This window comes from Maylandia zebra, linkage group LG10 (assembly GCF_041146795.1).
Source record: "Maylandia zebra isolate NMK-2024a linkage group LG10, Mzebra_GT3a, whole genome shotgun sequence".
Classification (NCBI taxonomy): Eukaryota; Metazoa; Chordata; class Actinopteri; order Cichliformes; family Cichlidae; genus Maylandia; species Maylandia zebra.
The window spans coordinates 13,145,263-13,217,351 of NC_135176.1; the positions used below are offsets into that span (position 1 = coordinate 13,145,263).

Consider the following 72,089-nt stretch of genomic DNA (forward strand, 5'->3'; position numbering starts at 1 on the left):
TTAAAAATGCATGTTCTGTCCTACAAAAGCATCCCAAAACTTTAAAAGCTAGTTAGAGAACCCCGCCCCCCAAACTTCTACATTTGGAGGTGTAGTTTTGGGTCCTGTTGCTTTAACCGGCTGTTGGGAACAGTTTTTTTCTTTTCCTTTTCTCCTTTTCCCCTTTGTACAATCCTCTATGAAAATGCGCATCTGTTCTCTGGCCACACACGCAGACTGAAAAGTGAAGCTTGAGTTACTCTGCTTTAATCCACAGTTTCGATAATAGTCTGTTTGAAATCCCTTTTTTCCCCTCTTTAAAAAAAAGTTCTACCCCTTTTTTTTTTATCTTATCTTTTTTTTTCCCCTCAAAGAGGCACTCTTTTCCAAGTGTCCTATAAATACAGTTGTTAAGGTCACAGATTTGGAAATAACCCCTGTGAAGTTCAATGCCGGGCTCCTCCACTGTTTGCAGTGTGTTTTTGAAGTGGCAGGGTGGGCTGGCAGTTACAGATTGTCCCACTGTCACAGGGTCACAGGTTTGATCCCTCTTATAGCCCGTGTGGCCATGTTGAGCCCACCTCCTTCAGAGACGTTGCCCCTGCCTCACCCCTTTGTTCAGACTGTTGTATGAGACAGAAAATGGGTCCGTTACGATTCACAATCGCAAAGCTGAAAACAGCCTTGCAGTTCACGAGGTTTACAATACAGAAAGCGAACATGGTTACAAAACACACACGACACAAAGTGGTATACAACTTTTTTCTTAATTTATAAATTAATTTAAATAAATCCTGGTCAGGTACTGAGTCGTTGTTCCAACTCTGCAGATCCAGAACGTGACTGAAGGAAGGTAAATGTCATCACATGCTGACCTCTAGTGGATGATGTGTGGATCTCTTATAAACAGCAAAGAAACCAAAAAAACCCTCCAAAAAGCCACACCTCAGTTACAACTGTGTAGAGCTTTTTCATTCATGGGTTTTCAAATTCATCTTCTAGTGTAAGTGCCGAGAGTTTAATCGGTTTTTGAAAAATAGCCTCTATTGAGTCATAGTTTAGAGAGGACCTCTAATAAATTCTCTACACAGTAAAACCATTTCCTAGCCTATTACATTTACTACAGAAATACGTCTGTGAATGATATTCTGTATACTTCTGAAATCTGGGTGAAGCGCACCCAGACTTTAATAAAGCATGCGTTTCAAATTTAGACCACTATAAATGTGTATTATGCATTAGAATAGTGGAGGAAGTACAAATGGCACACACAGTTATCACTTACATGTAAAATACATGTGCTTACATAAGATTTACATAATCAGAGTTGGCACTTAATGCAGAAATGTGTTATTAAACTGTGACAAAATTATTTTATTAGCACCAATTTTTTTTTTTTAGCCTTCTAGTTGAGCCCTTGTAAAAAAATTTTTAGGTTTATACCATCACTAATGGAATTGTGTTTTATTCATTTATTTAAAGACAATCCTTACCTTTGAGGAGCTGGAGACCTCGATGTGTCTTTTAAATGTTTAAACATGTAGCATGTTTTATTGTAACACAAAAGAGTAATTTGGAAATTAAAAGCTGTCAAATTGTGGATTAAGAGTTATGTTTTTCCCTACAGTGGAGCAGAAGTTAACAGAATTAAAAACTGTATGGTAAAGAAATGCCACTTAGTTTTAATACAATTTTCAATTCTCAATTAAAAAGACCCCATTGTTATGTAAAATAGGGTCTGTTTAGTTTAAGTGATTTGTGTGACACTTAGTCTATTTATGGGCTTAATGTATACTGTGAAACAAGTAATCTGAACAAAGGTAATAACAAATTAACGATTAATATCTATATTAATGTCAAGGATGCAAATTTGATTGCTATACAAATTGTTATAATTAGCAACACATGTTGACTTTATAAAACCTGGGGCCTTAAATGTACCACTTGCCAGTAAAAGACTGTAAAAGAATATTTGATGTGAGGAATCGTACTTATGTACATTATTCTCAACCATGTGTTTTGACTGATTCAGTGTGTGAAAAGAATCCAGACACTTCACCTCTGAAAAGTGTTAATGTTGAAACTTTAATTAAAAAATTATATTTAAAAAAAAAACAGTACAAAAGTCAGATTTGTAAAAATTTTTGGAATAAATTTCTTTTAAAAAAAACATTTTGGCACTTGGGTGACCACAGATTTACTTTCAACTGTACCCTACAAGTCCTACCAGTCGAAAATCCATCCAACACTGATCACACTTCACTTGACAAAGCTACCTACCTCCTAATTCAGAACAAGCTAACAGCTCAGTCATTAGAGTAAAAATGGGACAGCAACCTCCAACGTCTATTTGCAGCAAACTACTAAAGAGAGATAACATAATCTTACTGGATATGATAAATCCGGTTATTGTAATACTCAGCACACTGCTTGTATTGTCAGTGAAATATGGTGATAACATAATGTCTGGTGATCCTCACCTGTAGTGAATATCTGTAGACAGTATATATGTTAAGCATAAAAAGCAGCAGCAACTCAGTACCATCTGATATATAACTGGCTAATGCTTATTGATGCGTTGTATTCATGGCCCATGAATCATGGGGAGTCTAAAAAACAAGAAGTTTATGCAGAGGCACTGAAGGTACCGTGGAAGCCATAAGCCATGTTAATAGGCACATAGGCTCTTCCTAGCTCTTCAAAAGTCTTGGCATCCAAAATCAGGAGGAAGGTCCCTTTATCCTGGAGAGAAACGATTGATGGCGTTAACACACACACAAAACAAATCACACTTCTCTACACACCACCACATAGTGAAAGACTTCACTTAGGTTCAGTACACCAGGTGGAGGTATGCTTGAGAGGTGTGCATGTCTTTAGAATAGCAGCTTTGCTTAAATTCAAGGACCAGAACGCATTGTGTGTACAAAAGAATAATAAAAGGGTCCTCATCCAGTGTTTCAGGGGTAATTAAAACTGATTAGGATTTTAAAATAAACAGACGGGCAAATGAACAATTGACATTTGCTATAGGGGAGATGGACACAATAGCATAATGCTCAGTTTTGATTCAGGCTGCCCAATGTGCTGTCAGCAAGACGGACACTGGGATGTAGTAGAACACCATTTTTGGGAAAGAAAAAAAAATCTTACGTTACTCAGAAAATCTTTTACTGGCACCATTAATGTAGCCAGCAAGTGCACTTTCTGCCATTAATCTTGAAGGCTTTAGAAAGTTCTGTTTTTAAATTCCAAAAATTCACTCGCGTAAATTCAGCAATGAATATTTATGACTCTGCTCGTCACCCACATGAATATTTATGATAGATCGTGTCCAGCTGATTAAAGAATTTGAAGCGGAAAGGAATCAAGCTTAGGCGGACTTGCAGACATGCTGGTACCTCAAATTCAGGAAACCATAAACCTCTGATAACGTCATGAGACACAACAAGGTTCAGCACATTAGGTAGATGTATTTGCTACGTCTGTGCAGCCGAGACTCTTACCTGTGACGGGGTGAGAACCACCGAGAGGATGACACCATCATCTTCCTCCACAGCATCAGGTGACGGCACAAACACAGGCTCTGAGGGGTAGAAACCCTTCTGGTACCAGACCTGTGGATGATCATTTTCACAAGTGTCAGTGTTTTTTCAATTTAACTCCACATTTTAAAGTTGCTCTTGTTCGCCATCTTAATTTTGCTTCTTCAACTACTGGCTCAGTTCCAGTCTGGCGCGCGCACGCACACACACACACACACACACACACACACACACACACACACACACACACACACACACACACACACACACACACACACACACACACACACACACACACACACACACACACACACACACACACACACACGAATGCTCCCAGAGCAGCAAATTGCTCACACTGATAATCACAGTTGCTATGGAAGCAGTCAGGATGTAGTTAATTTTTCCCAATGTTACTTCTACATTTTTGGCCAAGTTACGTTTAACAAGAGTAATGGTTTAATATTTCACGTGTAGTTCATCTGAGGCATCGTTTTGCCTAGTTTTAAATATTTTTTACTAAGTAACAATACATAAAACTTTAACTCTGAAAGATCATGAGCTTTTACTGTGACAGCCCAGATGTAGTTGAATGTATAGACAACTGTCTGCAGCAGTGTAGGAAGACAGTTGATATTAACCAGAAAGAAGCTGCAATAAACCATCCATCCATCCATTCGCTTCCGCTTATCCTTTTCAGGGTCGCGGGGGGCGCTGGAGCCTATCCCAGCTGTCATAGGGCGAGAGGCAGGGTACACCCTGGACAGGTCGCCAGTCTGTCGCAGGGCTAACACTAAACTAAGGGCTAGCAATAAACCAATATACCATTTAAATTATGTTAACTAATAATTTACACAGTATAACAGCAGTGAATGTGATCAAATTCACTAACGCTCTCTCATCGTCTCTCATGTTTAAATGAGGTGGAGCCCTTTGCACAGTATCATACACACCTTGAATGTCTTGTCCTTCAGGTCCATCTTGAGCAGAGAGTCTCCCACCAGATGTCTGAAGCCACAGCCGTAGAAATAACGGTACGGATGTGTGTTACATCTGGCGTAGTTGATCTGCGGGAACTCCAGGCCACCGTACTCATGGAGGTCTTCTCCGTGGAGATCCTCGTGCTGGCAGAACACCTATTGAAAAAGAGGATGAACTACCACCTAAGGTCAGTCGAGCGTGCGAGCTCTGTGACCATGAGCTTCACCTTTAACTGGACTCATGTTTCTGCAACCTAGTTATGTGAACTCTGATTGCCATACATTTGTTCTAACATACTAGAAATTATGTAAACTTCCATACACACAGGTCAAAAACTACACAAACTGCAAAAATGATAAAAATCACTACAGAAACATCTCTTAAGATAACAGAATAGATTTTGTGCTGATGTTACCCATCAGTCTAAATATCCCAAATTCACTAATCAGTAGTTTTACAAATGTAGCGGTTACTTTTAAGCAGGCTTTTCTAATTTTATGAAAAGCCTTTTTTATGCGTTTCAACCCCCTCCCAAAAACCTAGTACTCATTTTGTTAACTTAATTTTCTGCATCTGTTCATACCGTAGTGTGGCGTTAACATTTCTACTCAAGGGAACGCTTTACTTCTGCCACTTAGATTAATTTCAAAATAAGAAGCTTAATATTTTCACTGCCTGCTTGTTGACTTGTACAACACTGTATGAGTTGTCAAGACAACTCATTTCTGGTTACTGCCTCCAGCATGTGTGCTACAGGTGAACTGTAAATGAAGGCATGAGCAAGAAGTCAACTCACCTTGTCGTCACCGATTTTGACACACGATGCATTGCTGCAGGGTCGAGTGTTCAGGTTCTGGTCTTTTGGGGTTTCATTGGTCACATGCAGTGGCAGAACAAAACGCCGAGGGAAAACCCTGCACAAGGTGTTGTACACCTGAGAGGAACAATATTTGCACATTTTAGATATTTGGTTAATTCAAATCTGAACAGACTGAAATCCATAAAGCTAACACTGAATAGCTTTCTCACTAAATTATTTAGTAAATTAGCAAAGCCAATATTGTCTTCCCCGGTTATAAATATTTATTATGCCAAAACTTAAGTACAGTGAAAAAAATAAAATAAAATCTGTTTTTCTTGCTACATTTATTTTGTAACAATGTGTTCATGCAATTATACTGACCTCATCCAGCGCGTCTCCTGATTTACGCAAGTTCTGGATGAGGTAGTTGTTGATGGCTTGGCCGTCGTCGGAGCAACACATATCGAGCATCAAGAATCCATCCTCCTCAAAGGCGTTGATTTGATGGAAGGTGGAGAAGGCTTTGGTGTGGTACTTCACTGAGCTGACCTGCGGTACAGCGTATACAGTTACAGAATTTCTGTCAAGTACTTCATTTCGCTGTAAACTACAAGGACACTCTCCTTTAAGGACAGTACTCCTCAACATCACCATCACTTATTCAGAAGACAAATTATGTTAAAAACTTTAAAATAAAATCAACATGGAGTAATAAAAGCTTAATATGTACACACAACATGCTTATTACATCTGTTACATTGCATTCTGAATCACCTAGTTTTCTCTGTGTAGCCCTTTAAATGGGGCCACTCTAGGGAGTTTTCCTACTGCAATGTCATTGCAAATTTGTGGCGCTAAGCAGAGATGAACATTTTCAGCCTAGGTGGCCCCCTAATGGCCTGGAGTGGAATTCAACCAATGTTTCAAATCCACACCCAATTTAAACGGATTCTGTCTTTGCCTCTTTTTATATTTACATTACATGCAGGCTTGCTAGTTCTTGCATAATCAATCAACAGGAACATCAGTTGTTATTGTATATAAATATAATATTGAAGTGCAGTTAAAAAAATATATTAACAGTCGCATCCAGTGGCGGTCCTAGCCTGTTTGGTGCCCTGGGCGAACACTCCCTCTGTAACATAAGGTATTGTTTTAGTCTGTTACTGTTCCTACTTTTACCATTTCTTCTTGGAGCAACTGTAACGGGGATTAGGGATTAATAAATGGCCTGTATTTGTATAGCGCTTTACTAGTCCCTAAGGACCCCAAAGCGCTTTACACATTCAGGCATCAACCCATTCATGCACTGGTGATGGCAAGCTACATTGTAGCCACAGCTGCCCTGGGGCGCACTGACAGAGGCCCACCTACTGGTGGTGGTCTGACCACCACCAGTAGACAACAGGTGAAGTGTCTTGCCCAAGGACACAACGACCAAGACTGTCCAAGCCGGGGCTCGAACCAGCAACCGATTACAAGGCGAACTCCAAACTCTTGAGCCACGATCACCCACATAATAAAGTATTCTGATTCTGATTGTTTCAGGATGACCTGCCATTATCCAATGACACATCTGCTTACCTGTATCTTTTGCTCGTTTCTCCTCCTCTTCTTTTCTCTTTTTTCTAAACTGAGGACCTGATGGCTTTGAACTTTTCTTTTCCATCTTCCAGTGGTTTTAATTTTGCACTCCAGTATGAACACCTATCCCTCAACCCAAGGATCACCACAACATGATCTAACACACCTACACCTTAGTTCACAGATTCACTTTGTCTAGGGTGCATTTCTGAGATTTCTGAGACAACCCAGGATTCAAATCAAGAATACATAATGGACTTGGATTTACAACATTATGAATGAAATGTGCTCTATTTGGCCCCCCTCCCCTTTCAATGGGTTGTGTGTGAGACTTTAAATCATCAAACTGTAAATTTTAAATTGTTATTGATCCCTTTATCCCTGGTCCTAAAGGGTATGTTTATTTTCTTACTCTTCTTATATATATTGTTTGTTTACTTGCACTGCTGTAACTGGAGCCTCGTCGTCTCGTCTCTGGACTGTATGCGGAGATGACAATAAAGTTTACTTTGACTTCAGCAGCGAGCAGGCGCACCGAGGGCTCTCGCCTCACTTTTCGTGTATAGAATTTCAAAAAAACATCGGTGCAAATTATAAGTCTGTATCATAATGTCTGGTGTTTTCGTCTTTGTTGGTTTGTTTTTATTTTGTTTTATTTTGCGAGTTGGTTATTAGATGCTGCTCCAGCCGGTCAGAGAATCCCCCGCCGCCCCGCCCTCTCCTCCCTGCGCCGCAAGCAGCAGGTGCACCTCGCAAACGGAGGGCGCCCTTACTCCCAGCAAATGGGCGATAGAAAACCGATCGGTGCCTATGCCATTCCCAATATGCGCTTGCTGACGTCGGGGCAGCATGAGTACGAGCATTTTCTTTTTTCTTTTTTTTTGCCGATGCCCGTGATGCCGCCCCCCACCATGATGCCGCCCCGGGCAACCGCCCGTGTCGCCTGTATCTAAAACCGCTACTGATCGCATCTCACCTCGCCTGTGTGCTTGTTCACGAGGTGGAAGACTGTCTCCTGTTTGGGATCCCAGTAGATTCCATCACTCAGAGCCTTCCCTCTTAATTTACATGTGACTATCTTCAGCAGGTCCATCTTGACTGGCTGCTCGATGAACACCACGTAGTTCTCAGACATGGCTGGAAGCAGGAAGAAAAAGATTACCAAGCTTTGCAGATGAGGGTAGCAAATGGAAAAAAAAAACAAGCATAATGAGTGGTACCCTGGTGTGCTGCCTTACCAAAGCTGTGGTAGTAGGAGGGATGGGACTTGTTTGCAGGCACAATAGAACAGAGGATTTTGGCTCCTTGCAGAGTGTCTTCGCTTTCCGTCTTCTCAGGAGGTACTCTGATGATATTGTAGAGGACTCCTGGAAGGAGAAGTGTTTTACAAAAAATTGTTCCATCCATTTTCCATCCATCCTCTTCAGCTTATCTAATTCAGAGTTGCTGAGGAAGGGGGAGCTGGAGCCTATCCCAACTGTCATGTGTGAGAGGCAGGGTACGCCCTGTACCGTTTGCCAGTCTGTTGCAAGGATAACAGAGACAGACAACTAGTGATGTCTATGGCCAATTTAGAATCAACCTAATTAACCCAACCCAGTTAATCTAATGTGCATGTCTGTGGACTCTGGGAGGAAGCTGGAATGCCTGGAGAGGCAGAGATGACGCACTTTCCACAGAAAGTGGATTTGAATCCAGACACTTGCTGTGATTTGACACTGCTAACTGCTGCACCTCCTTTCTTCCAACAAAGTACAGTTCATTTCTTTTTTTCTAAATCAAGATAAAAAATAAAAATAAAAAAATAAATTTTAAAAAGCCATGTAACTGTGCAGACTTTAGTGTGGATACTTGACTCAAGGAACAAACCTCTTCTTCCATAGGAGTTGCCCATGTTGTAGGTGGTACCATCTGGATCATAGTGGGGGTGAGCAGTGGCTCCATTTACTGCAATGAACTTACTCCAGTCCACCTGCAAAACAACAGAATGATAAGGATGTATACTATGTTTATACCAGACTACACAATGACAAAGAAATGCGTTTACTGCACATAACAAATGACATTACCTTCTCTAAAGTTTCTAGGGTCTCTGGGTTCACTCTGTGCATGAAGTTTGTCTCTGTGCTGACATAGTAGTCCCCTTTGTATTTCACAAAGCTCACACTTGCATTGTCTGTGGGTTCTGTAGCAAAGACAAATAAAGGATGGCATGTTTTTTTAGGACTGAAAGCTTTTCTCCTTTTAAAGAAATTGGTCTGCTATACGATTTACAGTTTGTAGTTATACTGGAGGGTCCAGTGGGAATGTAAAACATTTTATGCTCCCCCTGGTTCCCCACTGTAAACTTGGGTATATACAGAACACTTAAGAAGCTCCATCCCAGGAGGATTTAGCAAAGCAAAGTTATAAACTTGATTTTATCTCTAGCTGTCGTGGCTCTTCTGCTTTTTTAAATTAACTGCAGCAGAAAACCTGCTTTTTGATCCATTATGCACATATACTTGATCCCACTGTCTTATTTACTCACCAAACTTCTCAAAGCGAGAAAGGAATCGCTGGAAGAAGTTTTTACAGGGGTCGGGCATGGCAAGCGTGCCAAACTCAGACATTATGATCCGGTCCCGCTCGCTGTTCTTTTTGAAGGTATCGCTCTGCAGGAACCGACTCATGTACGTCACCTCACCTCTCTCAATCTTGAACTGGTGCAGCATGGCCATCCCATCAAACCAATGGTTGTAGCTGTCATGAAACACAGATGTTAAGGCTCGACTCCATTGTTATAGAAATGTTCATTTTGTGCTTTGCAGCAGGTCTTTATAACTCACTGTGTTTCTCCAAACTCAAACTTCCCAGGGCCATTGCGGAGGAGTTTGCCATTGATCCAGGAGGGAATGGTTCCCTCTAATTTGGTAGCTACTGGCTCAGGGGTCTCTTCAACAGAGCGGACCAGGGCAGCAATTGTCTCCAGCCCCTTCAGTACCTTGCCATTGTGGGGATTTTTTGCCTGATCTGAACCCAAATGAAAGAATGGACAGAAATTACCTTTCTTTAGTGCAACTTTTGCTTTACACTTCTTACAGTTGGACAATATTTCCCTTTTACTTAGTAACTGCTGTAAACAACATTTCTGGCAACCCAAGTATAAACTTTACTTTACTGGCAGTTCTGCATGCAGCTCAATAAATTAAGAAAAAATAAGGAATGAAAACAAGCACTCAGGGTCAGTGCCGCATTAGAGCTCTTTAGTTGCCCAAGCTTTGCTTCTGAGCAGAGTTTAAACACATTTGGCTTGGTAAGTTTTACGTAACACTGTTTGTCCTTCTGTCAGCATCTCGGGGATATAAAAAAATAAAAATAAAATAAACGACTCCCCAACTTTCACCTTGATTAAGAAACATTTAAAACCTGCCATTACTTTTTCAAGTGTGCATTTACTTGTCTTTAAAAGGTCGTTCATTTAAGTGTCACAGCTACTAAAACATAAAATATAAAGTCTAAAATAACAGTGACATTGAAATCTGCTGTTCTAGTTTAGGGTGGTCCTTTGTTTCAGAAAAGCTACAATAAACAGCTCAGTGCCCTGCTGAGATCTTTAGGGAGAACCCCGTTTAACCACCGCTTCAGATCCTCAGTGAAAAAGTCACCAACTGCTTCTCTGACTCCAGTGTTAAAGACGCATGACTTAAATTATTCACAACAGTCAGCTGTACTGTTACCATCCACCCCTGCCACTACTGACAGGGAAGGGCTTCATTTTTACAAAAGCAAAAGCACATGATTGTTTAAACAACAGTATATTCTGGAGATCCACTCAGAGAAATTACAATGTACAAAAGTTTCATTTCTGGAGTTTGAGACAATGACAAACATGTCGCTTTAAGCTTGTTTATCCAAATACACCCAGTGCTGTACTACTGGGTGACAAATTAAAGAAAAACCTTGAATAAATCGGTGTTGAAACGATTAGTTTGATGTGGAGGGAAATTTTCTGCTATAAGTTATGGCTAATTATATTTGGCCTACAGCAGACGGGCTGTTACAAAATCCCCATAAACGTGGCGGTTGTGCTGTAAACAGCTAAGCAGCAGATATCCAAGTCTCCGATTACAGCCTCAGTTCTACTCTGTTTTCTGGTAGTGCAATGCCTGCCGAGTTTTTCATATCCACCGGCCTGTGAAATTAAATCCACACATGCCAACGTGAGGCTGAAAGAACACTCTGTACTGATATTACTCTACATACAGTCACAACCGCCCATCACCGCGCTCAACAGTCCAGCTGATTTATAGAGATGCAAATATGATAAATGCGATTTCATCAAGTGCGCTTCAAATGCTCGTGGCTTGTAAAACGTGCAGCTTCCTGTAAGTTATGAAACCAGCAGCGCATCGTTCTGTGCAATCTGAACTGTATTACTGTACAGTATTCACAACAAGGAGGAAGCTTACCTGCACGCTCGAGCTTCACAGATGACATGACAGCTGGTGGATGCAGTTCCTGATTTCTATATCCGTGTCCTGCTAGACCACAGAAACCCACTAGTGTGCGTGGAGCTGCGACAGCCGCCTGCAGCGATAAACTGCGTTATGTAAGCTATAAGAGAGAGAGAGAGAGTGAAAGAGAGAGGGAGAGTGAAAGAGAGAGGGAGAGAGTCACTTGTGCCTGCCTGGGCTTGCAGTCACACACGGTGCTAACAAAACAGAGGTTATGAAATAAGGTAGGCAGAAAAAAAAGAATAAACATTTACAACAGCAGCTACATACAGGCCTATACAATCATAAGCTACACCTGCTTTAAACCACGTGGTGTGCTAACAGGTGATTTTCCAGGTTTCTATGTTGTATGTCTAACATCTTTGCTTAGGGGCCATGTGACACATCAAACTTATTGGTAATGTCACAAGAAAAACAATGGTGTGCTTGGTTTCAACGTAACTTTATTCTTTCATGAGTTATTTACAAGTTTCTGACCACTGACCACAGTGTTCAATGTGCTGCCCATTGTGTTGGATTGTCAATGCAACCCTCTTCTCCCACTCCCACTCTATAAATGTGTTTCTAAGGCCACAAGAAGCAGAACAAAGGCAAGGAAAGTCTGAGAATCAAATACACAGGAAGGTGATTAGGAAAGTGGAGACAGCTGAGGACACAGCGGGGACAAATCAAGAGTAAGAGAGGGGGAAGCAAAACTGAACATAGTGCACAAAAGACAGGAGCTACTAAAATAAAACAAGAGGCAGAGACAAAGACAAAGCTGACATAAAGAAAAGTAAACAAACAGACATGACTGACTTTACAGGGAGACACTAAAGGACGACACATGGGAAAGAGTTAAAGGAAACAGGAAGGGAAATCACTAAATATTGCACAACCAAGATATGAGTAGAAGAGAGATAAATGTCTTAGTACTTTTTAGGAGCACTTTAGACAACTTATTTACCTCCAAATGTTTTTAGCAGCAAGCAACTGACAAACTATGGCAGTAGCATCTATGCTAATGCAATTTATCTTAACTGTTCTCCAAGTTAAGGTTTGCCTCTACTCATTCAAAACATAGTGTAGGTGTAATAGAATATCGTTGGCAATTGAGGATAATAAACATAAAACAAGACCACTCAGAGAGCGCAACTCCCCCTGAAGGTCAAGGGCTAAGGACTAAAGCCTTGATGTTTTTATTACATAAAAATTCTGTTTTAAGGAGCTCAGACAAAGAAAGTGCTTACTGCATCACCCCCCCCCATGTCTCCCATGACTAATATATTGCTTTAATATACACCAATAAGAACAATATAGAATATATGAATCAGGACTCCAAAACTTTACTTTACAGTTATGGGTTGCCGATCACTTTATTCCTACATTTATGTGTATCTATAACATTATATATATAGTTTTTGGTCAACTTGTAAAACAGATCACTCTCATTACTCTGCAGAAAACACTGGTGAAAACACAGAAGTACGCAATTAAATCAAGAAGAAATGTAGAGATAATAAATTTAAAATATTTAAGTGTGCAGAACTGTAAAAATGGAGTAAAGGAATTTAACTTATGCTAATTCAGCTACTAGCGCTTAAATGTGTATCATTTGTATGCTTGTTTTGTGTCTGTTCATTTATTTATGGTCACATAGTTTTATTCTCTAAAATCTGCATACTTATCGCTAGCATTTGTTTTCAGCTGCACATAGATGACTGTATTGCTCTTTAACTGTCTCAAGTAGACAACCAGCAGCCAGAGAGCTGTCCATATGGGCTCTGTGCGTCTATCCAGATAATCTTTGTTGGAGGATTAAGACCGGAGCAGGAAGACATTCAACACGACCTGCATTTGTCCAAAGAGAGTCCTTTAACCTTTCAGGTAATGTGTGTTTTTCTGCTTCATAGCCTAAACTAATAGAAATCCACTGTTAGTAGGCTACGGGCTAGCTGCATATAATAGGTGAGCTTCACTGACCTCTGCTCTGACCTCAGCTGCTGCTAGCCCACAGTACTTTTGTAAACACGCTCTGGATTTCTCTCGAGGTTTGACTGTTATGCGAAATATAGAAAGCAGAAAAAAGTTCAACAACAGGCAATACTCGCTGTCCATTAAAGTTTATATCAATTTACTGTTGACATGGAAGAAAGTCCTCTGACATGATACTGTAACAGATGGTGCATTCAAGCGTAATTACATTGTCACGGGGCAGTTAATGGAGTAGAACATTATACTCCATACAAACAACATAATAGGTTTATAGCTGTCATATGGACCTTTTGCTTCCAAATGACTTCGGACGTTATCTGATCATTTTTTATTATTCTCATGAAGGCAGTAAATATAAAACAGTCTCTCAGTAGAAGGGATTTTGCTGGAACTGTAATTTTGTTGGGTCAGTGTTTTGAATCCAGTACAGCACTGCAAGCCATCTAAATTTTAACATGTATAATGGTCAGTTGAATTAAATCACACGTCCTCCAAATTCTGTGGGCCATTTACAGTAAACGCAACACAACTTCTGCCTATGTCATATCAGGTGTGGTGTTTTATTAATTTTCTATAAAAACACAAAGAAAAACATCACCTTAAAAAAATGCTAAATTATTGTTCTAATTCCCTGCATATTCCGGTTTTACCGTTTTAATTATGAGGATTTAGATGCTTATCTCTGTGGAGGCTTCCTAGTTCTTTTCTTTTTTCTCTTTTTAGATTTTAATTTACAAAAAAAGTCTCAAATGAAAAAAGGAAATTTGTAAAATAAAACTTGAGGGAAATAGATTACATTATAATGCATATATTTGTTAATGGAAGGCCTATAAAGGGATATGCAAAAGCCCCATCATAGACACAAACACTGTGTAAACATAGATCTGAGTGAGAGTTGTAGCTGGCTGGCTTTATCATGTGAGAATTGAAGCCATTAAACCAGGGATGGGGAACTCCAGGCCTTAAATGCTGGTGTCCTGCAGGTTTTAGATCTCACCCTGGGTCAACACACCTGAATCAAATGATTAAATGGTAAATGGCCTGTATTTATATAGCGCTTTACTAGTCCCTAAGGACCCCAAAGCGCTTTACATATCCAGTCATCCACCCATTCACACACACATTCACACACACTGGTGATGGCAGCTACATTGTAGCCACAGCCACCCTGGGGCGCACTGACAGAGGCGAGGCTGCCAAACATTAGCGCCACTGGGCCCTCTGACCACCACCAGTAGGCAACGGGTGAAGTGTCTTGCCCAAGGACACAACGACCAAGACTGTCCAAGCCGGGGCTCGAACCGGCAACCTTCCGATTACAAGGCGAACTGCCAACTCTTGAGCCACGATCGCCCACGATTAGTTCATTGGCAACCCTCTGGAGAATTTAAAGACATGTTGAGGAAGTAATTTAGCCATTTAAATCAGCTGTGTTGGATCGAGGACACATCTAAAACCTGCAGGACTTCGGCCCTTAACGCCTGGAGTTCCCCCGCCCCTGCATTAAACAGTTACCGGTATACTGAAATTTAGTCATTACTATAATGTTCTTATTGCTTGTTATTTAACAGTATATGCATTTTTTTTTTCAACAGGACAAATCCCCACTGCCGATCATAATGTCTTTATTGGATTTTCTTGGGCAGGGGAAGCTGTTGGGGGTCGGAGTTCTGCTGGTGTGGCTCGTCCTCTTCCACCTTCTTGTTAATGTTTGGCTCCTTTGCGTCTTCACCAGTCTCCTGGTAGTTCTCGGAGGTTGGCTTGGGTCACGGGCTCTGCTGGATGCCAACAGCGTTCTCCACCTGGAGCACTTCTTGCCTCTTGGCAACATTAACCCACCTCAGTATTCACCTGAGCACGAGTGGAGATTGAACCATGAGATCCACAGCGCTGTCCACAAAGCAGTGCGTGACTTTGTGTCCTCGTGGTATCGCACTCTGCTGCCCGAGGTGGAGGGCGAGTTTGAGCGTGCGGTGCGTAATTCGATGCTGGAGTCAGTGATGGAACTGAAGGAGCGTGCCCGGCGAGTGGACAGAAAGGTCATGGTTCAGCGGTTGCTGGAGGTGTACGGGGGTCACCTGCAGAACTACATGACAGTAAGACAGATACAGTCAACACAAAAGGGAAGCATGAGCCTCTGGCAGCTCTACAGTGAAGTAGACACCCCTCATCCAGCTGTGAGCAGCAAAGCTGCTGAGCTCAGCTACTCCAGAGCTCTAGTTCACCTTGTACTACACGTGCTGGTTCCATACCCACAGATGGAAACCAGGACAGGAGGTTACATGGTTACAGAACTTATTACCTGCAACGTGCTGCTACCGCTCATAACCAGGATATCCGATCCTGACTGGCTCAACCAGACCATTGTAGACATACTTACCAGATGCAGAGAACCACACCAGGAAATCAACGTGGATGACCTCCCAGTAGATCCCCTATACAAATGTCAGATCGACCAGGAGTCCTGGGCCACCTGCATGTCACTGTCTTCTTCCGATCAAGCTGGTCTCGCCAGCAAAAGCGCCTCTGACCTTGATGACCTGAATGAGAGCCGGAGCACGACGGAGCAGACTGAGTCCTCACTGAGCAGCATGGTTAGCTTGGCATCAGCTGGGAAATTTCAAAGCTGCCGCCCAGGTCTGCTCACATCATACAAAGTGAACTGCTGTCCGCTTACATCTGCCCATCACTCCAACTCGTCAGAGTCCAAAATAATTTCACTGGACTCGCTAACTCAGTCTGACTCGGATGATGATCTGAAAGGAGGCTTTTGCGAGTGTGGTCCTTCAAACAACTTCTGCAGCATGCTCACTTCTAAAGATGTTGAAGCCTATGGATGCTTCGGTCCACTGAGAAATCTAGGACAGAAGGTGGTGGTGCCGGTGGACTCCCAGTGGCCAGCAGGCATAGCTGAAGAGAAATCTCCAGGTTGCCCTAGAAGAAAGCTTTGTTTACCCTCTTATAACTTGGATTCCCCCAGCAATGCAGTGGCACCTGTGAACATCCAGAATGTCAGAATTGGTGGCACCGTCACCGCAAAAGACCAGCGTGGCACCGGCATACATCCCTATATTCTTTACACTGTAAAGGTACAGTCATGTCACAGCCTGGTACAATGAAGCTGTCTTATGAAATTGGATTATTGATGATTGCATACTGCACCCCTCTTTCTGTTTAACAGTTTCAGACAGCGACCAGTGATGGCAGCGCCACTCCACAGCATGCGGCCTGTCACGCTGTCAATCGCAGATACAGCGAGTTCCTCAACTTGCAGACACGATTAGAGGAGAAGCCTGAAATGAAGAAATTAATCAAGAGTAAGACATCGTCCTCTGCTTTAAGACATCACCAAACCCTAGTAGTCCAAGAAGAGATGCCACGTTTATTTATTTATTGCATTTCAGATGTCAAGGGCCCAAAGAGGATTTTCCCTGATCTCTCATTCAGCAGTCCAGACGGTGAGAAGGTTGAAGTGCGTAAAAGCCAGCTGGATGCCTTCCTAAAAGTAAGCATTGGGATTATAACTTTTGCATTTGCAGGGTTCTGACGTTTGTTCTTGTGGTATAATTTTTATTGTTTTCTAGCAATTAAGCAGCATTCCTGAGATAGCCAACAACGAAGACATGCAGGAGTTCCTAGCTCTCAATTCAGGTGTCTGTACATATTTTGGAAGAAAACCTTTTGCCAAGTCAAGAATTGATAAGGTAGGAACAAGCTAACAGAAAATTAAACCAATAAGTAGTTGCATTTTGTGAAATTTACTCCATTACTCCCCTGCGAGAGTTAAGTAAGAAGTTTTATGCCTTGTTCTTGAGCATGGAGTTGGACCTTTTGTGAAAATGTGTAAAGAAATTCCACATTGTAATACTCAAGAACGCACAAAATAGAGAAGAATAAATACTCAAGAAGCTAATCATGTTCAGAATGAGACAAAAACTGGATGCTTTTTCTTTCTTTTTTCTACAACTTGAATTTAATTATCTCACATATGTTTGATTGATTGAAAGATGATGGAAAATGCTTTGGACACTTTGAAGACAGCTTTCCCACATCCAGAACCCCTCAGCCCAACAGAGGACATTGATGGAGATCCTGATGGAAGAACAATGGACAACAGAAAATACAGGTAAGAGCTCTATCTGCCTGATACCAGTCTTCACACACATTCAAATCTACTTTGCTTCCTTATTATCAATTCGGTGAGTTAATTCTCAGCTTCTTTCATGTTGGATTTAATTCACTTATTTTTGTAACACGGGGATTCCTGTTTTGTGTTCTGTGCTTCAGGAGGCTTTTCCCAAGCAAAATCTCCCCAGCCTTCAATATACCCAACATTCCTGATCTACATCCTAAAGTGACATACTGCTTCAGTGAAGGCAGCACTGTAAGTTATTATTCCTCATGAACTATCAACACAAACATGTTTCAGACTAATGTGGGAGAGCGTTGACATTTTCTTCAGAAATCATTTGCTTATTCTGATTTTCTAGGTCCTCAATGGCATGTCACTGTCCCACCTCGAGAATTTTGTTGGTGAGCAGGAAACACTGTTATGTGGACTGAATGGGAAAGAGAACAAGCAGAGGTGTGAGCAAGATGTGAAGAAGACTTCAGGGAAAACTCACGGCACAGGTTGAGTTTGTCTGAAGTAGATTTATCCACATTGGCAAGATGCACTGACACAGTTTTACCACATGGGTGCAGCAAAACCCAATGTCTGTGGTGGCTTTAGCTGAGCAGTAGACGATTTGCAGCAATAGGGCACAAACACATTTTGGAGACTTTTTGAATCCACATTTAGTAAGAATGTTTTTTTTTACTTGCAGTGGAAAATCTTGACCTCAGCATCTATTAATAGATATTTCTCATTAAAAATTTTTTGGTTGATTGTTTATTAACAACACAAAGGTAACTCCATGTTTTTGCCCACTACCACTAATGGTGTGTTCTGCCTTTACAAGTAGTCAAATATTTTTTTAATTCATTTGTGAAGATTCCCATCCTTGTGCTGAAATAAATGTATAATTAATGTATAATTAATGGGGGTTTGTGTGTGTGTGTGTGTGTGTGCGTGTGTGTGCGCGCGTGTGCGTGTGCGTGCTGCAGACACAGCTGTGGCAGATGTCGCTTTGAACATCTTGTGTTTGCTGATGAAGGATCAGTGGAGTTGGCTGTGCACTGAGAACATCCAGAAGGCCATCAGACTGCTCTTCGGGACTTTCATCGAGAGGTAAGAGTTCCTCCGCATCTGCAGCTGTTTGTGAACTGTTGTTCCTGATTTACTTACACTGTAAGTAAATCAGGAACAATTTACTTGCACTGTAAGTAAATCAGGAGTGAAGACAAAATCAACAATGACTTATGCCATAAGTCATTGCTAACCCATCCTTCCGCTCAAATGAGCTTGGAATAGTTAAAGGGAGCATTTTGGGAAACCACTACAAGGTAGAGGCTTTCCTTGGAGAAGGGGGCTTTGGTATTGTAGCCAAATGCCGTGATACCAAAACCAACCGAGCTGTGGCTATTAAGGTGAACAAGAACAACCCTGATATTCTGCAACAGGCAAAACTGGAAATTTTCATCCTGGAGCAGCTGAGAAGGTTGGATCCAGATGCCGCCAACATTGTTCAATGGAACGGCTTTTTCCACGACGGAGAGCGTGTTTGCCTGAAATTTGAACTCCTAGACCAATGCCTGTGGGACTACATACAGGACCCGAATAATCGGCGTCTCCCCATAAGCGAAGTCAGGCCAATTTTAGGTCAACTCACAAATGCTCTGTCCCACCTGGGTTCTGTGGGAATAGTGCACGCTGACCTCAAACCTGGAAACATCATGGTTGTAAATCGCTATGAGTCTCCAGTCAAAGTCAGACTTATAGACTTTGGCCTCGCATGTCCTGCGTCTGCAGTGATGCCTGGTGACCGTGTGGGGACAGTTGGTTATAGTGCACCTGAGGTTATGCTTGGCCTTCCTTATAACGAAGCAAGTGACATGTGGTCTCTGGAGCTGGTGGCTGTGGAGCTTGGTACAGGGGTGCCACTCTACCCTGGAAAAAAATATTATGATGTTTTGAAATTCATCATAGAGATTCAGGGTCAGCCGCCAGATCATGTTCTCGATCCTGGCGTGTACACTGAAGACTATTTCACAAAAGACAACTACAACCAACAACGCTGGACATTTAAGACCGCTCAACAATTTAAATACGAGACAGGATATGAATCTTTGGAGACAAGATACATAAAACTGACACGTCTGGATGACCTCGAACAAATAATGCTGTTTAGACGAGGACCAGAAGATGGCCAACGCTTATTTGTCAGCCTAATTAAAGAGATGTTGGCCTTGGATGCACACCAGCGGATAACACCCTCTCAGGTTCTCCGGCATCCCTTTTTCAACCCTGGCCTCTCCAACAGGTTCCCAAGTATCAACACTGAAAAACCATACAGAGTCAATCTCCAGCATGGCATCTTCCACCCTGGACAAAAGTGATAAAAACACAAACTGGGGTTGGAAAAGGATATTAACAGCAAATTACACTGGAAATATTAATTAAGCTGCTCCAATAATTATCACTTTGGCTTTTTTTTTTTTTTTTTTTTAATTTTCACTCCCCCCACCCCAACCAGTCGCGGCAGATGACTGTCCCTTCCTGAGGCTGGTTCTGTCGAAGGTTTCTTCCTTTTTAAAGGGAGTTTTTCCTTCCCACTGTCGCTAAATGCTTGCTCATAGGGAATCTTCTGATTGCTGGGGTGGCCAAAACTCTAGGGGAAGTAGCAATTCTTGTGAAAATTAAAAAAAAAAAAAGGCTACCAATATTCAAAGCAGAGCAGCGGACACCTTACCATCACATCAGTCCTTTAATCCAACCTAAAACACCATGTTTACAGAAATAAATTCCATACAAATTGGAAATAAATTGTTGTTTTTGATTGTTTATAAATATATAGTGCTACCCTTCAGCCTCCTAGTAGACATACCTGTGTTATAAATGTGAAACTCCTCCGATTTTCAGAAAAGTTTACCTCTGACCTTGAAGTCAAGGTCACTGAGATTTAAGCTTCACAGAGATTTTCAGTAGATGCAACCATGGTATTGATTTGAAAAATCTACACAATCACAAACTTGGATGTCCACAGCGCCTCGCCATATACCAAAGATTAACCCTTGTGTGGTGTTCGTATTTTTGTTACTCAGCCAGTGTTCATGGGTCTGGTGGACCCGCTAGAGTTTTGGCTTTCCAAATTAACACTATCAAACAATTTTATGTTAAATTACTCAACAGATGTTTACTTCATCCCAATTACAAGACATGTGAACAGCAAACATGGTTAATTTTTTCCCTTTACCTTTGTTAGATCACATTTATGAATTAATGTGCTTCTCGTTTTTCTTTTATATAAAATGTTATAAATAAATCAGTTATAATCAAGTGGAGTGAGTGGAAAGACACAACACATTTACACGTGAAAAAATAATTAATTGTTTAATTTTTCTTTTGAAAAAAACTGAACACGGGTCTCACAGACCCGAACACCATACAAGGGTTAAGAGGGTTTTTTTTTCTAGGTTTTTATAAAGATTACAGAACACAAATAACAAAAATGCCAACGCTATTGTCATTTTTGACAACGCTATTTTGATGTTGTCTAATGTAGTGCAAAAAAACAAAACAAACCCAAAATTTAGTAAATAAAGTAAATAAGGTATATACTACATAGTATACAACATTTTAGTGGTCCACAATGGGGTCAATGAACAGAATGAAGGAAGTAAGTCTTTTATATGACAATGGTGTGAAAAAGCGTTTTCCTATTTATTTGTATGTTTGTCACACTTAAACATTTCAGATCATCAAACATTTTTTTTCTTTTTTAATGTAAAAAGAAAAATCCTTTAACTGTACAGTTTTCTTGATGTTATGATGCTTCTACCACTGGTTTGTCATTAATATTTTATTGTCTTAGTGTGTTAAAGATTCTAGTTCTTATTCTGGTCAAACTGTGCTTCATTATTTGTTTACAGCACAGCTACAGTTCCAGGTGACTTCAAGTCAAAAGGATACTACATGTCAATGGCCAGCAGCCTGTATTCAGTTTGAATATTGCAGTAAATGTACCTGGATCTGTTTCTATTGGGTTGTGAATTTGGTCTCACTGTTACATCCAACTTTTAGAGTGGGATAAAGACAAAAAGAAACAAGAGAGAATGGATTTGTAGTTAGAAATCCAAAGTTGCTTCTGTTTTGCCCACACACATTGATGATGATTTCACATCGTAAGCAGGTTATCAAATGTGGACAGAATGTTAGCAGTATAATCAAATACTTAATCTTGATGGCATTACCTTGGCCTCGAGTAACACTGTGACGAATCTTGGAGCCATTTCTGAACAGGATATGTCACTCAACTCACACATTAAACAAATCTCTAGGACTGTTTCACTTCATCTGAGCAATATTGTCAAATTTAGAAACATCCTGTGAGAGTGAGACAGAAAAATGACTTTGAGATTGTTACTTCTAGAGTGGGTTACTGTAAACAGGTAAAATCTCCCTGAAAAACCTTCAGTTCAAAGGCCACAGTGAGAGTGCTAACATATCAGCTTCTCTTGATTTGCTGCCTGTTAAAACCACAACTTAATTCAAAATTCTTCTCTTTGAATAGAAAATCCTGAATGATCATCATACTGTATGGGTAGAGTTTCTTAAAGTAGAATGGGAGGCTGAGCCTTCGACTATCAGGCTCTTCTCCTGTGGAACCAGCTCCCAGTTAGGGATCAGGAGACTGACACTCTCTCTACCTGGAACACGAAACTTCAACTTGATAAAACTTATACCTCAGGTGACTCTGCTAGAGGACTTTTCTGGTGTTTGTCTACTCTCTGCCATAGTTTGTGTGATGTCCTTTTGGTTGTTCGCAGTCTTTGTACTGTCATTCTGTTATTTACATTCCAGGAAAAAATATTGAATTTTTATTCATTACAATAAATCACAGCAAGGCCTCAACAGTTGGCTATGGGGTCTATTTTGTGAGCAGGTGACATATTTACAGTCATTTATTTTCCCTTCATTCAGCCAGATCTAGAGGGCACAAGGACAGGTTAGTGGTGGTTAGTTGGATTTTAATGGTGCACGATCTTCTCTCCGATTGTCTTTCAGGAGTTTTTTAGCACACACACATAAATGTTATGGGTTTTTGTGCTTTACTTGCTAAACTAAATAACTACTGGACCCACTTTACCACATGGTGTGTGGGAAATGGGCTTTTCCTACCCCTAATGTTATGCTATCATTAAATGGTCATACTGGTCACAACTTTTGGCTTGATATCTGCCTCTGGGACCTCACTTCTGGCTTAAGGTTCATGTTTTGCATTCTCCTGTAATTGCTTAAAGCACGCTTTTTCATGAGCTTGCATTTAATTCCCCATCTGTCTGTTTGACACACTGGCACATGTCCTGAACATGGACGCACTCACTAAAGTATTGAACTGATTTCTGTATCAGATGGTTGGATGTAGGTGTCGCCCACCTTACCAGTGCTCCTTGCTGGGTGATTTACCTACAAGTGCTGCAGGAAGCTGTATGGCCCGGTGGCACTCTGCCTGCTCAACCACAGCCTGAGCGAAGTGCTGCACAAAAGGAGAAAACAAAGGAGCAATGTTTGGACTGCCTGATGCAGCTGCTCCCAGGTGAATAACAGCTGTTCAAATCAGATTACTGCTGTTAAATGCTGCCCTGATTTTCATAGCTTCTGACAGTATGTTTCACTGTTTGTGTCTGAGCAGAGCTCATCACTGACATGCTGGGTAATGAGAAGTACAGACTGAGTTTGGAGACTATGCTGGAGTCTTTGCAGGACCACCAGATAAACAAGTGAGTCAGCAACCAAACAGCAAGCTAACAAGAAACAGAAACTGTATCAGTGCTGGTCTCTGATTATCACTAAACAGTACAACCACAATGTTAATGTTTCAGATAGAACTGCAAACTCCTCTTACCTTTCATATTTATACTATTATATCATCAATCTAAGAATGTCATTTTCCTGATGTCTTTTTCCTACATCTGTGTTTTTCTGCAGGCATCTGCTTTACTGCATCTGTGACCTGCTGCTGGAATTTCTGATCCCCGAGTCGTGTGATGAGAACTTCCAGCATTCTCTGCTACAGAGCTTGACCAACGACACATATTGAGACAACAATGATCGTCATTAGTTTACAAAAATCTGCCTGCTGAAGCCCAGAACTGATCACCAGACAGACTCGGGTCTGAATGACAGTCACGACTCTCAGCAGCTTGTCTGATAGATAAATGGAATACACAGGTAAACAAATATCTGTCATTCAGTTGTGGCGAGCTCAGTGTACTTATATAATTCCTATCATTATTTCATGATCATTTCAACTTCCCATATGTGTGATAGACTTATCACTTATCCCATTATCATAAAACAAGCTTGAGCTTCCATTTCAGCTTATAAAAAGTGTTAGGTATTTTAGCACTACGGTTAGCATTTACAGGATATTGTTTTATAGTGACATTATGCAGGAAAACTCTGTCATTCAATAAGGCCCCTTTGTTTTAGTTATTTTTCTCTTTGACCCAAGAATTGATGTGTGAGAATCACAGGCTGGTACAAGGTTGAAATACCACAGAGATCACTCCCTCAGCTACATTAGTTTCTTAATCTTTTAGGAGACGCCTGTTGAGGCCAAATGGTTTGTTTCAGATTTCACTAATGTAAGAACTCTTTGTTTTGTGCCTTGAAAATATGTCGCTGAGATAATCACAATTGTAGCTGAACTGATACACTACACAAAGGATGCTTCTTCACCCAAGGGCAGGAAGACGCTCCCTTATCTTGGTCTGTACTGGTTTAAACTGATAAATCTGCTGTCTCATGAATTTTACCCTCTATATAAACTGTTGTACTTGTGAATAAAGTTGAGTCAATTTGGGAAGACAATCTAAAGCAGTCTCTGTTTTCTTGTTCTCCCAAGCTGCTCCCGAGCTCGTACTAACACGCTGAATGGCATGCTTGAATATTACTTGAGAATATATTTGACTGTGTTACAGACTAAGGGACATTCTCTGCTGATAGGTGAAGGTACATTCTCTGCTGATAGACGTCCACGCCTCGGAGGAAGCCGATCCACGGAGTAGGCCCTGGAAACCGTTTCCTTCAAAAAGTTTGCATCCAAGTAAAATACCATGTACTGTATTTGTCCTCCTCCTCCATTTCTTTACTTTTCAAGTTAAATCTGTTAACGTTTCAGACAGTGTCCCACATTATCCCAAACATACCTACTCTTTTGCCCCATTTTTAGTCTTTTGGGGAGTGATAAGATGATTAGGTGATGCATCGTTGGTGGAAGCAGTTCATGGAGATGCAGCTTGTCTTATACTTGTGCAGGATGTGACGTATTCATAAAAGCCTGTAGTCAATGGAGTCCACAGGGTAATGGCACAACAAAGCGGCATCAATCACGCAGATTAATGAGAAAAAAGACTGATCCTGGCTTCATATTTATATCATCACGCAAACTGACGTCTGGTTAACATGTCACCCAGTTAAACTCATTTTTTTGGCTCTTGGGCTCTTTTATCTTGATGCATTCATTTATTCTGATGTGGTTGTAAATCGTGCACATTCCTACTTTGGAGCCTGGTAAGTTCACAGCTGGCATGAGTGCATATGTTCATGATATCTACCTGAAGTATGATCTTCAGATGTAGAACTCGACAGATCGCCGGGGCTTGAAAGGAAATGAAGGAGGCTCTTCCAGGATTTTATATAAAGTTTTATTCTGTCTTTTGTCGCCCTTTATCTAATGACTGCTAGAGGTCTCACTGTGCTTCTCAGTGCAATTAGTGCCTTCAGCTGAGCCCTCTGACATCTGTGAGTGAAATCAGCAGTGTGAAGGATTTGCTCAGATGAAAGCTGGGGCTGAACTTCAGACAGGTGTACTGACTGAGTCAATAAATGTTTGAAGTTGAGAGCATTGTTGGGGAATCCCCCTGTCTTCAACACAAAGAGTGAACTTTAGCCGTCACAAAGAGGATTTTGTGCTAGTTTTCTTTGATTACTCCTCTGTGTCAGGTAACTTATTCATATAATCCAGCTCTTCTCACGCATTCTTTCACTGTACAAACACTATTTGTGTGAAAGGAGTTAAAAATCGACTGATTTCATAAATAAGTGTGTATAAGTATTGTGTTTTAGTCTTCCCATGATCTTTTGAGCCGGAGAGCAGTTAAAAAAATACCAATTTCTTCACAGCCAAATTCCGTGATGAGGGATAAATTAACTGCATGATTTACAAAACCGCTTTATGTTTTGCTTGAATGGTAAATTGAAAAAAAGTAAGGAAAAGCACTCTTTTTATAGAGTGCTTCCATATGGCAACATAATTTTATTAAATATGGATGGCTAATATAGTGTGTGTTTGTGAGTATCTTTATTTCATTGAGGGGAAAAAAAATCTGCATCACTTGGTATCTGCATGCACTCTGTACTTGAACTGAAAGATTTATTATCCGTGTTAAGCACGACAGGGTAACAGGGTCACTGGTGGCTGGTACTCAGACAACTGTCAAGCATCCTTAAATATTCAGTATGGCAGCCTATTGCAAAGAATCTCTGAAACACTGAAATAATTACAATCAGTTCAAAGAGGGTGTTTGTCTGTAAAAAGAAAAAAAAATCTGGCAGTTCTGTCATGGTGATTGACAAAGTCTCAAAAATGCGCACTCTTCCCTGCTCTGCAATTATCTCTTCCAATGTAAAACACTTTTCTATCAATTTAGTGTGTTTCCAGCAGAATAATCCTGTAACACACACAAGGTTTATAAAGCTTTAAGACCACAGTGTGAGCAAAAGTTGTATATTGGATGCGCACAGATCCAACAACAGGGGAGTTGTTCACATATGCTCACATATAAACTGTCAGTCGTCGGGGTGTAAATCCACTCCTATTGTTTCCACTTGCTGGTCAGCAGGACTTCATAAAGTTAATATTAGGAACATTTAGCACATCTCACTTCCTTTCTTATGAGATCATGGTCTGATACTGGTGGGGCCCCACCTCCTGTCTCATGCTTTGGGACTTGTTTGTGACTGGAAACCAGGGGGGATTAAATGCTTAAACTGCACTGCTGGTGGCCACATATGAGTGGGAACAGCTGTATTTTAACCACAAATTGCTTAGTGCAACAAATACCCACGGAAGTTCACAACTTAGATCCATTACAGGAATTGCTGAATCATTCCAAATAAGCATTATTATTCATTTAAAGTATATTGTAAAATATTGTGATTTTATCTGATAAAAATCATCCCCCCACCCTTAGAGTTTTTTAATTTTTAGTGAAAACAGTGAAATTTGTTGTGCACAGTTGTAGGCTTCCTTGGGGTGACTGGTAAAATCTTCATTAGATGTTCCTCAGGTCAATGTGTCCAATGCTTTGGTTAATGAAACTGTGAGGAACATGGCGAGTGAAGGCCAGTATGCTCTGATCCAACAGATGAGCTACTGTTACACAAATTGCTGAAAAAGTTCATTCTGGTTGTGGTAGACATTATCAGAATACACACTGCACTTTGTTGGGTATGAGGTTGCATAGGGATAATAATGTACACTTTTATTGATCCCCGTGGGGAAATTCTTCTCTGCATTTAACCCATTCACTCAGTGAAGCAGTGGGCAGCCACTAGTGCAGCGCCCGGGGAGCAGCGTGTGGGGATGGTACCTTGCTCAGGGGTACCTCAGGGTAGCTGTTCAGGGGATTCGAACCCCTGACCTTCTGATCATGGGGCAACCGCTTTTACCTACTGAGCTATCACTGCCCCTCTGGATCTGGACCACAGCTTGGGTCCTGCCATTCACCTGGATGTTACTTTGACACATACCATCTACCTAAACGTTGTTAGAGACCATGTGCATCCTTTCATGGAAGCTGAATTCCCTGACAGCTGTAGCCTCTTCCAGCAGGATGAATATGCCCTGTCACAAAGACAAAAGAAGCACAACAACCTGAAGAGTTGACCAAATTCCACAGCTCTCAATCCAATCAAATATCTGGGCAATGTGGTGAACAATCAAGTCCAATTCATGGAGGCCCCACAACTTACAGGACTTACAGGATCTGTTGCTAACTTCTTAGTGCCAGATACCACAGCACATGTTCAGGGTCTAGTGAAGTCCATGCTTCAATGTTTTAGGCTTGTTTTGATAGCAAAAGAGGGACTGCCACAATATTAGGCATGTGGTCATAATGTCATGATCAGTGTTTGATCGTAAATGTTGTGTAGGACGTCTGTTTTGGCACAATTTAGGCTCATTAGAACCAACTGAGTACAACTTGAATACCACAGCCTACCTGAGTATTGTTGCTGACCATGTCCATCCCTATAAACCACTGTGGTCAATGTCACAAATTTCAAATAATCTCAAAATAGTTTCTTGAACATGACATTGAGTTCACTGTACTCGAGTTGCGTCCACAGTCACCAGATCTCAATCCAATAGAGCACCGTTAGGTAGTGGTGGAGCAGATGATTAACACCATGCACGTGCAGCAGTGTGATAGTATCTTGTCAATATGGACCAAAAGGAATGTTTCAAGGACCTTGTTGAATCTATGCCACGAAAAATTAACAGTTCTGAAGGCAAAAGGAGGTAGAAGCTGGTACCAGCAAGGTGTACCTAAGAAAGAAGCCGTGAGTTTCATATCAGTAACACGATGATAATGACAATAGTATTAAACTAGTTTCATTATAATTCACCATGGTCCCAAACAGCAGATGTTCTTTATGAGTTTGCAATAGTTGTGACATGAGGCATGACCAACCACAGCTAAGAAAGTGTCAGAAAAGCCCAGCAGCTGCTGAAGCATCATGAACTGTCTCAGTTTTACAGTGGAATGTCAGTGTTGTAATGATTAATGTACAGTCTCATGGACATTTGTGCAAACATTCCACATGTAGTGATTATTCACAGCAGGTGAATACGACCAGCTAACAAATGTGTTTCCTGACCTTTAAGCTAATACTTTGTTTTCAAACTCAATCTGTAATTAAAATCAGCATTCTTGTGAAATCTTTGTACACCACTCCTTTTGCCATTTTCCCGTACATCCAATGACGTAAGAATACGTCTTGTATGACACAGAATTTAATCTTTTGGCGTGAGCAAGCCTAACTGCTGATTGTAGTACGTGACCTTGCAATAAAGCCAATCTGGTTCCTGTTAGTGGTGTGTCCTCTGCTGCACAGTGCAGATGTGCAGTGTAGCCTTTAAGGAACTCTTACACCCCACACCCTGCCCTACTTCCATCTACTTAGAAAAAAAAAACCTGTGTTCTCAAAAAGAATTGCATTTGCTATATGACTTTATCCAGTAGCAATTCTACTGCCTGTACTCCACCCCTTTTCTAGTTTATTTGATTATTTGACCAGTAGAAGGAAAGACGTTGCATGGAAGTGGGCATAGTGGTAGGCAACAATGCTGTGAATGCATTTCTGAGATTATAAACTTAAAACAGGCTAAAAAGGAGAAATATGATACGATGGATAAGGGAAAAGTGAAGGGTGATGTTGACCTCATAGTGACCCCAACTTCAAAACAACTGTGTGAGTCAAAGCATTTATCACTGACTTCTGGAAACTGTAACAACTGTTGACTTTAACTGTATAAAGTTTAATCTGGAAGTTCATCAGGAGCAGGTTTATATTTGCCAAAAAGATTATACACCAACCCCATCCATCCGTCCGTCCGTCCGTCCGTCCATCCATCCATCCATCCATCCATCCATCCATCCAGGGCTAGGTTAAAGCTTTTGAGAGGTGCTTTTGTATCCATGATTCCTTCTGTCCAGCCTGTATAGCAATAGTGGTTCAGCCCATTTTAAAATAATTGCTACCCCTTATATTCAGTCAGTGTCAGCCTGCCCCCCTGTTAAAGTTAACATTTTCTAATGAGCTGCGTGCTTTTCTGCTACTTCCCTTTGCTTCCTATATTGACTTTTTCTTTCTTTGAGTCCTGAATCTAAGCTCTTTTACTTAGAGCTTACTAAGATCAATCATCTTTATTTGAAAGAGATTTGAAATTATGGGTATGGAGCACATGCCAAACAAGGGTCTTTATGCCATTCTTTGTTTGTGCTAATCAGTTGAATAGCTCTTCTTAAGAGGTCATTGCGCTCCCCAGTCGAAATGGAAATGCTTATCATTTTTCAAGTTGAAAAGGTAATGATCACTAGAGCCATTTCTCTGAATCTCAGTGAAAGAATGTGCTGTTTTTGGTATTCCAGTATTTTGGTGCATAACATCAGTCGCCCATATAAGGTCGCATCTGCTCTTTTGTGCTTGACACAGAGATAGACGTATAGTTTTCATAGCTATACATCTATAGCCATAAAATTATACATCTGTACATTATGGTCTTAACTGCTGATAAGAGATTAAAGAGAAAAACTGCAGCTTTCATGTGGAGATTACATTGCAGATTCAAGACTGCAACGGTCTCATGGCGATGAAATGAAACATGTGAGTGTGAATTCTCTTTTTCATCTGTAAATGGTTGACGGGGGAAAAAGGTGCCCCCTGAAAACGGAACATTATGAAACATGCTCGTAAAGTTTTTTTCTTTTTACCATACCACAGTACACTTTCTTTACCTTAGAGTATACAGCCTGTAGCTCAAAGGAAGTATAAAACCTGTCATTTTAATAAGTAGCTTTTTTAAGCCCTGGGCGAAAACCAGGCTTATAGTTGTGGTCTTCTCTGTTTAAACAGATATAACACAGTGGGAAGGGTGTCACTGAGGCCTGAGTTTGAGTTCTTCATGCCTCATTAGACCATATAAAAGAAAAGATAGAAGTTCAATAAGATAATATTTTCAAATATTACTGAAAATTCTCAGTAGGTGAGCTATGTTAAAATGCTCTATAATTTTATGCATGCTTGCAGTTGCCACTTCAGAAAATACTCTGCACTTTATCAGAATTCACATGTACTGCACAGAGAAGAAATCCTGTTATTTTTCTGCCATGTATGAGGTCAATGAGGAGTGTTGAAACGGCAGACACTATATCAGCCCCAGGAAAGGCAGTAATATTTGACCTGCATCCAGGAATCACAACAAGTCATTATTCTGATCTCTGTGCAGACAGAGAGCAGACCGAGCTGTGTGGACAGTGTGTAAATCAATGTATGGGGGATTAGGGCTAACATTATGGGAGATTGGAGTCAGCTAGTTTAGAAGAACAAAAATGTGGTGCAGAGTAAGATGTCCTGAGAAAGTGTTACAAGGGGCCAGAAGAGGTTTAGATAAGTTGATCATGAAATAATTCTCTTGTTCAGCTGCAGCACAGAAACTCCAAAACTTTTGTGCATTACTCTTCTTCTTATGCGGTGAAAATATATCTGCAATAGTACATCTAGGAGTTTCATTTAATGTCATCAGTCAGATAAGACAGCTACAAAACAGACACCCCCCCTTTTGGGCTTGGATTTGGCGCTTGACTGCATTGCTCCCCAGGTACTTCCTTGGAGTTGTTACCTGAGCCTTCCCCCAGGCAGCTCAGCACGACACTGCACAGCAGAAATGAGGTAATCTTGTTAAATGGTGACAGTCAGTTTCATATCAATCAAGAAAAAAAAAGACAAAAGCCTTACAAATTCTGTATGGCTGTCATTAAAACTCATTTACATTTCAAAAATTTCACTGTGATCTGAAAAGTGGCTGTAGACGCCTGTTTAATCTGTTTAAACATTAATTAAAGGACTATTCCTGACGCCCACCCCTTCACCCATCTACAGTAACCCCAAGAAATGGCCGAGATCATATCGTTATCAATACCTAAGTGGAAGTCAAGCAGTCGGCTCCTGACACTTCTGTTTGTTAAGTGACCTGGGTCAAATGAGGTCTGATAGCTTAATGGGGGCTTTGAGACTTCTGGAAAATGGTTATAATTGGATTTAGGCTGTGACTGCTCTCCTGAGGTGTGAGGAAAACACTAAGAAATACCTGGAACAAGGCTGCAAACAATTATGTTCAGATCCTGCTTTTTCTTAACTTTTCTGCAAATATGATTGACTCACACAGTCTGTATATTTAATTGAATTTTATTTCATTTTATTTATTAATTTTTTGGCCAAGTTTTCTGTCTTGAAATGAATGGCATTTATCACTCTTATTTGTATATCTGATCACTAGTTTTTCACGTATACTTTTGCTATGGCTGTATAGCATTTCTTAGGATATATGGAGAAGCCATTAAGCTAAGCTGTATTGACTGTATTGTATTCAAGTGGCCATTGTACATTCAGTCGGGTCACATTCAGTCAGTTGTTTCTCTCTGACCGACCTGCCTGAGGTCAATGTATCCGGTTGTTAAGTGATGACGTGACGAATCCTACTTCCAGGCCTAAAATAGTCTGCGTTTAATATGGCTTTTGTGTTGTTAACATGTTTAATGTTTTCTATTTTCTTCTATTTAATCTCAAAAAGCTCCTAAAACAGTCAGTGATCACTGTTGACCTCCCTCGGCTTTTATTACCGCTAATCATTCATTAAGCTCAGTTTTTAAAACCTTAGGAATGAACTACAGCCCAGCCCATGCAGCAGTATATGAATGACTAACCTCGTATTGTGGATGGATTATCTCAGTTGTTCTCCTGGCTGAAGTTTGGTTCTTTTACAGCATCCTGCCACGCGATTACATTTGTTCCTGACCACCGAGAACACTCACGTTAACTTTTATCGAGTGGAAAAAAAGTTAGCTTGTTTATATTATGCTAACATAGCTGTGTCGCTAGCGGTCACGTAGCACATCATTATATACCAACTAGCCAAACTTCAGTAACCCTACAAACGTCACTGCTGTTTAGTTTTCTGTCTTCATTTATGTTGGAAGTGATAACAGAGCTGTACGTTTTAATTTGTTTCCAAAACCCTGCAGTCAGGACATGCTATATTGTATTTAGATAGAAGCTAGCGAGCTAACTTCCTGCTAACTTCTAACTCCGTTAAATGTCATAAATTCCATTTTCATGGATGCCTGGATGTTAAACTCAATTGTTACACCTGGTAGAGCAGAACGCTGATCATTTTATTAAAGATGAAAGACTTTAGACAGTTTTTCAACTCTCAGTAATGCCATAGTGATCGTTTGATATATGGACCTGCAGCGGAGTTTAGGCCCAGACACGGCTAGTGACGTCAGACTTAACGACCGGATAATTAGGATATAAACATAAATGGATAGTAATATTATAGATCATGTTTGTCCCATTTCAACCACAGAACACTCTTTGATAAACTCCCCAAAAGAGAATGACTTCCTGTTTTTTTTTCTCAATTTGTCGTAAATCACAATACTACTTTGTTTCTTTTATTTTTAAGATGACTGCTGTTTTTTTGTTGTTGCTTTTTTAAATTTATGGATGTAGATGTGTGCAAGTGAACACAGTTTTACCAATGAATGTTTTGGGTCTGATGTTTGTGATGTCAGTGCCAACACATTTATGAGAGATGCGAGTTTGCTAACGCTGCAATTCACACACATGCAATAAATAATAAAAAGCATGAGTATGTAGAGCTTTTAATGAAACATGGACTTCGCAATATTTATGTGGTGAAGTCAGAGCTAAAGCCATGACCTTAGTTTGTGGAGAGCAGATTGCTGTGTTTAGAGATTACATCTTGAATTGCCTTTATGAACCTAAACATGCAGAGAAACACAACAATGTGACTGTTGTACAATGGAGATTGACATCTGAAACTTAAAAAAAAAGGAAATCCGCAAAAGCAACTAGCGCTTTTTACCAAGCTGTAGCGGTGCAGTCAAGACCAACTTCATCATTTCTCACAAAATTACTGTAAAACATAAGCCACTTTTTTCGCGAGGAGTTTATCATAAAGTGTTTGGTGGACTCTGTTATGCTAATATACACTGAAAAAAGAAACATTTGGAAATGTGCCCTTCTCCAGAAACTCCAGTAAGTCTGTAACAAAATGGATCGAGGACATTGCAGGAAATCTGGAGCTTCAATCGAGAAATGAAGTGGGCAATTTTGACTTTTTCTCCTTGGCTCTGGACCAGAGTTGTGATGTATGCACCAGAGCCCAGTTACTCATCTAGAGTTTTTGATTACAGAGGAGCTGGCAGCAATACACTCAATGAAAGGGACTTTGTGAAGAAACAGTTTTTCAATTATGAAGTTTAACACAATCAAACTTCTACTGGTCAGTGATGATCACGTCTGCTGTTGCATTTCCACTTCAGATATTGAACCTGACTTTAATTGACCTGTTCTAAGACAAAACAGAGTAGATTTTCCCCACTGAACAAGAAATAAACCCCCAAAAAGCTGCAGATGACATAATCAACTACAAACAAAATGGCAACTGCAGTTTGAATAAAGTTAAAAGTTTTGTCTAATTTTGCAAAAAGCAATTACATTTTAATCACAAGTCTTTGTGGGACACTTCAATGATTCAAATCTGTTCTTTTGTAATGATAAACATAGTGATGTGTGTGTTTAATAAAGTGGCAAAATCTATTACTGAAAATGACAGTGCATGTGATCTTTCTAGCTTTAAATGCAGCAGCCAAGAGCTGTTGAATGCAAAACATTAAGCTGACATGAAAAAGAACAACCACACTAGTGGAGGGGAGTGGGAGTGGGTGGCTTGTTACAGCGCTGAAGTCCCCCTTTTCTCTGTAAGTCTTCAATTCACAGATATGGTCTATACTGACATGACCAAACTAAGAAAGCTCTTTGTGGGTGCTACCAGCATTTTGACTGGAAAACTCTGGCAGCAGATGAAACGCCAAAGTTGTCCAAATTGTTTGGAATAACCTTTAGCTCTTCTGTTACAATAGAAAATATATTTAAAATCAAAATTTTCTTGGTTAGGGTGAAACTTTAGATGAAAAACGATTCTCTTTTCTGCTAATTTCTTTACACTTTAGACTTGAGTATATAAACAGCTTCTTCTAAAAGAGTAACTTTTGACATTATGTGTTGTGCTCGGACTTAATGCAAAGTGGTCATTCAATCTCTGTGAATATAGGGTGAGATCAGATGCAAGCTGGACTAATGAAGAGAGAAGTGATATCATTCGCCTGTGCTGCTCTTCAGCTTGGGTTGGTTTCACCTCCTCCTCCTCACTGCCTCCTGTAGAGTCAAAGGGTTTGCATTAACACTTGGCTCCAAACAGAGGGACTTTCTGAAATGTTTCTCCTGTTTTTTGGAAGGTTGCTCCATGCCACGATTCAGAACACTCTGAGCTGAAGGGATGGGGTCTGCAAAAACAGCCAGAAACATGAGTGCAGTGGATGCAGTGTTCCCCCTCATGTTATCGTGCAGGCTTTAGCTGGTCTTCACTCCTTAAGTGTCTTTGACCCACTCCCATGGTACTGATTGGACTGTGATTGCTGGGATAAAACTTCATGATCTCATATCACCCTCTACTTTGGTCTGATTTATTTAAGTGTTCACATAATTTTTTTTCTGGATGCTTTCTACTGTCTGTATGGAAACAAGAACTGGTGTACCTCCACTCTGTGCAATCAGAATCAAACTCACAGGTTTCTTTTTCTGTCATTTCCATTTGGCCAGAAACAGCATCTTTTATTAAGTAACTACAACAATACGGTGTTTTTCTTACTAACCTTTATCAGCAAATTAAATGGATAAAGCCATTGTGACGCCACCTTTTGCTCAGTGGAGACAGTCCACAAAGTGAAAAACAGCCTAAGAGCAAAGTCATGACAAACAGCACCGACCTTTAATTTCAAGTGACCACACCCCTAGTCATGCAATACTTTTTCCTTAATACATCCTTAATAATGGGTGAATTATCAAAACATTCCCATACGATGCTGTTATCATGAAGTCGTCATTTCTACAGTAAAACTTGGCATTTTAACATGTTTTGGGTTCCTGCAACTGGTCCGTCGGGTTATTGTCTCCCCAGAAACACTTCCCTTGTTGTTTTGGAAATCTTTTTTTTTCCTATTCCTATTTCTGTTTTCGTTTTTCCTATTTCCGTTGTGTTTTGTGTGCTTTTGCAGCGTTTATCTTATTGCTGGTGTTTTCTTAAGTTGCAGTCCGTTTGGCCTCTCAGGGCCACAGTATACAAAGCTACAGAGCTATAATTTAAAAAGATCTTTGGTCTGTAACTGAGTTGATATAGTTTGCAAACCTTCCAGGCAATTCTGTCTGCTTCATATCTTGAAGCAGGAATCTTTCATGTGTTAGACAAATGTGTAAACCACTACACTACGGAGACACTACAAACTGGTTTAAAATAACAACAAAGCAAATTAGCTCAGCTAGTGAAATAGAAGAAACCAAATATGTTTGTAAAGAGGTCAGGTGGTAATTATTTACAGCTGTTGAATGAAGTTTTGAAGGTTTAGTAACAATGAAACAGGCTTCAGTGGAGTCTTTTAAGACTGGGGCCAAAAAAGGTTCTGGGAAGGTCGTGTCACAAATGGTGTCTGGTGTAAAAATATGTGCTAAATCAAATATGTGGATCTATTTGCTGTGGTTAACCATTGTAAATACTAACTATGACAGGGGTAATCATTTATGAACGTAAAGGCAAAATTATCCTTTTTTTAAATAAACATTATCAGCATGATTTTAAACTTACTTTAAAACATTATTTTGGAAAGGGGGAAATGTTATTATACCATAGGTTTATTTGAGCAGAAGCAATAAACCTGACAAAGACATATTATTGATGTGGAGTTCCACAAAGTTTAGTCTTTGATCCGTAATTATTTCTCTTCTACGTCATTCCTTTAGCCTGTGTCATTCAATCATTTTCCGGCATTTCTTATAATTTCTTTGCCGATGATATTCTCCTATATGTTTTTTAAGTCTCACCAGCTGGATAGCCTTTCCACCATAGCTGACTGTTTATCCTGGATTAGTGACTAGCGCTCCAATAATTACCTTTAAAAAAAAAAGAAAAGGAAAAAAAAAGCACTGCACATGCATATCATTTATCACATACGTAAATGTAATACCTTATTTACTAGTAGGGATGGGTATCGTTTAGGTTTTATCCGATACCGGTGCCAAACCGGTACTTTTGAAACGGTGCCGGTGCTTAAACGGTGCTCAAACCGGTGCTTAAAGAATGGAGAACACAAAATTGGTCCAAAAACCTCCCATGTTCAGCTGTTTTTTTGTAAAAAGATAACAATGTTAGCCTTTTCTGCAGCTATGGGGCATATATGGTATCACTCTTGGCTGGAAGCAGTGCTTAAACAATGGAAAAAACACAAACTTTGTCCAAAAACCTCTCATGTTTAGCTGTTTTCCACTTTTTCTTTGGTCATTTTAGCCTTTTTGGCCAGGGTGAAGGGAGTATCTGCCATCAAACAAGAAGACAGCCGCATGTAGCTATGATGATGTTTGCTAGTTCACCTTACATGCATTAATGTAATAACGTGGTTAGCCTACTCAACGTAAATTACACACGAACAACATTAAGCTACTCACGCAGAGAAGAACGGCTGCTGCTGCCATCATCGTCCTCATCATTTCTGCTACATTGGCAGGGCTAGGGGCCAGGACTCTACTCTTCGGGTTTTTGGGGGATGTTGCTAACTCCGGGTCCGATAACAGGCACCACACCCGCAGTAGATGTGCATGGTGTGAGGTCTCGAGGCAAGCTATCAAATACGCCGCATTTCTCGGCTTTTAAAAAAACCGCTATGCATCGCCAGGTGTTTCATCAGATTTGAGGTGTTACCTCCTTAACAGTATCAGTATCAGTATCGGCTTAAAGCACTTGTTGCAGGCTGCTGAGTTTGCATATTTTGCTGTGAAGTACAGCCAGACTTTTGATCGCTTCGCCTTGGGCATTTTTAATCTGTAGCTCTGCGTAAAAGAACGTGCGTACCTGGACCCGCCTACTATCCTCGGAAACGTAAAATGATTGGCTAGAATCTAAAGTGTATCACAGCTCAGGAAAAAAAAGCACCGAAATGTGCGCTGCTTTTCGGTCTGGTTACTACCGTTTATGTCAGAACCGATACCGGTACCCATCCCTATTGACTAGCTAATATAAATCACCCCTTTCACACCAAATGCTAGAGCAAGTGGCGTAACGCACTGTAGCAAGCAGGCTCACACCACTCCATTTTAAATTGGCTCCCATTTGATATTAGAATTTGTTTTAAAATTTTTATATTAACATACAGAGCACTAAATTGGCAAGCTCGAAAATATATACTTTAACCTCTTATTAAACAGACTGCTGCTATATAAATAAACTTACTTTACTTACTTAAAATGAGAGTAAGTAGCGACGGTTCGGGTATCTCCCTAAGATGCCTCTTTAACTGCTTATAATAATAATAATAATGGATTGGATTTATATAGCGCTTTTCAAGGCACCCAAAGCGCTTTACAATGCCACTATTCATTCACTCTCACATTCACACACTGGTGGAGGCAAGCTACGGTTGTAGCCACAGCTGCCCTGGGGCAGACTGACAGAAGCGAGGCTGCCATATCGCGCCATCAGCCCAACACCAGTAGGCGGTAGGGTAAAGTGTCTTGCCCAAGGACACAACGACCAGGACAGAGAGCCCGGGGATCGAACCAGCGACCTTCCGGTTACAGATACGCTTCCCAACCCCCTGAGCCACAGTCGCCCCAAGGTGAGTTATAGGTGAGCTTCTTCAGGCATGACCTACTGGGAAGAAGCCCTGGGCCAGATGCAGGACATGTTGGAGACATTATGTCTCTTGTTTAGCTAGTTTGGCGAATTCCTTGGTCGTCTGAGGAAGTTGCCAAGAAGAGGGTTCAGGGCCCTTTGTCTCGAGCCTATATAGACGACAGACAATGGATGGATGTTTTCCTTACCTGAGAAGCACCATCTATGACAAGCATGTGAGTCAACTCCTGCCACCCATGTCAGGCCCTCCACCATGGGTAATTCTGTGGATGTCAGTAAAGTCCTGCTGGGTTATGTGATACCTACGCAATTAAGTTAGTGATTTATTGTACAGGTGTTGAGCTTGTGGTGCTCCAGTCATAAAACAATACTAGGAGCATGTTCACTGACAGTCGGGGTCAAGGTGCCCATGTGTACACATGAAAATGGACGTCAGCCTTCCTTCTCATACAGATGTTCATATACACGGTCAAACATTTTTTTTGACAATTGTGCTCTTTCTGGTTCTTGCCTTAAATTTTTTATCAAAGCCAAGTGTTGTGCTGGTATACAGAAATGTCTTCTGTGTCTGTGGGTTTGTATTTAATGAAAGATTATGTTTGAATGATCTATAGTGGATTCAGACTTTTGGGAGCTGGGAGGTAAGAAAAATGTGTGTTTGGGTTAAAGCACAGTTACCATATGACATATTCACAGTTGAGAGGATCTGTTCAGATCTAGTGAATCCTACACCATTAGCAGGTAAAGTTTAAAAGTACCCTAGTATGCTCCAACTCTGTATTTTTTTAATTCCTGGGCTCAACTTGAGTATCTTTATCTTTAACAGCCCTTTTTGCAGCCCCTCGGTTTCTTCTCTCCCTCTAGCTTGTGTTTACCCCACCCCAAACGCCTGTTTTATTCTGATTTGCTGGCCCATGGCTTGTTCCTGCAAAAAGGAATTTGATAATACCATATAAGTTCATCTGTGGCGGCCTGATGTTAACTTGGCTCGAGAGTAGAAAAAAACAATGGAAGTCAAGCTTTTAGGGCAATATGAAGCCTGAGGTTTTCCCTCACAGTGATCTTTCACATACTTTCACCATGTTTAACATGAACACTGTAACTGTTTACAGTTACAGCTTTATTTTGCTTTCTTTGTTGGTTGATTTACTTGTGGTTATTGGTGACAACAGCAAGCATCTTAATGAAACAGCACACGTTCCAAATTGTATTATTAACTAGCTTCGTTGTCAGGAATAGAGTGTGCATGTGTCCGTGAGCTTGCTCTTTTCCTCTGAATAGTATCCGATAAATGAATGCATCAGGCCCTGTGATTCTCTTGCACACAGATACACGCCATACACCATTTGCATCTAGTGTGGAAAAAAACAGACTGACAAGTAGTTTTAAGACATCTAACTGATGGATCTAAATATTAATTAATGATTATTACAGAATAAATATTAGATGAGGTCCCTAATTAAAATGTAGTTGGTGTTAATGAAGATAAATACTCCAGTTTAGTCATAAAGTTAGAGAACAAAGTTCAGCTTAACTTCAAATGAGAAAACTCTGAACTATGTAGAGCCAACACCCCTGATGTCTCTCTGCTCTGTATTTTCCAAGGCTTTTATTAAAGTTAACAAACTGCTCTGATCGCTCAGTGAGGGATGTCAAGCTGAAGCTCTTTGCATATATTGAAGTGAACATATGCCTTCTAGAGTAGCATGTGTTTGTGATATATCTGACTATCAAGTCTTAACACTGATCAAATGCAGATCGTCTTTCATTAGAAATATGTAAAGTGTTTTCTTGTGCGGAGCCACATTTGTCACGCATTTTGTTTTACTCTGTGCTACTTCTTTCAAATTTCTCCTTAAATGGAGCCAAAGTAGGAACCGCAAATATTGGTGGACTTCTCCACCAATGTTACAAACTCACAAATCGCTCCTGAGTGCACTCAGTTTATTTTCACAGATAATTTAAAGAACACATTTTCTCAATTTGTGCATGCACCATTTTGCAAAATATTGTGCAGCTGGGCAAAGACTCTATGTTTTAGCCCCAACTAAATTTGAATTGGAAAATCTTTGGATTGAAAGTGCGTGAAAGGGATTTGAGAGGCAATATTAGGGAGATTTCAGACTGGTATTAATGTGATTTCCATCAGACTGTCGTTCTGAACTTACCATTTATATAAGAATAGATGGTACACTGTCAAAAGTTCACACTATACTATTTTATATTCGTCAAACTTTTGCAGATTCAGTTAAAGAAATGTTAGCAATATGTCTTCATGGAACAGGCTAACAAAGTACCTAAAAAAGTTAATGCAATACTGTTCGAGTTAAATGCCTTTTTGTAGTGCTTGAAGCATTCATAGGTCAGTTTTAAGTTACTTAACAAACAATGTTCTTCTGAAAATGATCAGGTAATGAGCTGGGCTAAAAATTTGGGATATGTGATAAAGCAACCAATGTCCAAAAAAACCCAACAAACACTGAAAGATCTGGAGACTATCTCTCAAGACCACTTTAAAACTTTTGCATAATACTGTAAAATTAAAAAAAAGTCTTCAACAGGGGTTTGCATTTGTGTTACGATTTTTTTTCCTCACCGAAAGTCTGGAAAACATAACTTCATGAATCTGAATATGTGGTCCTTGATCTATGGACACGTCAATGAATCATTTCACTTTTTCAAAGACATGTGAGTGTTGAGGCAAGAACATTTGCAGTTACTTCACTTTTATCATGAGTGTTTCATTAGTTGCGACCACAACTTGATATAATCACCTACGAAAATATCCCACAAAGCTGGAATCAGTGACAGAGAAACCCGATGAGAAAAGCGTGCTTTCCAAGTAGCTTAGCTTAGCACAATAATGCGCCACTTTTACACTTTCATGAGTTTAACAAAGAAGAATTATAAGAGTCAGAGGAACTGCTCGCGTGATTTTCTGACATTTTCATTGGTGTAAACTGTCAATAACCACACATAGTAAGAGTGACATTATTGCTAATTGCTCAACAATATGAATAAATACTCATATTGTCCATAACTGTGCTCTAGTTACTCAGCAAAACTTCACCGAAGGTACTTTTCAACAACAACAGTTTCTGAATCAAACTAAAGGTAAGACCCAGACTGTCCGCTGAAAGCAGATAAACCCAGGTGACATCAACTCTCCATTCCCAACAGGACAAAAAAGCTGTTTTTCATTAACAAGCTAAAATGTTACATGGGGTACAGCTATCTGGATTACTGTTTCCACAACAAACCAAATTTTAAAAAACCCAAAAATACAACAAAAAAAAAATAGATGGCTGTCCTAGCACTGATACCTTACCTCCAGTATCTTCTTTAATTTCTGCTTTCAGTAACAACCCAGCCCTTTTCCCCCCTTTTCAGACAGTCTCTCTCTCTCTCGCTAGCTTGGAAGGGAAGCCTGAGAAAGATAATGTGGTTTTTCTGCTTTGATGGCTGTTTTTCTGCCATCAAAGACATGGTGGGCTCCAGTAGGGTGGGGCTGGGCTGGATTGCTGACTCCTTTACAATCTGAGTAAACCTCCAGAAAGGCTGTTGTTGAAGCGTTGGGCCAGTCAGTCCATGACAACAGCACGCTGATGGCTGAGTAACACAACAGCTTTTCTCCTGGGAGATAGCAGTGGAAATGTTGAGCGATGCGAGTCTACACATACTGGAATAAGTTAACAGCAATATGGAACATGGATGTCGTCATTGCTTTCCTTTGTCTCTACACGTCAGCTTGTTTTTTTTTATATTATTTTTTCTTAGTCTATGTGATGGTGTTAAAGGAATCAGGACTTACATATTAAATGGGGGGGAAAGCTAACTGTACTAATCATACTACAACATAAAGATGTGTGCTCACTGTAAATGAATTAAAACATGTTCTTCAGGTGTTTATGGAACCAGGTCATCCAACTGACAAACACTAGTAAGTGCCTGTTTGTGGTCTAATGAAGACTTTTATAGGGCTGCATATCAGGGTCATTGTAGTTTGTCATTGTAGTTTAAAAGAATTCCTGTAGAGCCCTGAAGGATGGAGCAAAAACCTGAGAAAAACACATAGCTTAAAATGAGAAATTTACAAAGAAAAAAAAATCTCCTATCACTCATTTGCTATCTGAGAAGTCATACATTTGTGAGAAAGGAATGAAAGATTAAGTTAACATGGACATGCTGAAAACTGTTCCTTCAAAGGGCACTTCAGGCTGTCTCCCAAAGCAAGCAATAAAAAAAAAAAAGATCTGTGTGAAACAATGGTTTTCTTTTTATTACCACTGGTAAAAACCTAATCTATAACCTGTCATTTAAAAAGACACATTTAAAGGCCTAATAAAAGGACATAGCCATCCCAACAACAGACTGTTCTCTCTGTTGAGGTCAGGAAAGCGATTCCGCTCCCTGAAGACCAACACAGAGAGACTGAGGAGGAGCTTCTTCCCGCAGGCGATACGGTCTCTCAATCACACCACCACACAGTACTGACCCACACATATGGTTCTTACACACACACTGGACATTCTGGACATTGTTTTCACTTCATCACTTAATCACTTTAAGCATATTTGCACTGCACAAGACACTAAATAATGTGGATTGCACAACACTGGTCATTATATTCTTCATTTCCAGTTAATACTTGTACAGCTGCTGTTATTGTATATATATATTTATATTTTATTTTATTCCTTCCTAGTTAAATTTACCCTTTTTAATTTTCATATTTATTTCCTATCTTATTCATAGCCTTTTCGTTTTTTTTCTTTAGGTCACGAGCAGTTGTCTAAGCATTTCACTGCATATCGTACTGTGTATGCCTGTGTACGTGACAAATAAAATTTGAATTTGAATTTGAATTTGATTTAGTACATTTAAGCAATATGTCTGTGATACTTAAATCCTTAATTTTTTAAGTTTTTCATTTTCTATTTAGTGGTGATTCGAACAAAATTCTATCGCGGATAAAAAAAAAAGTAAGTTATGTACAAGCGGTGCATGATGAAAGTGAGACGTGAAACAAACACATAGGCAGGGGTACGATGATATATACAAAAATGTTTTTTTTAAACATATAGGTTAATGATGTGTCACAATGTTCTTGCAGTTTCCTTCAGATCAGCCTACCCGTTGAGGAGAGGGCACACATATATATATGCCTAGACTACAAATACAGTACACTGATCATCTAGTCAGTGTCAAACCTAAAAGTAAAGGTTGCAGCAACTTTGACAAGTCTTGATGCATGTGCAATCATCCAGATAAAGAAATCCCAAAAAGTTGATTCTCTTCATCTGAACATAATGTTTTAAGTCTCTGAGACTTATTCAGCACTTCTATGAGTGATGAAACTTTTCTCCCACTGAAAATGCTACATCCAGATGAACTGAATCAACTTTTTGAGATTTGATTGACAAGGGTGTGGTCACTCGTAGGCCCAACATACAGCTATCTGCTGGGCCTTACCTCTACTGGAGTCTCTTGACTGTAGATGTGACAGTGAAGTGAGTGAAATTGTAGTGTTTTGTTTATATGTTATATAGCACGATTTCGCATGTATCTCTGTGTATTGTTGCCATACTGTCTATGGAACCGAGCAATAGCAACATGGCAATGGACAAATTCAGAAAGACTGGCTTGAAAACAGGAATTCAAAAGGCAACAGGTGAGGATACTGTTGCTACCTTTTATATTCATTCGGTGATGAAAATACACAGAGGCTTTTTTGTTTTTAAATAATTTACAGCCTTACTTTGGAAATGAAGAAGTTTTTCTCTCAGAATATACAGTGGTCCCAATATACCATCATACCATTTCAATGATGGATTACGCTGAAAGGGTTCACATGAAGTATTTTAAACAAAGCTGACCTTTTTGATGTGCTCGCAGAGTCGTCGTGGGGCATTAATCAACATATGCAGTCAGGCAGCTCTGCTTTATGAAGTAAACGAGCAGAGCAGTCTGAGTAACGCACTGCAGGGTGCTGTGGTTTTATGAGTCCTCTGCTAGTTCGTATGTAAAACACTTCATCCCCTGCTTTGAAGTGAAGGCTCTCTGGTCATCTTGTCTGTGGTGTCTTCCAGGAATCAGCACCTTAAAGCACGCACACACACACACACACACACACACACACGCACGCGCACACACACACACACACACACACACACACACACACACACTTAGTGTCTTAGTGATTTGCAGATGATTGCTTCCTGATTTTATTCACATTTTCTACAACGTCCTACCATTTTTATGCAGTTGTATCAGCTTTTGTTTCAGGTTTTATTCATTAGACAAATTGCTTATGAAATAATACTGATGCTAAACTTTATACTGTAAAAGTTTTTAAACGTTCAGCTCTCAGTGGCAGCAAGCAATTGGTGTTATTATTGCCAGTTTGCCATGATGTTAAGCATGTAAACTTACGTTAGGATGGTTTAATTGCTCATTACAATTTGATCTAAATGCTTAGATTCTCTAGACAGTAAAACAACTTGAATGCAGTTTCCATTGTTGTAAACAATAATCATATATGCATGTGTTTTTAAAGCAGTAGGCAGGCAATTTCTATCCAGTTTAAAGGATAGAAATTGCCTCCAAAGCAGGTCTCCAGGACATCCAGTCCTGGAGACCTGCTGGCAACCGCTGGCATCTAAGAAACGTTGCATAATCTGCAACTAGTTGGAGAATGGTTGCTGGAATCATTATTTTGAAATTGGTTGCAAAGAGGTATACAGTGCTACACCGAAAACCTCCTTGCAACTGCTTCGGTTGCTCAATCGTAAATTGTTGTAATCCCTGGCAGTTTGCATAGAAGACACCGACTTGACTGCAAACTGTGTGAAATTGTGAAAAGTAGGGCACAAACCAAAAACACAGACTGTTAAAAGTTGTTATCGTTAAGGGAAAAACTTTTATTTTGAAGGCAAACATTCTCTGTTTCCAGTTTGTGTTGCACTTTTTCAAGTTCCGCTGCAAATGGCGAGTGTTGAATGTTCACGAGTACATCTCTCACTCATTATCTACAACCAGTTAAACCTCTCAGGTCATCAGGCGCAGATCTTTTAAATGTTCCCAGAAATAGATCTAAGTGTTGTGAGTGTGCTTTCAGTTATTGCGGTCCTGTTCTTTGAAACAGCAACAACTGCTAACCAGTGCTGTTCACTGCCATAAAGCAGTAAGGTAACCTACGCAGGTTGTTATGTTTTTATCATCTGTGGTAAGCACATTGAGTTTACATGTAATGAAATGTGCTATATAAATTTAATTGCAGTTGATGTAGCACCCTAATTATTGCTGATTTCACCGAGTGATAGCGAGCAACCACTCGCCAGTCGGATGGGAAATACATGTTGTTCTCTAATGACTGGGGACCTCCTTTCTCTGGGCCTGTGTGACTGAGGCTTTGTCCAGAGACATTAGAAATGAGACCCAAGCTGGAGCTCCTATACTTTCATTGAATAACATACACATGTTGCATTTATTCAGAAAAGGCATGTCCATCCATGAGAACAGAACAGAACCTGCCTGTCTGACACACTTACCACCAGGTGCTTCCAATCAGTTCCTCTCAGACTGAAATATCCTTACATGGTTCTCTGCAGAGCTTAAAGGCTGCCATCAAACTCATTATTTTCTGCCAGAATAGCAAAGTAAAATGGATTTTTCATCAGCAGTATTCAGAATTTATAGGTCCTGGCTTATTTGTTTAATTGGCAAATCAAACTTTATCTTAGAGCCTACTCAGATAAATATTTTTTCTCAGTGCCTGCCTCACAGTCTGAGCTGAAAGAGGAAAAAATAATGAAACACTACCCGACCGCAGACTTTATAAGATTGGCATTAGAAATTTGGTTTACTTCTCTCATAAACAAATGAAAACAAATCCTTTCTAAGACAAAACCATCACGTTTATGTGACGGAGATTTATAGATGCTTGCTCCTAAAAAGCCCATCTGTCGAACAGGTTTCGAAGTGGCAGATTACAGCTAATAAACAGTTTAATCACTTGTAATAACTGTAAGTGCTTGAAATAAAAAAAAGTAGATTAGGGAATGATTCAGTGACTCAAACGATGGCTAAACAAAACATTCTCATTACATGGACATAAATATCTCTGTAATTTTCCACAGATTGAAAAACCTCAACATCGAGATTTGTTTTTGTGGGTTTTTTTTAAATATACCAGTTTGATGTGAGTACACATAGCGCTCTAAATACATACGCTTCAATCACAATGAGTCCTAAAAAATGTGAAACTCCAAATGGCTTTTTTCTCAGTCGACTGCGTGATTGCACTGATACGTCTACAAAACAAGTGCTGAATTAGAAAGCCAGTGCACACTGTGGATCAGCTGCCAAACGTGCTGCACCTCAGAAACATGACGGGGCATTTTGCTTCAGCTTTATGTCAGGGCTAAGCGGAGCCCCTGAAGCACTTCAACTTGGCCTGACACACCAGTGCTAAAATGTAAGAGCCAATAAGCTCCAACAGTTTATGATTTTACATAAAATACTTTAAAGATCTGTTGTTAGCCAAGACAGCCAGAGGAAAGCCACATGTCAAACTGAAGATGATGAACTCCTGCCGCAAACTAATAACAAACAGGTCACAGCTGCCGCCTTTGTTTATTCTTTACCTCACTGTGGCAATAATAGTTACAGCGGATTATGTGAATGTGATTCTGACTTCACACACAGCAGTAAACTTCTTAAGTGTACACCAGAGATTGCAGATGTGGCCCAAAGGACGACATCATCGGCAAATAGCACTGAGGCAAACAGATGTTTCCATTAGCCTCGTGTGAGAACTCTGCAGGGAAATGAATCGCACACAAATATGTTTTTAAATTGGAGTTTTTGTTTCAGTGGTGGTACTTTCATGAGGAGATGAGCAGTACCCAAAATGAATCATTACAAAGTGATGTTTCTAAAATTCCTCTGTGAAGTGACCTGTTCCCTTTTTGTGGGGCAGTTTCATTCAGAATGACTTTCAACCCACTGTAATTCTCTGTGATAGAAACATGGAGAGAAAGACTTAACGTGAAGCATGAGAGTGAGCAAACTGAGGGGAAAACCAACTCAGATATATTACATGAAACATGAAATCCTCCAATAAAATCATGTCAAGCTTCCAGGTACAAGAACAGAACATACTGCACCCAGACAAGGAATCCCAAGGGTGGCTGATTAGGTCAGAGTAAAGTGCAGTTGTGCAGAAATAGTCTTATACAATCATGTAAAAAGTAAAAAAAGAAAGTAGATCCTCTTTTAATTAATTAATGGTTGCCATATCAAAACATAATAAACGATCATCTTGTCCTTAGCTGAAATACAACAAGACGTGACATATTACAGCATGTTTTATAGCGTCGTTATTTATTTAAAACTGGGTCATGCAATAGTAAAATTATCCCAAGCAAAGCAGAAAATCTGCAACAGAAGGTGTTGCAATGACTCAAAGTCCAGAACGCAACTGGCTGAAACGCTGTGGTGGGACCTCAGGAGTGGACTGAAGCAACGCTGTGAAGAAGAGTGGGCCAAAATTCCTCCACAATGATGTGAAACACTAATAAAGTCATACAGAAAACTATTGCTTCAAGTTATTGCTGCTAAAGGTGGTTCTACAAGTTATTGGATCACAGGCTGTTATTAGTTTTGCACACAATGCTTCTTCATTTTGGTTTAATTTGGGTTATATAAATAATGACATGTGTTCAGTGTTGGGAAGGTTACTTTTAAAATGTATTCCATTACAGAATACATGCCCCAAAATGTATTCTGTAACGTATTCCGTTACGTTACTCAATGACAGTAACGTATTCTGAATACTTTGGATTACTTAATATATTATCATTCTTTTTACAACAACGTGAATGTACTATTGCTGTGTGATTTATTACTATTACTGAAGGTCCGCGACTCCGAACTGTAGCAAAGGGACCTCTGACTAATACGGCGGGGTCCCTGTCAGCTCGTAGCCGAAAAATAGCTTTACTTTGTTGTGTGGGTCAACTTTTCTTGCGAGAGACAGAGAAAGGCCTTGAAAGGCTGCTCCAACAGAACTTATTGTTTTCAGAGGAAAACACGAACACGGTGTACAGTCGAGTCTTAATAGCTTACTTACAACTGGGCTCGTCAGGCTCTCTTCTTGGCTGAAGTGGTTATTATTATATTTACATGCTTCCAGCTCCCGTTTTTCCTCGATGACAACTCGTACCTTTCCGCTCCCCTTTTTCTCCCTCCTCGCGCTCACAGACCCATAACGTGTATGGCAGTCCATTCTCCCTGCAACACGGACTACACTGCCCATGATGCTACATTCTTTAGAGCTATGCTTGTAGCATTCTGCCTGTTAGCTTAGCACAACAACAACAACAACGAAAAGGCGCTCTCTCACCCAGGAAACACGCAGTCGCAGAGAGAGAGAGAGAGCGTTGCCCTGTAACCATGGCAACCGTAACGCTGCCGCCTGGAACAACAGAACGTAGCTGTCAAACAAAACCCAAACAGTCCTGACCCGCGACAAAATGAAACAGGAAAGTACCGCAGTGTAATCCATTTATTTCAACAAAGTAACTGTATTCTGAATACCACCTGTTTAAACGGTAACTGTAACGGAATACAGTTACTCATATTTTGTATTTTAAATACGTAACGGCGGTACATGTATTCCGTTACTCCCCAACACTGCATGTGTTCTTATTTGAATTTTATATATACGCATCACCCCTGACACTGTGATACCTCTGACACACCACTAAAGGTGAGAAAACACATCTCAAAGCCGATTACACTGTTTCACGCCACTTGGAGGAAAAATGTTGACCCATGGGTCACGCAACATTTTTTTGATATATTGAGCAAATTTTGCATCTGTTTTTAGTTGTGGAAGCTTTGGTTCCAACATATTACCTATGTAAATAAGTATTCTATCGTTTTTCCTTTTGAAGTGGCATAATGCTTGCAGGTGTACAAAAATGGTAAGCTTTTATATTGTCCACTAAATCCAGTTAATAAAGTTAATGTTATCATAATCTGATTGTGACTTTTTTTTGTAAAGTATTCAATTTCAATTCAATTCAATTCAATTTTATTTATATAGCGCCAAATCACAACATAAGTCGCCTCAAGGCGCCTCAAGGTAAAGTAGTGGGTTTCTAAATGTGTAACAAATGAAAACAAATCTAATTGAAATAATTCGATTGAAATGAGTGAAATCATCAGCCCCCATATTGGTTTATTAAGCAAGACTTGCAGTAATTGCCTTGATTAACAAAGTAGTTGTTCAAACAACAAGATTTAATTGTGTTGTCCTAAAGTTTTTAACTTGTGTAGAATGAATTAAAACAAATTTCACTCTACATACTTAAATAAATCACTTCAAATCAATGTAAGTATACTATGTTGATCCAACGTAATCTGATTACATTAAACCACCAAATGCCAAATGTGTTGGTTTGACATGATCGAAAATGGTTTATTGTACTTGGTTAAATTGCGTGGAAGAAGGGTGCCATGATTAAATTGTGTTCATCCAACAACAGTTTTTTTGAGTGCATGAACTACAGGGAAACACTGGATGTTATTTTCAGATTGAATTTCTTCTTTGTTCTCAAAGCCTATTTGTTCAATTTAAGTTACTTTTTTCAATCGCATTGTGACCATCAGACTAAAGTCATCCACTTGTTACACTGCGTGAGTCACTATAGGTGCTTGATGCTGGTCAGATGTTGTTTGACAAACAAAAGGGGAAATGTTTGAAGTGTAGTGTGAGACTAAAGGGCAGTAACCAGACAATTGTGGTGACACTGAATGATTGTTTGAATTCATATATAATCATGTGTTGTGAAAGAAATCAATATGCTTCAGCGGGTGCTGCAGCAGGGGCTGGGGGCCATTTGAAAGCATGGCAAAATGTGTGTTATAAATTGACTTGTCATTCTGAAGAGGTCCAAACCAAAATTTTTCAGTGGACCAGAGATGTACACTTCAACTGCCTCTCTCCACAGCAGGAAAAAAGCACTTGTTTTACTTAAGGAAAGCAGTAAAATGGAAGAAATCCTTTAAAATAAAACAGAAAACTAACTAGAAAAAGAAGCACACTGAAAAACACCCAGGGAGTCAGGGAAGTATTTAAACGCTATGAAAAGGATCAACAGATATCTGCATATAATTATAGATAAATCCGCTGGAAAAGGACACGGATTTATGGTTTACGGTCCATTTATAATCCGTTTATACTCCAGCGTCTGATGAACAATCATGTCTGAGCAGGCTTTAGTTTGTGTACAGGCAAAACACTGCAGTGGAAAACTACAAGCTCTAAGCTATCAGCCCACAACAATTTTAAAGGTTTTCATTAGCTTTTTTAAATGTATCTACATTCCTAACAATGAGTGGGAGATGTAAGAGGAAGTCTTAAACAGGATATCCATTATCTGGGATGTGGACATCCTGTATACAAGGGTGTGATAGTCATTGATTTAAAATTGATGGACTTTTATAGGCATTTCCTTACAGACAATAATGGTGAGGGGAGGTTCTTTTGTCCTTTGTAATTCTCTCCCAATGCCATTTATGTTGTTTAGACACTGAAAACTGAGTTAGAGTAGGATTGGGAGCCACTATTTTGGCCTACACCCTGATCCTAAGGAGGATGTCCATTGAGGATTCTAGTATTATGCTCACACCTTCCATCCTCTTTATCTTTTTTACCCTCATCTTTTGTTAGGCCTCCCATTTCCTGCTCTTGTAATTTCTGGGCTCAGTAACCTCCACAACACCCTTGACGCCAATAATGAAATAACTCTCCTCTCATCCTTGGCTATCTCGTCACAAATACGAAACCTTAAAAGTTAGATCCTCTTAGCATCACATAAATATGAGAGCTCAAGCACTGTTTACTCTTCTTTCATTAACTAAAACACGGCTAACTTTGCAATGTAGAGGATTTGAAGTAAGGAGCACTTTGTTTTTTCTGTCAACACCTGTGAGAGTATTCACTTTCCTCCCGCAGCTGAGTCCGGCTGCTCGCTCTCCTTTTCTCACAGGACGTGTAGGAGGAAAAGGATGTGGGTCATGCAGGCATGTATGTTTTCCATTGCTCAAGTTATACCTGTAAATGAATGAACTGCAGCCAAAAAGACATGAGCTGTATTCATTCCCAGTTTGATGGCTGTTAAGAGGAATTCTAAACTGTGTCATGAAGTGACCTAGATGTTGATGTGAAGTAGTGGCAGTGCTGGTTTCTGAGCATGTAGGGCCTTGCAGATGACTTGCAGGGTTTTGCTTCTTGCTGACTGTAAGAGATCAGTAAGTGCCTGAGTTTGGCAATAGATTTTACACACTCAACACAGTTACCACGGTAATTCAGGAAATGGCCTGCAGGGTGGTGGCTGTCTTTGGGATTAAAACTGGCAGCAGTACTACTGTGCAGGGTTTGGGCTTTTTCCTGGTGCTCTACACTTACGTATTACTGTTAGATGTCAGAGTGCAGCTTTGTTGTTTGTTTGGAAACATACTTGGGATTTAAGCATTTATCACTTCTCACTGTGGCAAGATTCACATAAAACATACAGTTGTGGTGAGAAATTTATATGCACCCATCATGAATGTCATGGTAATTTGGGGCTTTGTATGATTTATTTTTAACTGGATCTTTTTTCCAGGGTGGAATGATTCTACGTCTACATCTTTTATGACTTTAAAGAACAAGAATTGGATGCATAGGTTTGAATTTATTTTGGATTTTCTCTAATCCACACAATGTAAGAAGTATATATACAGTGCATGCTCAAATATATTGGGTTACAATATCTTGTAACTTGACAAGGCCAAGGCATTGTTAGGTCCTCTTGTTAATAATTGACTACAGCTGGTAGTTTCTTTATGCCATCGTGAAAAGGACTTCTTGACAGCACCCAATGGATTGACCAGTACTCGGAACAAGAGGAGCGTACATTGAACTCGTTGAAGATCTAAGAAGAAGAACTGAGAAGAAGCTCTGTTGGAGCCATTTCTAAACAGCTGCAGATTGTTAAAACCTGTGATCAGTTCAAACAAGAGTACAGAAGAAGACGTTTTTCTGATGTGTCACCACTTTGCCAAGGTCTAGAGGAAGACCCAAACGGTCATTGTCAGATGTGAGGAAAATGTTTAGGATGTTCAGGAACAACCCAGGAACCACCAAGGCTACAACTGGAAACTGCGGGAACAGCATTGTCACCGTCCACAGTGAAGTGAATTTTATTCATGGACTGAAACCGTACCGACCAAGAAAGAAACTGCTGCTCAAAAAAAGGAAACGGTCAAGCTTGCCTATAATCTGCAGCTGCTCGCATGGACAAGCTGAATGTTTTCCGGAGAAAAGTTTTATGGTGAGAAGACATGCAAATTGAGCTATTTGGACAGAATGACAGGAGGTATGTTTGGAGAAGTAAAGGTGAGGCTTTAAAACCTCAGAGCACTGTACCAGCTGTCAAACGTGGTGACGGCAACATCTTGCATCTACTTTATTGCAACAAAGTGGATGGAATAATGACAAATAAAGACTAACTGCAAGGTCTTCAACTTCCCTTCAAATTAACAGACACCTGAACAATCAACACACTTCAAAACTGGGTTTGGCATGGATAATGGAAGCTAACATTAAGCTGACTGAATGGCCTTCCCGAAGCCCTGTCCTCAACCCTATTGAACAACTGTGTACTACACTTAAAAGTGGAGTCTGTGCCAGGAAAGCAACGAATTTAAATGAACCCTACCAATATTGCAAAGAAAAGCAGTCAAATATTCACCCACAATTATACCAGAAAGTTCTTGATGACTACCAAAAGTGTCCTGGTCAAGGTGCAATTTGCTAATGGACATATAAACAAATATAACTGAGTATATGTATATATTTGAGCCTGTATTTATGCTTTTGACCCTATGTAGATTAGATAAAATCAAAAAACATGTAAAAATCCTTACAGCCTTGTAGCCTTCATTTCTACCTTGTGAACTGCTGTGAAGTGCTTTTTGGGCTGATTTTTGCTTTGTCTTTGTTCTTTAACCCTAAAAGAAAGCCTTACACTATTTTAATAGAATAATAATCATGCCCTGTAAAAACAGGGCAATACATAGTGTACAACATGAACATAACGTTAGTTCAGGTTTAACATTTCTCAGCTTTTAAGTTAAGTCCCTTGTTAAATAACACGTCATAAAGCATAAGAGCATAACAGCATATAACACACAATCTGTGTTACAGATATCAGTTCATTTGAATATAAGATTACTGTAACAAAAACATTTATAACCAAAACTTTAATTTATTCGTAGAATCACGCTGTATAATTTGTCCTTTTCTTTTGTCTTTTTTGTCTTTAACTAACTCGAAGATTAGTCACAAGAAGCATAGCCTGTTTTTGTATTTCTCTGTATGTTCCAGTGACCAAAAAAAGACTCTTTTTAAGAGTAAAGAATCCTGCTTAGCATATCCATCATTAATTTAAAAAAACAAACAAACAGGGCTAACAGTCAGCAACAAGTCTGCACATCAACACAGAGCTGTAAATTTCCACTGGCTTCTTCAGGTCACCCACAGAGCATCACCTGAAGGGTTTCCTGTCAAATAATAAGTAAATAGTAAACCCGACTCAGACATGTGTGGGGCTGCCCTTTACAGAGCAAGAAGCAGCACACAGGCCGGTGGGTCAGCGCCTGCAGAACATGCTGAAGATTGCATAGATGCACGTTTCTCAGGTCGACCTCTTATATCATCATGTAGAATATTTTGCATGTCTGTCAGGGTTTACAACAACAAGTGAAGTTCAGAGCAGCACTCGTGCATCTGTCTAAAGTTCTGAAATAACCTGCTAGTTTCATGATTTATTCAGGAAGAAGTCCCCTGTGAAAACATGGTTATTTGCCAATAAAGACATGCTAATGCCTGTGTTCTGTCTGTATTGTATCATAACCTTCATTCTGCTGTTGATTTTATTTGATTTACACACTATTATCCAGATCAGCGTGAGGAGCTTGTTTGTTAGTGTGAATATGAATACATTCATTTGTCAGGTTTTGGAATATAAGTCATCAGCAACCATATATAGCATTTGTTTTACTCGCTCGCTGCTATAAACCTTTACAAGTCCCATGGCTCTTGCGCATGCAGCTCTTTGATCAGTTTCCTCATCATTTTGTGTTTAACATGCTATTGCTGCTAAGGGCACGGTCCTCGTGCATTTGCATTATGTCCAGAAAAAAGATCTGTGCTTCATTTGCTAGATTAATTGCATGCTTTTTGCTCTACTTAATGTACTTTGTAGCTCGGTTTCATCATTACAGCAACATTTTGATGCTTTCAAGTACAGCCTTTTCTTGCTAGCCAACTTCTAGATTTTATTCATGTGACATGCCTGAACTAATGTTTTTCATTTCGCTCTGATGGCGCACATGAAATACAAATTGCAGGCTGTGCTGAGCTGACAGGCGCCATGGTTTGGCAAGCCAGAGCTTTACAACACTGGCAGCTTTCAAGCCTTTTGGCTCTAATTAAAGCCACACTCTCCCCTCAGGACGGACATTTATGTCAAAGCTTCTTTGGACTTTTGAAATCACTGACGGCTTAATATCTTTATATGCTTTAAATGAAAAGGTTATAGGTTTACAGTAGCATGAATAATCGGTCTGGAATAAATCAAAAGCATTGACAGGAAAACAATACATGTTTGCACACTGTCTTTTCATATTTACAGGCTACGGCTGGTATATGACTAAGCGTTGACACACTGCATCACACAGGGTTATTGCGCAAATATGTGGTGACCTAAGACACTTAGGTGATAGTGTCTGTTTGTTTACACCTCTACATCGCTTCCTCTTTAAACAATCCCCCATCCCTCTTAATTTAATCTGAGCAAATAACATCAGGTGTTTCCACTTACAGCATGCCGGTGGTCGGTATTCCTCGGCAAGCTTCTCAGTTTGTCACAGAGGTGAATGGAATTTCACTCCTTAGAGTTGCAGAGTTTTATCTCTTTCCTATCCACACATCAACACATAATTAAGATAAAAAATAATCTCTCTCCCTTAAAGGCCTATTACCCAATTTTCCAAAAACAAGAGCCCTAAATTGTTCCTCTGCTTCGCCAAAGTGCTCCACGAGACAAAGTGTTCTTATCTGTGTTCCACGTTGTTTTGAAACAGCATCTTGATACCAGATCGTATTTCTCAGAACTGGAAAAGAACACATTCTCCTTTAAAGGATCTAATAAAAAAATGCATGTTTCAAACAACAAGGTTGCTTCTTCTGTCTTTGCGGTACTGAGTTTTTCAGCAGACACAAACCATGATGAACTGGACAAATAATCAAATACTGCTAAGCATGTCCATCACGTTAACCTTCAGCTTGTGATGCAAAGCGGGAAGTAGCCCTGTGTCTCTAATCCCCTACTTTTTGTTGTCTGTCACACATGTATTGCTGTTGATTATTATTCCTAATCCCTTGTGTCAGAAGTATGCAGAGGAGAGCGAAGATTCATGGTCCTGTCAGGGGTGCTGCTGCCAAATCTAATCCTCTATAAATATGAGGGATATGTGATTCATTGCATTGTGTTTATGAGCCAAGATGAAGAATCTTGTGTTTCTGTACAAACGTTCTATAAAAACAAAAACAAAAAATGTCTTGCCAAAACTCTACAGAAGCAGACACGACTTGTCTTTTTATCAGTTTTTTAAAGCGTAGAATGAGATGAGTTAAATGACTAACATTAATCGTGATATGTGCAGTTTTATTGACACCTAGAGCACATGAAGTCAGCTTTATGGCCTCATGACTTAATATTCCAGAGAAAATTAAAACTGAAAAAAAAAACAAAAACGAGTCCCTCAGAAGTGAGACGAAGACCTCGAGAAGGTCTTTGGGAAGTCTTGGCAGGGATCATGTGACGTGACTTAACTCCAGGCTTATTCTGAAAAGTAACCTCAGATATTTCTGTGCTTTTTGTCCAAGCATATTTTTATTTCCACAGCTTAAGGACGTTTTATTGTTCCAGAGCTCAGGGGTAGTTTTAGTGCTCTCTATTGGCTCAGATGTGCTTTCCATGATGCTAGTAATCAGACTTCTCTGTGTCAGGTTTCATTAACCTGATTGGGGCAGTACATCTCTTTTGGACCACATCTTCAGCTATTTATATATATATATATAAAAAATTAATAAATAAAAACAACTTTTTATAAGGAAACTTTTACAGCAGTGTTTCTATCTGTGAGTATCTGGAGCATACCATAAAGAGCCCAAATAGTTCAAGCACCAAATGCTGCTCCTTACAGATGTTGTTGAGCCAAGCAGCACTCATGTCCATCAGTTTTATCTTTGTTTGTATGCCTACAAAAGTTTCAGCTTCACTATCTCTACTGTAACTTGGCTATTTCATGCATCGTGGAGCCACTGACCTCGAGGCATGCAGTCTGTTGTTTGTCTCTGTGTGAATATTTACCCTAAAACCAGCTGTTTTTGACACAAAGACTTCCGATCTGTAAATCCTCCCACTTCTTTGGTACCACGGGGTCATACGGAAACCGCATCTGCCAAGGAAATATATATATACAAATTTACCATAATTGTTATTGTGATTTAATTACAAAGCCAGTTTTCTGTAAACATAACCATAAAAGTATCCCCAGACAAAATCACAACATAGTTTAGATGCAGAGCGAAACTCTCTTGTGTTTTGTATTCACAGATGTGGTAAATAAGCAGGAAGTAAATGTGGTTAAATAAGAGATTAAAATGCCAGAAAATATTGCTTTTATACCATACTCGTTACAACAATAAGAGACTAACAGAGTTTTTTTTCTCATTTTATTATTAATTCTTTAACTTCTTGTTAAATCATAAAACTGTGATTAACCACAGTTTTTGGAAAGCTGAGTTTAGTTTCACTAAACACACTCAGGCCTGATTACTGTCAGACCTGTTACATCAAGAAATCACTTAGACAAAAACCTGTTTGTCAAGGTGAAACAGGCTAAAAGATCACAAAAAGCAACATCGTACCACAATCTAAAGAAACACCAAGCTACATCAAAGTCATTGACGTCTTTCTGGAAAGGCTCACAAAGCCATTTCTAAGGCTTCTAAGAGACTCCTGTGAACCGCGGTGAGAGCCATTATACACAGATGGAGAAAACTTGGAACAGTGGTGAAACTTCCAAGGAGTGAGCAGCCTACCAAAATTAGCATATCGACGACCCATTCAGGAGGTCACAAAAGATCCCAGAACAACATTAAAGAACCGCAGGCTTCACATGTGTCAGAATTCGTGATTCAACAATAACACAGAGATTGGGCAACAATGGCATCCATGAGAGAAAACCACTGCTGACCAAAAAGATCACAAAGACTCGTCTCATATTTGCCGAAAAAACATCTTGATGATTCCCTCAGACATCTGGGAAAATATTCTGTAGACTGAAGGGACAAATGGGGAACTTTTGAAACATTTGAATTCAATTTTATTTTTATTTATATAGCACGAAATCACAACAAAAGTTGCCTCAAAGCGCTTTATATTGTAAGGTAAAACCTACAATAATATATGCAGAGAAAAACCCGACACTTATATGACCCCCTATGAATAAGCACTTTGGAGATAGTGGGAAGGAAAAACTCCCTATTTACAGGAAGAAGCCTCCAGCAGAGCCAGGCTGAGGGAGGGGCGGGGCCATCTGCTGCGACCAGTTGGGGCGAGAGAAGGAAGACAAGACAAAAGACATGCTGTGGAAGAGAGCCAGAGATTAATAACAAGTATGATTCAATGCAGGGAGGTGTATTAACACAGAGAGTGAGAAAGGTGACTGAAGAAGAAGAACTCAATGCATCATGGGAATCCCCCAGCAGCCTACACCTATAACTAAGGGAATATATATACTAGCTTCCTACACATAATTCGGAAATGACAAAGTATGTGAAGGTTATGAGCCGGAGGGGAACAATGTGGATAGAACATGATGTGCAACTATAATTACTACATTTTACATATTACATTTAGAGGGTTTTTTTGCTATATATAGCCCTGCATAAGCACAAACAGGGTACATGCTTATTAGTAAGTTGATGGATTTACGTTAAGCTCATCAAAATGTTGTTTGTAATAAATGTATGAAAGCAGCATAAGTCTATCCCAGCACCAGTATATCTTACATTGACTGTTTCCTGCCTCACTTCATGGTCTTGGATTTAGTATATATTGTTGCTTCCTTCATCGTGCCTTGCAGCTATGCTTCATATTGTAAAACCCGCTCCCTGGTTTAACCATTACTCTGGGATATATCAGAGCAGAAATTCTTGGAAGAGCTCCACATCCATTATTTTCTGCCAGCCCTCCAGATTGTGCTGCTTGCAGGGAGTGTAAGACTGCATTATAGACTGATAAAGCAAGAAAAAGTGCTCAAAGAAATCTGCTGAACTGCAGAGCAGCAGAATAGAAACCCTGGACATTTTGTGTACATTTGCACATCATAAGGTTTTAATCATACATTATGGCAGAAGAAGTCATCGCCATCTGTATGTTGTTTTCCAGCAAAGCAACCAGAAGACCATTCCCCTTTAACGCTGACTGATTACCGATGACGGCAATGATTTCAGGCCTCCTTTGCATCTGACATTACCATGTTTCTCATATCCAGAGCATCCATATGGTTTTACTTCGGTGAAAGAATTTCTGTGAGAAAGAGGTCTGTTCGGCACAGCTGTTCTCATTACAGCTGTGGTCAGTGTCACCACCATCGAGTCGCATTCAGATGTGGAAGTTGAGAGCAATGGGAAGGAGTTCAATTATCATCTCAGCTCTGATCTGTATGGAACCACAAAGTAAGAGAAATGAAGACGTTTCCTTCAAGGGAGAAGCACCGGCTGCCAGCTAACTGTCAACTCTTTTTTTCTTAATGTAGTTATTAATGGATTAATGGAAATGAGAGTGAATCCAATATTGCTGTCATCCTTCTAGAGATGATGGTGCGTTTTTTTTATCTGTCCGAATTCAGCCATGTGTATGTTTACTACAGCTTTTTTATACTGCAGTATCTGGCAGGAAAAAAGTAGATCCTACGTGTTCTGAGTGCAGCATTGTGGGACAAAGCCAAAACTGAATTAAATTAGGGATGGTAATATTTAAAAATCAAATGCTTTCCGTTTACGCATGGAAACCTTGCAGCAAAATAAAAATGTTAACTTCCAACATTAACAGATTTCAAGAGGTGTAGAATGGGCTTTTTCCACCAAACTCACTGTAATTTAAATCTTTTAAAGCCCCACTGTGTTACATTTAGTAGAGTCTTCCCTGCTGCTAACAGTCATTTCCATAAAATTTAAACTTACTGCCCCCTCCCCAAACAAACTTACATAATACAGTGTGAGTCAGGAGACATAAAGTATCTTCTCACTAAAAGATAATCGAAAAATCCACAAAAGCAACCAAAACTTTATTTATAAACCACATTTTCACAGGTTATTTACAGTAATTGCACAGCTACCACTGAAGTCGTAGCCATAAAATGCAGATTATGTAGATTAAGTACAATTAAAACAGTAGACACGACTAAACACGATTGACATAAGCAAATGTGAATAATTCAGGGAGAACAGCAGTGCAATGGTTAGCCCTAGAGCCTCAGCGAAAAGCTCCTGGGTTAAACTTCAGTGGCTAGCTGGGCCCTGTCTGTGTGAAGCCTTGCATGTTCTCCCTGTGCTGTCCAGGTACCCCAGCATCCTCCCACAGTCCAAAGACAAGCATGTTAGGTTGATTTGTGATCCTATGTTGGCCGTAGGTGTGAATGTAAGCATGAATGGTTCTGTTCCTGAGTTTTGATGCTGAATAACAACCAGAAAACCATTTTTCAAGAGCATGATGTAATAGTGAACTTGACCTTTGACCTTCTGGATGTAAAATCGGACCTCTTCATTTCATCTAATCAGCCAGTTGTGTGAAACTGTGGAGTTAGGTGTGAGAGTTATCACTGAAAATGCATTTCGAACACCTGACCCCAGTCACTGAATAAAAACCTTCCACTATGGCATATTTGATGACCTATGACCTTGACAGTTGAATTTTTAAGTTTAAAGGTCTCATTCAAGACGCTTCAAGAGATATTTTGGACATCTCAAATACATAATGCTTGCTTGCACATCTGATGCAAATGGAGGTGAAAAAACTGCAATTTCCTCAAATTTTACAAGAACATGAAATAAACACATCAAAAACACACCATGATCTACTCATATTTTTATTAATCTGTTTTATTAATCTGAGTCATTTGAACTGTTCATCCTTGCATAAAGTGGGGAATCCACTGCAGCTGTTGGAATAAAGTTTTCTTTCCGACCCAAAATTATTTCGTTATTTATCTGTGCTGACTAAGAGCAGTTACCGTAGACCGTACCGTAATCTTACTAACGTCAACTGTGGAGGCAGAGTTCTGCCAAACGTTCATTAGCTGGAGAGTAAATATTGCTGCATGTCAACAGTTACTGTGGGCTGAACAAGTGTCAGGGTGGAAAATAATACAATATGTCCTAACAAAGAGGAGGAGAGGAACATGACTCAATACTTGCGCTGCAGAAGAAGAACACAAACTTAGGATAGTTTAGTGTGGAACTGTGATTTTACTCACCAACGTCTGATTGTTTGTAGCAGACTTCTGCTGCTCGCTCCAGCTGCAGCTTGAGGCTACGCTTGCTGATAACTCAAATGTGGGGCATTATTTTAAATGCAGGACTTGTAGGACCTGATGGCAGTTTCACACCTGCAGATAAAAAGATAGTGGAGGTGAAACTTTCCCTAGATCCAGTGTCTGTCAGCAGCTTGGAAGTGTGTCACTATAATGAAGGCTTTGATCTTGAATAAGATAAACCTCCCCCATAGAGCAAAGATGAAAGGTTTAAGAAAGGCCTATAGATTTCTTCGGTGGCTTAATTGAGGGTTTCTCTAAAAAAAAAAAAATTAGAGGACAGCTGCTTTAAGTATAACACACTGTAGCTTGTGCACCTGCACTGTGTGCAAAAAAAGGAGAAACATTAAGCTGTTTTTTACTGTCTGCAGGTTGTTTATCCACTGATGTTGATGATATGAATGACATTTAGTGCAGAGGACTGGTGTAGATTATGTTACCCTGTTTTCTATCACTTTCAGGAAATCTTCTTAGAGAAGGAACAAAATCCAAGCTCGCTTCTTTCATGAGCTGCTGTCCAACTGTGTTTCTCACAAAGTTTGTAGATGTTTTTTTTCCTTTACATGATTTCATGCCAAGATTTCCATTTTATGTTACACACCATTTGTGGGAGTGCATCTCTACATGTGGAACCAATTTGCTGCTAGCTAATGAGTTTCACAGGTGGCTGAAGTTGTTGCGTGCTACACTGTAGTTGGAAACAGAGAGCAGATACTGCAGTTTGACAAGGCTAGGTTACTGTTGCCTACATTGTTACTGAGGGCACAAATGTATTAGGTTACATGTTTACCTTTGATTATGTTTTTTTTATTATCGAGTGATCTCTAAATTGAAGCAGCAATTGAAGCGTAACTTAAATGTGTGGTGTGATGTTTTCATTTCAATCCAAACTGGATTACTTTTCACTGAATTCTGTTAGAAATGTGAAGGAGACAAAGCTGAATACAGTGGGAATATAATGTACAGTGTGTTACATGCTGTATTTTCAGAACTGCTGATGTAATTTTTCTGCAGAATAGAAATGGGTTACACCACAGCTGTTTGAAACCAATTGCAAAAAATAAAATAAAATAAGGGCTAGCTTCAGCCTTGGGGAGAGAAAAAAGAAATAAGAAGAGGAAAATGGAATATTCTGTGAGTGAGTCACTGGGTGAAGGGTGGGGTGATGTCCGCCTAGTCTTCATAGCTGAGAGAGAGCAAGAGCATGCAAGAGAAAAAGAGAGAGAGAGAGTGTGTATGTCTGTTTGTTGGGGGTGGAGGGTGGGGATACCGGGACACCACGAAGATCAGTAGGGCCTTCTGGACCTATGCTGTTGTTCTGAGCATAAATACACAATAAAACGTGCATGCGGGGCAACTTAATACACACTCTCAAAGAATTCAAATAAACTTTCCTTTGCTTATTTCTTGTGTTTGCTGAGTGGACTGTTGTCCTCAGTCCAGGGTCACGCCTCACTGTGAGCTCAGACTTTTGCAAATGAGGATGTAAGAGTTTGGTTTTTCATCTTGGTGCATCAAGCAACTGACACGTGTTGAGTAAAAATGTGAGTAAAAGTCCAATAAAAGTGGTAAGCTTAGCAAATTCACTTATGTCCTTCTTTTCATATAATCTGTATCTGACTTTTTGTGCTTATTTCTGGTCCATATATTTAGTCTTGGACGCTACTTAACTAGCGCTGCATAGTTTATATTTTACAGTAATCCTTATTTATCTCATAATGAGCCTTTATGTAGCCACTCTTTTCATCTACTGTTACCAAGACTGAGACACCCTTTGTTTTAAGACATGTTTCTTTTGATTGGTTCCTCCTCATGAACGAAAGGTTTGAACAACAGGTGGGTGGGGCTTCTGAGCTCACTGCTAGAACTGTCTGCTTGATAATAGCATACTGCGGATTAGTGGCATGTGGTAATAGAAATATAACTGAGAGACAATGCCCATTTTTAGGTTTACTGGGCAAGCACCATTAGCCTTGCTTCCCCTCTCTCTTTGACATGCAGAGATAAGAAGAAAACTTTTTTTTTTTGAAGGTAAGTGCTTAAAACAGTCTTAAGCCTGAGCTCTTGCACCCAAGTATTACTATTCATACAGTTACTCATTACTGGATATTTTGTTGTGACATGGTGCAGTGTAAGGCAAGCAGGAATAGACCTAAAGGTGCAGGACTCACATGCAAAACTAAACTTAAATGCAGCTTCATTGCTGAATTACCGAATACATTAACCAATGATGTCACAAGGAACTTAAACCGAGATAGACTAAGCAGACAGAACACAAAAGCAGAGGATGCAGGAGATTGCGACAAGGAACAGAGGGAAATGCAGACTATTTATATACACAATGTATCAGTGCAAAGAGGTAACACCCGTGGAACAAGACTGGACATAATCTAACTGACGAGACAGGGGAAGCAAAACTGAACATGACGCACACAGGACAAATGACTATCAGAATAAAACAGGAAACAGACAGAGGCCAGCTGCAGGAAAACATGGGAAACACACACAGAGACTCAGACTGAGTAAACACAGGGAACGGAGGGAGGAGACAAGACTAGGAAGACACAGAAGGAGGGCGAGAGAAAGGAGGAACCAGACAAGAGTTGGGAAACAGACAAATTAACACGAGACACGACTGACCTCACAGACAGACAAATAACTAACACAGAAAACCAGACACTAGAGGATGACGACCACTCACTTAACCACGTAAAAAGAAAATCCTGAATAACAATAAATACAAAAACTAAAATATAAGGATAACAAACTAGAAAACTAAACATTCCCAACACTCAAAACCCCGTGTACAGACCCAGTTACCATGACATGCTGTATATAAAAAGGTTAAACTCTGTGGAACTACATCATCACAAGAAGCACACAAAGCCAAGCTGTTAACTCTACACTATTGTCATCCATACTTTTTTCTCTGTCAATATAAAACATATTCATTCCAAAAGCTCATTTTAACTCCACCTTGAAGTGATCAAAGAAAGCATTTTTCTATTCTGCTACAATTTTTCCTCTATTTGAATGAAATTCATATCCAGCTGTTGCTTGAAGTCAGCTGGCTAAGAAATGGTCGACCAGATGGTTGATGTGTTAGGAAGTTCCAGAATAAATCATCGTGTGTGTGTGGTGTGTGTAAGTGTAAGGTAACTGCAAAACTTTACTTGTTTAGTTGCACAGATTTTATTTTAAAACACAAATACTGATGATGTTGACAATTTAAAAAATAAAACTACCTGGTCATTTTCTGGAGAATCATAGCCAGTTTTACAGATGTCGCCCTGGCTGATACACACCTGTCACTTTCACTGAAAATATGAAGCAACCTTTTACAGCAACATTAGCTGCCCCACATTTCAGCAGTAGAGAAATCAAATCAGTGGAAACAGGTCATTAAGACAGCTGCATTTCATAAACCTCTTGTGGAGTAATGCGGTGATGTTGAAATCTTTTCTTTTTCTACAGCTATTATAGTTATGTTGAAATCAGCTAATCCAGAAATGACTGATGGCATAAAAGCAAACCGCTGAGCAATTTCAAACACATCCAAGCACCACATACTGGTAGCACTAAATGCTTTGTTCATTTGTCTGTGCCACTTTTCAAGCTACTGGTGAATAAAAGGAAGACAGCAAAAGCAGGATATCCTCCAGGATATAACTGCATGCTGTAGGCATAGAGACACTGCCAAAACAAAATAGTTACAATATCCACTTTTTTATCCTATTGAGAGCTTGAATGGATATTTCATTTTGAAGTCCTATACAGCAACTCCAGCCTATGAGTCACTTCTCAACTGACCCACTTCTTTTTTGAGTGTGAACTTTGTAAAACAACCAGGAACATTTTGTTTCTACCCACAAGAAACTGGTTTTCAGCCTCTAACCACTTTAACCGCTTTCCTCTGCTCATTTTGCCCAAATCCTCGTGTCAACTTTGACAGGAAGTCTGATGACACCGTAATCTCTGTCTCACAGTTGCTCTTAAATTCCACTGCTACTCTCTTTCCTAATTCCTGTAACTCCAGCAGTAGTCTGCATTGACCTTTTTCTTCTTTATCTCAGTGCTTAAACCTTTCTTTTTACCCCTCTTATAACTAATTTACTAAAATATATATTTAACAGAGAAAAGCAAACAACTGTCAGCACAGTTTTTCGAAATGTGCATCCGAGGACCTGCTGTTAAAATGTATCTGGTTTTCTACTTAACCATACTCCACTTTGCACAAATGTAGCATCTTCAACACTACCACGTGTGGATTTGTTTCACACAAAAATAACTTACATTTATGCTAAAATGAATTAATGTATAACTGATATTCAATTGTTTTTTCTTTTCCATTTTATGGTTGCTGTTCAGCTGAATATCCCAGCGGTCATGGGTTAAGAGGCCGGGTGCACCTTAGACAGGCCACCAATCTATTGCCGGGCTAACACGGAGAGACAGACAACCTCCACACTCATGCAAATTATTGTAAATCCATGTTCTTAACTACTTAATCAGGTGAAAAGTTGCTTTTGTAATTTGTACGCTGCTCTAAATTATTATTCAATATGAAAACATGAGCAAAAAGTACAAATATGTTCCATGTGTTGCATTAAAAGGAAAGTCTTCCATAACTCTGTTACCCACTGTACTTGCAGGTCCATATGGTTACATATTTAATTTGACTTTGCCAGTATCACTGGAACTGATGTTTATGTTACACTGCTACCCATGCTGCTAAGGTCAGGAGATCATGGTAGCCTTTTTCTTTCCGTTCAATTACAATAGGAGGCAGAGTCCAGAATGAATCTATGCATGAAAATATTTCTAGTCAGAAAAATTCTTCTCTTCTCCATGACTGAAGCGGATCAGGATCTCATCCTATTATGATTCCAAGTTGGCTATTATGTGTAGACACAACACGGGTTCAGTCCTTGAGTTTGGTGTCTTTTATATGTTTGAATGACTCATTGGTTTGTGGCTTAAAAACCAACCAAAAGCAAACATTCCTCTAAAATTGGTCAGGTACATGGACTAGAATGAAAAGCAGCCAGTTTCAAAAGAAGGCTCAAGGCCACTTAAAAAAATTTAAAAGACAGTTTGGCTCATTGGAGGCAAAATATAAAGAGAGAGATGGGTGATAGTTTTGCACAGTTTTGTAAGTCTTCATATATTTGAAATCATTTAGAAGACATTAAATGTACTTATTACTGTATTTTCCACACTATAAGGAGCACTTAAAATCCTTTAATTTTCTCAAAAATCAACAGCGTGCCTTATTATGGAGCCCCGCAGGGGACATGGGAGAAAAAAAAATTAAGACGGACTTTTGCGAGATCTCGCAAAACAAACTCGGGATCTCGCAAAAGTTTTAGCCGCATTCTTCGGACGCCGGCTCGAAGCCGACCGGGAGGTCGAGGCACGATGTGCTGGGAAAGTGGTGTTCCTCCCGGCTGTAGTAGGTCTCGACCTCCCGTTAGCTCAAAGCTAACTTTTTGAGCTAGCTTTGAGCTAACGGGAGATCTCGCAAAAGCTTTGCGAGATCCCGAGTTTGTTTTGCAAGATCCCGAGTTAGTTTTGCGAGATCTCGCAAAAGTCCGTCTTAATTTTTTTTCTCCCATGTCCCCTGCGGGGCTCCGTACCTTATAATAATAATAATAATAATAATAATAATACATTTTATTTAAATAGCGCCTTTCAAAGCACCCAAGGACACTGTACAACAGATAAAAACTGGAAATATACACAATGATAAAAATAGAAGATAAAAGTTAAAACATACAGAAATTTAAGAATAGGCAATTTTAAACAGATGAGTTTTGAGGGTGGACTTAAAAAGAGAGAATGAACTAATATTTCTGAGGTCCGGGGGTAGGGAATTCCAAAGTCGAGGGGCAGAGCAGCTAAAGGCCCTCCCTCCCATTGTGATCAGACGAGCAGAGGGAACAGAGAGAGAAAGAGAAGATGAAGATCTGAGGCAGCGGGATGGGAGCTTCATCTGTAATAAGTCAGAGAGGTACGGTGGAGAGAGAGAATGAATAGCCTTGAACGTATACAGAATTATTTTAAAATGGATGCGAAATTTGACCGGGAGCCAGTGAAGTTGCTTCAGGATTGGGGAGATGTGGTGGGTAGAAGAAGTCCTAGTAATAATACGGGCAGCAGAGTTCTGGACACGTTGGAGCTTGTTGATAGATTTTTGTGTAAGGCCAAATAATAATGAGTTGCAGTAGTCAATTCTAGAGATAACAAGATTATGGATGAGAATGGCAGTGGCGTGAGGTGTGAGGAAGGGGCGGAGGCGATTAATGTTACGGAGTTGGAAATATGCTGCACGTGTAATATTATTGATATGTGAGTTAAAGGATAATGTGCTATCGAGAATGACACCCAAGCTTTTCACAGAGGGAGAGATAGGGACCAGCGAGTTATTGATGGTGAGAGAGAAATTGTTAATTCTGGATAGCAGTCGTTTAGTGCCAACCAGAAGAAGTTCCGATTTATTGCTGTTGAGTTTAAGAAAGTTGGAGGAGAACCAAGAATTAAGTTCAGCTAGACAGAGGATGAGGGAGGGTGGAGGAAGAGTAGAGTCAGGTTTGGTAGAGAGATAGAGCTGGGTGTCATCGGCGTAGCAGTGGAACTGAATATTATATTTACGAAAAATATGTCCGAGTGGAAGAAGGTAGATGATGAAAAGAAGGGGCCCGAGGACAGATCCCTGGGGCACCCCAGTGGATAAAGGAGAAAGCTGAGAAGTGAAGGATTTTAATTGAATGAACTGAGTGCGGTCAGATAGGTATGATTTAAACCAGGCTAGTGGAGTGTGAGAGAGACCAATAGAAGCTAATCTGCTAAGGAGAATGGGATGAGAGATGGTGTCAAAAGCTGCACTCAGATCAAGAAGGATAAGGATGGAGAGGAGACCAGAATCAGCTGCTATAAGAAGGTCGTTTGTTATTTTTATAAGAGCAGTTTCAGTGCTATGTAGAGGACGAAAGCCAGACTGGAACTGTTCGTAAAGGTTATTATCAGTTAGGTGAAGATGGACTTGTGAAGCAACTATTCTTTCAAGGATTTTTGAGAGAAATGGTAGATTGGAGATAGGACGAAAATTATTAAAGTTGTTGGGATCTAGACCAGTTTTTTTCAGAATTGGGGTAATAGCAGCAACTTTGAAGGAAGCAGGAACAGTTCCAGTGGTGAGTGAAGAGTGAATAATAGCAGATATGAGGGGAAGGAGAGGGAGTAAGCAGGCTTTGACGAGGACAGTGGGGATAGGATCGAGCTGGCAGGTAGAAGGCTTTGATTTATGGATGAGATCAGCAATATCAGCTAAGGATGGAAGTTGAAAAAAAGAGAGGAAGTGAGAAGGGGGAGAAGTTAGGACAGAGAAGCTACATTGAGCATTAGGGTCCAGGTCTAAGTGTATTTTATGAATTTTATCAATAAAGAATAGCATTAGAGCATCACAGAAGTTAGATGAATAGAGATGAGCAGGGAGAGAATCAGGTGGCCTGTTAAAAGAGTAGAATAGTGAGAAAAGGGTCTTGGTAGAGTTCTCACTTGAGCAGACAATAGCAGAGTAATAAGCAGATTTGGTTTGACTAATACATTCCTGGTAAAACAGAACATAATCCGGTGCGCCTTATGTATGAATTCTGGTTGTGCTGACTGACCTCGAACCGATTTTATGTGGTACGCAGCGCTCAAAACTCTTTTAAAAAAGTTTTTTTGTACGATTTCGGTAAGCTACGAAGCCGCACCGCTTGTTGAAGGATTGTTGAAGCATTACACTACAGGAGCCTCGCAGACTCGGGAGTAATCTGGGTCCAAAACTCCGTCTTTCTTCAGGTCCCAAAGTCAAATGATCACTGCAGCATCACTGAAAGGTAAAAACTGTCTAAATTCTTTCATCTTTAAGTTGCCTGTTTAACAGGTGTAACAATTAAGTTTAACATCCAGGCATCCATGAAAACAGAATTTCTTAAATTTAACGAAGTTAGAAGTTAGCAGGAAGTTAGCAAGCTAGTTTCCACCTAAACATGATATAGCACGTTCTGACTTAGAGATTTTCTTAGAGATTTAAACGTACAGCTCTGTTATCACTTCCAACATAAATGAAGACAGAAAACTAAACAGCAGTGACGTTTGTAGGGTTACTGAAGTTGGGTTAGCTGGTATATAATGATGTGATATGTGATCGCTAGCAACACAGCTATGTTAGCATAACAAACACAGTGAAGCTGGAGGATCAACGCTAACTTTTTTCCACAAAATAAAATTTAAGGTGAGGGTTGCAGATGGTTAGGGGCAAATGCAATGCATGGCAGGATGCTGTAAACGGACCAAACTTCAGTCAGTAGATGAACTGAGATAATTTAACCACAATAGGAGGTTGGTCATTAATATACTGCAACAACACAATAGAGCAGCTGCGAGAGAATTCAACATTAAAGAATCAATGGTACGGAAGTGGAGGAAGCAAGAAGAATGAGTTGAGTTAAGTTTGATTTATCTGACTGTTTTGTTTCGCTTAGTGCGCATATCTGAAAACAGACCCGTTCTTCAACAGTGCGCCTTATAATCCGGTGCGCCTTATGGTCTGAAAAATATGTTCAAACATATATATGTGGTATTTATTTATTCTACTTTTAAAAACCTGACCTATACCTAGTCTACATATATCGTTAAAAGAAGAAAACAGAGCTTAGATCAAAGAATATCAGGCTCTCAGAGGAATCCCATCAGAGGAAATAAGTCATACGACGTCACTATAGATGGAGACTCGCTGCTGTTTCCTGTGTTGACATGAACTCATGCACTGATGTCATCCCCTTATCTGGCACACAGCACCAGAGTGAAAATCACACCTGCATGAAGACAAAAATGTCTGTGTGCTGAAAGGTCCCTGAGCTGCTGTGACAGCCGTAATGAAGACATCCACATCCGTTCTGGATGAACTTGAGTCTCTGTGACTGACACCTCTGGCAGCTAGCCAAACAGAGCCTGTGGGTGTAGGCACTGCAGTGGTGTTGAGTGAAGGACACAATGGAGAGGAATATCCTGCAGATACGTTTGCCCTCGTCTGTAATTTACTCAGTATGCAAGTATTCATCTGCTTCTACACTTTTAATAAAATAATTAAACACTTGTTTTCCTTTAAATGGTCGGTTAATGTCATAAAAACTAATGAAGAACATAAAGCTTTTTTGACCATTTGAGCAGCAACTCATAGTATCCAAGTTTTATTTTTGCATGGCTTCATGAGCAAAAAGACATTAATCATTGTGAATCGGGCGTCCTGGCATTGATAAAAGACAGAGCCAAAGCTCCCTCCCGGATTCAGTCCTACCTTACAATGCTTCATTTCATTTCTTAGTTCTCCTTTTTCTCCCCACTGGTATATGACAGAAGTGGCTTTTCAGCACACTGTATTTGTGTAGAAAGGTTTAACAGGGTAGCTACAATGAAACGTTTTGTTGTCTGTTACATGTTCCTGTGGGGTTCAGTTGAGGAGCCACATTTTTTTTTTTTTTTACAGCAGTTTGCTTTCATATTAATATCCTGTCTGATACCACTACTTACATTAGGGTAGGACAGAAAGTCTCGTGTGGAAAATCACTGCAGGCAACAATTGTTGTATTTTCTTATATGAGCATGTGTAAGACCACTGCTGATACCGGGTAAATGGTAAATGGCCTGTATTTGTGTAGTGCATTTCTAGTCCCTAAGGACCCCAAAGCGCTTTACACAAACTGTCATCCACCCATTAACACACTGGTGATGGCAAGCTACATTGTAGCCACAGCCACCCTGGGGCCCACTGACAGAGGCGAGGCTGCCGGTAGGCAACAACAGGTGCCCAAGGACTGAGACTGTCCAAGCCGGGGCTTGAACCGGCAACCTTCCGATTTACAAGGCGAACTCCCAACTCTTGAGCCACGATCGCCCCAGAAAGGCGACTAAATATGTTAAGTTAAGCTGTTAAGTTTACCACCCTTTGGCTCTGCCTCTGGAGGGCATATGTCACAGGGAAGATTTAGGAAAATTGACAAAATCAGTATTACATTAAAAAAAATCATAATTTTTTTCCAGGCTCAATAAACACGTCTATTCAAGCTTTATCAGGCAGATGCTACAAAATTTTAGCAGTTACTAAAATTATCTTGTAAGTAAGCAAAGTGTATTCATTACACAAACAAGTAAAGTAAATAAGAAAATTAGATGCCATAAGAGACAATAAAAAGACAGATAGATGAAAACAGGTAATTTACTAATAAATACATAATAACAATTCATTAAAATTCTCAACAGAAAGCCTGAACAACAGAAAGTATATGTCCCACTGTTTTGCCTGATTTAGATTTTTTGTTCTAAGTTTTGTGTTTTTATTCCAGTCATGTTAAGCTTCAGATATCTTTCCGTTCTGGTTTCTCGTTTTTACCTCTTTGTCATGAGTTCTGTTGTTATATTATTCTTTCCAGTATGTCCCAGTCTATATCATCTCTTAGTGTCCATTCCCCCTCTTTCTGTTATTAGTTTAATGTCTCTGTTTAGTATTTATTGTTGGTTATTTCCTGTTTTCCTAATATTTGGCTTTGAGTAGTGTGGTGATTTACATATTTGCCTAACAGGTGAAAAGCTCTGGGTTTTAGAACAAGCGGAAACACAAATCCCTTTAGGGTTGTGTCAGGAAGAACATCCTGTGTAAAAACGTCAGCCAAATCAAACATGCAGAGCTACACGATATTGCCAAAAATGTTCGCTCGTCTGCCTTCACACGCACATGAACTTGAGCGACATCGCATTCTTAATCCATGGGGTTTAACACGATCTCGGCCCACCCTTTTCAGCTATAATAGCTTTCATTTTTCTTTCCAATGTTTAGGAGTGGGTTTATGGGAATGTTTGACCATTCTTCCATAAGTACATTTCTGAGGTCATACACTGATGTTGGACGAGAAGGCCTCACTCGCAGTCTCCACTCTAATTCCTCCCAAAGATCTTCTGTCGGGCTGAGGTCAGGACTCTGTGCAGGCCAGTCAAGTTCTTCCACACCAAACTCATTCATCCATATCTTTATGGACCTTGTGCACTGGTATGAGGTCATGCTGGATCACGAAGAAGCATCCCATCACGGTGGTATAGGTGGCATCCTATCACGGTCCTGCACTGGACTTCACTGAGCTCCTGAGAGCGACCCATTCCTACACAATAGCTAGTTAAAGCAGTCGCCATGCCTAGGTGCTTGGTTTTATACACTTGTGGTCATAGAATTTATTGGAACTGATGAATT

The 72,089-nt window shown here is 39.9% G+C and overlaps 2 protein-coding genes across 2 annotated transcripts; one reads left to right on the plus strand and one right to left on the minus strand.

Annotated features, from left to right (window-relative positions):
- Positions 1-2,045: 2,045 nt before the first annotated feature.
- Positions 2,046-11,527, minus strand: LOC101470456 (carotenoid-cleaving dioxygenase, mitochondrial). Its single transcript, XM_024803971.2, has 12 exons — positions 11,343-11,527; positions 9,720-9,903; positions 9,422-9,633; positions 8,961-9,076; positions 8,761-8,863; positions 8,130-8,258; positions 7,868-8,028; positions 5,689-5,856; positions 5,302-5,439; positions 4,478-4,660; positions 3,486-3,596; positions 2,046-2,721 (listed from the first exon to the last, which is right to left on the minus strand). Exons 1-12 carry the CDS (start codon positions 11,368-11,370, stop codon positions 2,605-2,607), a joined length of 1,650 nt encoding a protein of 549 aa, XP_024659739.2. The 5' UTR covers positions 11,371-11,527; the 3' UTR covers positions 2,046-2,604.
- A 1,522-nt stretch (positions 11,528-13,049) lies between these two features.
- On the plus strand, positions 13,050-24,336 carry snx19a (sorting nexin 19a). The gene is made up of 12 exons (XM_076889082.1): positions 13,050-13,253; positions 14,957-16,450; positions 16,543-16,678; positions 16,766-16,866; positions 16,946-17,065; positions 17,369-17,487; positions 17,649-17,745; positions 17,852-17,993; positions 18,468-18,591; positions 22,875-23,059; positions 23,156-23,243; positions 23,452-24,336. Exons 2-12 carry the CDS (start codon positions 14,981-14,983, stop codon positions 23,561-23,563), a joined length of 2,694 nt encoding a protein of 897 aa, XP_076745197.1. The 5' UTR covers positions 13,050-13,253; positions 14,957-14,980; the 3' UTR covers positions 23,564-24,336.
- The last annotated feature ends 47,753 nt before the right edge of the window (positions 24,337-72,089 follow it).

Bases quoted from the DNA above. Each gene is read 5' to 3' on its own strand.
- LOC101470456 (XM_024803971.2), bottom strand. From the start codon at position 11,370: ATGTCATCTGTGAAGCTCGAGCGTGCAG. The intron at 9,904-11,342 runs GTAAGCTTCCTC...ATTTGGGTTCAG, and splicing joins TGTGAAGCTCGAGCGTGCAG to ATCAGGCAAAAAATCCCCAC. The intron at 5,440-5,688 runs GTCAGTATAATT...TGTTCCTCTCAG, and splicing joins CAGGAGACGCGCTGGATGAG to GTGTACAACACCTTGTGCAG.
- snx19a (XM_076889082.1), top strand. From the start codon at position 14,981: ATGTCTTTATTGGATTTTCTTGGGCAGGGGAAGCTGTTGGGGGTCGGA. The intron at 23,060-23,155 runs GTGAATAACAGC...GTGTCTGAGCAG, and splicing joins CCTGATGCAGCTGCTCCCAG to AGCTCATCACTGACATGCTG. The intron at 23,244-23,451 runs GTGAGTCAGCAA...GTTTTTCTGCAG, and splicing joins CAGGACCACCAGATAAACAA to GCATCTGCTTTACTGCATCT.